The following is a 72,089-nucleotide window of genomic DNA, read 5'->3' on the forward strand; positions in this document are numbered from 1 at the left end:
TGCTGAGTGTCATAAATGAGACTTGCTTCAGTAAAAGGGCATATGAAACTCTGCGTATGCAGACATGTTGTACCTCTTGTAATATAGGTATCTCAAAAACTTTTTTTGCACTTGTTCTATTTGTTTTATGTGGGTTTTGTAAAGTGGCGACCAAACAATAGATGTATATTCTAGTTTGCTTCTAACTAAGGCACTATATAGAAGTTTAATAGAAGTAGTACTGCTAAAATTGAGACAATTTCTTATTAGTAAACCCAAAGATCTATACGCATTATTTATTATATGAGATATATGTTCATGAAACTCTAGTTTACAATCAATTATTACTCCCAGATCTTTAATACTTTTCACTTGTTTCAGTTTTTCCTGATTAATGAAGTACTCATAATGTGTGGTATGTTCTGTATTTGATATTACCATAAAACAGCATTTCTTGATATTGAGTCCAAGATTACTTTTAACACTCCACTCAAATAAGCTGTTTAAATCTGTTTGTAGTTTCATAACATCCTGGGGCCCGTTAATTTGTTTATATAACTTTACATCATCAGCATACATTAAACAGTATGAATGTTTAACATGTAACGGTAAATCATTTATGAAAAGAATGAAAAACAATGGTCCTAAGTTGGATCCTTGAGATACCCCTGACTGTGCAGTATACATATATGACTTAGCATTTTTATATGTTACATACTGTTTCCTATGATTCAAATACGACTCAATAAGAGATAAAAAATTATGTGTCAACCCAAAGCTTGAAGGTTTCTTTAACAAAAATTATGATTAATTTTATCAAATGCTTTGGAGAAATCAGTGTAAATTACATGCATACTTGAACGATCATGCAGTATGTTGTGTGCATATTGGACAAAATTAATTAGATTCGTTGTTGTCGATCTACCAGTAAAAAATCCATGTTGACTTTCACTTATAAAACTCTTTACATGATTAAATATTCGCATATATATAATATGTTCAAATACTTTTGCTGGTGCACATAAAATTGCAATGGGTCTATAATTTTCTATATTTCTAGAATCTCCTGTTTTTAAAATGGGGCAGACTTGCGTTAATTTCCATAGATTAGGGAAGTATTGATTTTTTATTATTAAATTGAATATTGAACACAAAGGTTTTTCTAATATTTCTGCACATGCTTTTAATACGTAAGGAGGGATTCCATCCGGCCCAGCTGATTTTTTTGGTTTCAATTTTTTTATGGCTTCAAAATATTCTTTAGATGTTATTGTCCTAATTGATAGTTCATAAGGGACTTCCATTTTAGAATATTCTGATGGATTATAAACACCAGTACTATCTACATACACTGATTTAAAATAGGACGCAAAGCCATTAACAATATGTTGACTCGTTTCAAGTAATTTATTTCCAAAGATCATTGTAGGATTATAATTGGTTATCTTGCCCCTTTTATTTTGCACAAATTCCCAGAATTCTTTGGTATCTTTTTGTATATTTTGTTCTATTTCTTTGATGTAGATTTTGTATGCTTTATCTATCAATATTTTAGTTATTTTTCTAAGCTTTTTATATTCTACCTCGCTATTTACACTATCTTTCTTTCGTTTTCTATGATATTCGTTTAGTTTTAATTTATTAATAATTTCTACGGTAAACCATCGTGGATATTTGCTGTGCATATTAGTTTTCTTATATGGAACAGTTTCATCAAATACCTTATTAATTACATTATAAAAATAAGTTATGGCCTCTTCTACATTACCCATTTTGTATAAATATGCCCAGTCTATACTTCGTAATAATTCGTACATGCGCATAAAGTTTGCTTTACAAAAGTTCCTTTGAGAGTGATATTATTTTTAATACTCTTGAACTTTATTTCCATAGACATATTTATAATTAATGCAGGATGATGTATATCCTCTTTAACAAGAGGATATTCATCTCTAGATACTGTAATGTTACTATACACATTAGTAAGTATGAGATCTAAGGTTCTGTTATTGCTATTCTTAACATTGTTTATTGAATGTAAATCATAAAAACTTAAAAAGTTTTGCAACAATTTATAACAGGGCCCACCTTCTTGTAGATTGTATGAACAGTCAGATATCAACGGTAAATTAAAGTCTCCAATTATAAATAGATTATTTTGTAACTCTTCTTTGCATTCAAACAAATTGTAAAATGATTTATAGATATTAATTTTGGAAGCAGGAGAGATATAGATCCCGATTATATAATACAATTGGTTACATATAGAGTTTTTTGTTATTTTCAAAATTTTGGTTTGATGTTAGGTTTATTTTTTTTCACATGTGTTGAGTGCAATTATTATTAACTTCTAAACTAAAGTGTCCCCAAAGCAAAGTATGGATTCCACACTCGAGAATACACCTCTTGTCGTCGTGTGGATCCAGTGATACTTTTTTTTTATTCGTTGTAATCTCATGGTTTGAGCTTTGAATTCTATTATCCTCTCGAAGTATCCTCGACTGTGAAGAAAAGCAACAAATATAATCCTGGAATGTTAGTTTGTTTTCCACGGTATCTTTGCACGTTCCTTTTGCTTTCTTCGTGACGCTGCTTTCTGTTCTGAATGAATACATCTTCAAACGCAAACCAGCAAACTCAACAATAATATTACCGTTACACTCATCTTTCAATTTGCCGAGAACCTTCTTGTTGTGGGAAGGAATTCCAAATCTGTTGGCTTGAGGATAGGAAGAAGTGTCGAAATACCCAAGCATGGAAGGATGTTTAAGATCTTCGTAGAGGTTAGGTGTTTGTATGTCATAAATAAAACTATCGGTGTCTATGTACAAAATTGACAGCTTATCATTATAGAAGGGTTTCATAATATTATAATGAAATTCGAACATGTACAGTTTCGACAAGTCAAGAACTGTTGCACCAACATAAATAGGTTTTCTGAATTTTATCAATTTTATATCTAGATTAAAAAGTGTTAAATTCTCGTTGTAAATTTTTCGCGATTTGAATCTAGGACCAGATACCAATTTTCTACATTTATTGTTATCTGAAACCAATTTTATGTCTATATGCTTTCTGACGTTCTCCATCGTTTTTCCTTAAACGGCATTATTCATTAGTTTATAAAAATCTTTATCTAATTCTGAAATGGCAGCTGTTCTGTGTCTCGTGTTGGTCTCAATATAAGATTTTAACCATGGAGAGTGTTTGAACTTGAGAATTCTTCTCACATTTACTACCTGAACACCCTTCCCAATCAAAAAACTGGAGATTCTTGTAGTGGACGACATATCTCTCTTTTCTCTCCAGAGTTAACATAAGCTTGCTTTGATTAGAATCAGGTGGACATTTAATTTCGGGAGCTGGAGGTAAATCGGAAAAAGTATCATACAAATTATTCAATTCAATGTCCACCTCAATAAACAGACCAAATTCACGATCGTCGAAATGATTAATATCAATTGAAATGGGATCTATCCACTCGAATCCTCCGTATGGAAGTTTTTGTATCATTGCAAATCCGTAGAGATTGTTTACGTCAGCGTAAAATATGTAATTCAAAGGTCGATTTGCATCGTATTGATTCTCAGACATGTAAATGTTGTTTGCCTTTGCGTATCTCTGCGAGCATTGCACCATCCCCCCCCCACGTATCCCCCTTTCTATAAAAAGTAACATGTCCACATCCGATATCAATTCCAACTTGATCCTGGTGTGGAGCAACATAGCAGACCACGCAAAAACAGGAAGACTGTAGAAGTATGCTGGATCTAATTTATAAATATTTATTGCTGTTTTTCTGAATACCTGAAAAACATCAGCAAGTATTGTTATGTGTAATTTGAGATATGCATCGTGATAATCGCCGAGAGTATTGCATATTGCATCTCAATTCCTTCCATATTAATTTCGCATGTTCGTATTCTTCATTCGTAATTTTGTTTTTTTTCAGTTGACTAAAGAATTCTTTTTGAGGTGGGAGAGTGTCATCGTCAAATTTAGATTCATCGGTTACATATTCGTAAGGATAAATGCCTTTACGTTTAATCAGTTCTATGTGTATGTTGGGAAAGCTAGCTTTTGTAATTTTAAATTGTTCTTCGGTAAGTTTACTCGCTAAAGCATCGAGACTTGCCGATAGGAATCTAAAAGAATCTAGAAACCTCATCTCTATGATTTCATTCGTTCCTGGAATTTTAACTCTCTTACTTATAGAAATATAACGTTCTTCGTTTTGAGCAAGAATATCTATTTTTTGCGTATCGTATCCACGATTCCTAATTAAAAAATGGAAGTCGTAATTGGATCCATTGTGAAAAAATATTGGTACGAATTTAGGCTTCTGGATCTTGAGGTTGTAGGTTTTACAGATTCCACTAATGTAGTTTCCGGTGAAATGATTATGGTGAAATACTTTCCGATTCTCATCCGTCAAATGTTGATCACACACCGGACACGTTTCAATGTTATTGTAAGATTGAAGTTCATCACAAGAGTTCAATAACATTCGGTCCGCGATATATATATGGTTTATCTATCCTATCCTGCCAAACAACAACATATCCAAAACTATTTGGGTCATGAAGCTGGTACGGTGTTGTGGAAGAAAATTCGGGATCCGGATCGCAATAAGACAATGGTTTGAGAAAAGCCTCAAAGTCTGCAATGATAATGGCCGGATGTTCCAACAAGGCCTTGTTCATTTTAAATTCTTCGAATTCATTTGTTTTGGGCATCAACATGCGAGCCGGTCTGTTGACTCCACAGTAGACTTCAGCAAGTTTTTGTTTGGCAATTTCTTGATTTTGGAAATGTTGGTAATTACGTTGGTCAAGATCGTTGAATACGGTTAAACACCTTGGACAAACTTCGATGTGTGCAAAATGCTTGGTTGTTTGGCTTCTGACCAAGCGGGAGAGTAAACGAATTAGCGTGTAATGATGAACATCATCGTCAGCAATAAGAAGCAGATTGATTTCCACAGCTTCGTCATCAACAATATTAGTTATCCTAACAGGATGCACAAAATGCTTAACTGAAGTATACGAATATACATTTATAGCTAATCGTTTTCCTTCTCCATTTCGTACCCTGTTTTCAAACTTTGTTATGTCAGAAATAGCAACAGAGTATTTGATGCCTGTCATAGCATATTCAATCTCATCGATATATTTCTTACAGTGACTAACCTGTTGCGGATTATTTGAACAATAAATCGGGTGAAGCGCTTTTAAAATGCACCACATAAAACACTTATTGTCAGTGTTGTGAATGTTCAGCACGGCTCTCTTATGCTGAATTTCTACTGGAAGTGGAACGTAGCTCGAAGCAGAAATAGGTGTAAATTTGTTTACATAAGCGATTAATCTGTGAGGACTTCTACATAAAGACCAACCTGATCCCTTAGCCTCGAATTCATCGTGTTTCCTAATCAATTCACTAGTAAGATTACAATAAAAAACATTCAAATTATCAATGTCTGCCAAATAAAGAACTTGGTTTTTCGTTTTGTGAAAAAAATATTTCTTGTACCATTGGTTTTCTCATATTTACAGATTAGATCAACATATACTTTTATGGAGTTGTTTTCCAGTTTATTTTTGAAAATATTTATGATAGATGTTTTAATTTCACTCAAAAAACTAGAAATATCACAGCCTGGTTTCGAAGTAAAAAGAAAATCCAGGAGTTGGTAGTTGAATGCAGATCTAATCGGCTTTTGGTCATTAGACATCTTAATTTGTTTGGAAGTAGAAGCTTCAGTTTTAGGATGATCAATTTTTCTTTTCAATGTTCCATGTCCGGTTGATGCCTTGCAAATTTTCATGTGTTTACTTAAATTAGTAACGCTAATTATTTTTCCACATTGAGTACAAGGCTTAGTAGGTAACAAACGATTTATTATTGAACTTGTTTCGCTACATCTTGCCCTATGCTTGCTAATATTAGTTTTGGAAATTAATTTCCCACAAATAACACATTCGATGAAATTGGTAGATGACATTTTTTTTAATATGCTTTAAGTAAATAACAATAAGACGTACAATCAACTCAAAATTCAATAAGATTCTATTTACTAGAAAAAAAACACTTTTAAACTTACGATAATTGATAGAATGTAACTTAAAAAAACAATAATTATAATATTATTTCAGCTCTGGTATTTATATATAAATTTTCTCGGGAAAAAATACAAAATTCAATACAAATACAAATTCATACAAATTTTAGCTATTACGATAAAATTTTCAGCTATGTTATTTATACAGAATTTCCGGAGACAACAAGTAACATCTGATCACATCAAAACTCAATCTGATCGAAATTACTATGGAAAAAAAATCACTTGATACACTTTTTTAAACTTAAAATAATAAATAGTATGTAGCTTTAAAATAAATTAAATACTTAACTTTTAACACTGCAACAACACATCCGTACTCTTCAAACACTCTCACGATACTGACTGATCTGTAATGCGAAAACCCTTTAAGTAACCTAAGCGCGGATGAAAACATCCGAAACAGTAAGTCAATCAGAAGACACCCATTACGTCATAACCAACAACACGTTAGAAACGGGTCTGCGTAATAACTTGTTGCGTAAACATTGCGCAATAGTTTACTTTATGAGCCATCGCTAAGTTGCGTACTTTAACTCGAAAGAAATTATGACACTCGTACCAAGTGTGAGGTGAAAAAACACAGATATGCAATAGTATAAAATCGACAAAAACATCATCAAAATATGTTTTCCATTGTAGTTAAATTAATAAAAACAATAGGCCTCGTACCAAGTGTTGCTTTGAACTCCTAAAATATATGCACTTATAAAAAACTAGAAAAACCCACAGGTGTCTGTCAAGTAGACCGGAAGTAGACCGGAAGTAAACCGGAAGTAGACCAGAAGTAGACCAGAAGTAAACCGGAAGTAAATTTGTATGGGTGTGCTTGGTTGGGTGTGGGTGTGCGTGGGTGTGCGTGGGTGTTATGTACTTTAACTCGAAAGAAATTATGACACTCGTACGAAATAGGAGATGAACAATCACAGAGTTGCAATACTATAAAATCGACAAAAACATCGTCAAAATAGGTTTATCATCGTGCTTAAATTAATAAAAATAATAGGCCTCGTACCAAGTACTGTTTTGAACATACCTGATTACATTACTGATAACTTTAAAAATTCTACATGGGTCTTCTTTAATTTAGGTCATAAAACGTATTTGTATCTTTGTCAGCATGGTCTTTATAACAATTCAAAGTGGGTATACATTTTTAGCCGTATTAGAACACGTAAGAAATGAGATTGTTTATTGATTTGGTTCATTTTGCCTCGCATTTCTGCCACTTTTGGCTAATCGCAAAGATGAGGACGAGTAATGATGCGATGAAATTGATGAAGGGACGGGCACTCATGAAGAACATCGATGACCAGTCCGGGATTCGAACCCGGGTTCCTTGGCCTTGGACAATCATCCTAGATACAATATAGCTTTTTGGTTCAACAGTAATTAACAAAAATATGGATTGCAAAAAGAAAATAAAAAAAAACTTTTCTTCATTTACAACTAATTAATGGTAATACATCTACCTATATTTCTTATATTTACTAAATTTTATGTTCATCAGCGAAAAGCATAGTCCGCTTATAATTCATATATGAAACATGTTATACCAGTTATGAGTTATTCCCTGCCAAATCAACACAGATATATGCAATTTTCAACCTGATCACCTCAGATTTCCATCAAGTATGGGGGGTTTAAACTATGCTTGTTCAATTCCCTATACATGCAATAAACTTTATTTCAGCTTCCTAGGTCAAATAGGGTCAGAGTTACAGCACATTTAGTATTGCTAAACGAGCTTAGGAAGAGCAATTTGTGCTAAATTGACCTTGAATAATTTTACAATTCCAAGACGCTCTAGACTCAAAATTTTCAGTTACTAAGTTCAATGAATAGTTTCAACTTCCAAACTTTCATGAAAATCTTAGATGGTCAGGTTTTGGGCTCTGTTGATTTCGTATGGAATGATTCTTGTATAGTATCTTATTTATAATATATGGGCTAGTAATTGTGAAGTAACTTAGTGTGAGTTCCTTATTGGAAAGCAGCTGTAACTCTAGCTCAATTACTTTTTAAGTAGTAACTTTCTTCGTGAATTCTTCAATCTAGAAGCGTAACTTCATTCACAGGTCTAGTGCCCGTTTCTGTTATCTAGTGACTAGCGAATGCAAGGGTTTCTCGCTATAATCACAGTTCATGCTCCAGCCTCATCATTCAGATGAACCTAGGAGAGCCAGCGTTCAAATTGAAGAAATGTAGATGGTGAGAAGCATCATAACTTTCTTATTTGATATTGCAGTATTTCTCAAATGTCAAGTTCTCTTCCAGTATAATCTGTATGACTCGTATTGTGTTGTGTCATGTCTATGTGTGTTTGTGATTGTCCTTTGATCACTTTTATCTTATCCCCATTCATCTTCATCTTCGCGATTAGCCAAAAGTGGAAGAAAAGTGAAGTGCAATAAAAAAAATCAATCAAGTGCTATGTCTAGGAGTTGGATTTCTGTGGCATAAAAGGTTGAAATATACATGTTGTACGTACATATCTCTGAACAGTTTAAGCTAAGCCTTTTCTACCAAAAAAACGTATATTCAGTGGTGCCCACAGGGGGGGATTATGGCGCAGGCTGCGCCATCGAGATTCTTTGGGGGATTTTTTTTCCTTCACATAAGGTAAAATTGAACATTTATATATTTTTCCAAAATACAGGTAAAAATTTTACACCTTAAATTCACCATATTTAATCCATTAGATGAAGAAAAGAAAGCGTTTAAGGTCATTATTGAAGGTGCGAAGGGGGGGGGGGATAAATATCCAACTCTTATATATTAGGCCTTAATTGACACGTGGGTTCTGGGGGAATTCTGAATTAAACGTTGGCGGGGACAGTATTCAACTCTGTCTTAGATTATGGCGGGTATTTTAGTTAGAGGGGCATTGAGCCTTAAGGTATCCAATTCTTGTGTATTACTATTGTCTTAGAATGTTGCAGAAATTCTGGTGTGGAGACTGAGAATTAATTTTTTGGAGGAGTTAATATCCAGTCTTCAATATCAACGGGTGCAATGCATTTGCGCCAAAATCGCGTGTTTTGCGCCAATGAACAAATTGTAAATATTAGTGCCACAGTATCTTTTGCGCCAAGAATGTTTTCCGCCACTCTTGAATGTCTAGCCGAGCTAAGAATTGTATAGGTTGGCAATCCTGTCTCTCAAGGGCAACGACTGATCGTGGCTTTCGTCTACCTCCCTGTGTTTCACCTCAACGTTACACGTTTCATTACACCGGGGTCCGGTCGACCATGGAACTGCTCGCAGAGGCATCGAATAGAGGTAAGGATCTAACCTCCAGACCGACACTTACCTTAAAATAAATGGCCTCGAAAAACCCGCTCGTAAGAGTAGTGTTTTAAGAGAAAAATACCTCAAAATTGAATCTTACATTGATCAATATAATCGCAAAGCAATTTCACGCATGCATTACGTGAAATTGATCTCACATGCCACAAAGGTTCCATTGTAAGAGACTGCAGTTTGACAAGTGCAATTTTGTATACTTATGGTTGGTGGTGCATAATTTTTAACCACGCCATCTCGGTGACAGTCCGCAGCCTGTTTAAGTAGGACGGAAAATCATGCTTGCCAACCTAAGTCATTGAATTACGATTTTCTGTAGTGGCGCAAAACCATGTACGGAAAGATAAGGATCCGGTAATTATTGGCGCAAAACCAAACCATTTTCCAGAGTGATTGGCGCAAAGCCGGGCACCCCGTCTAAAATTGGCATGGACATTTTTGTGGTAGGATTGAGTATGAAATTTAAAGGGGGAGATAGGAAGCTCTTGAAATCTTAGATTGTCAAGGGATTTCTGTAGTGAAGAGAGAGTTTGAACATTAAATTTTGGAGACTGTATTTAGCGATATGGAATTCACACGTTTTCGACCCCGAACGTGCCAAAACAGAAGTTGAAAAAGACTAAATATCCCGGGATCCTAAGAAAGTATTGACACCCCGTTAAATTTATATTCTTGAAATCCTGCAAAGAAATTGATGTAAAAATGTTCTTGCTTGCTTCGCTCGCAATAATGTGTTTGTTACAACAATGCGTGTTTGGCGCTTTACTGAGGTGGATGTGAATTTTTATGCTATAGCTGCATTACAAGACATGAGCGATATTCTCCATATTCATGAGTAACATCACTTCTTAAAATATAGTGCTTAGTGTTGGTATACTGCTTATTTTAAAGCAGGTGCATCATTTGTAACAAAAAGCTAAGAAAAAGTTACTTTCGGTGTAGGGATAATACGGCAATAGTCCGTGCCCAAAACACCACTAACCGAGAAATGCTGGGAGCTACATGCTGGGAAGCGCGGATTCTTACATAAAAAAAATCCTTATAGCGGTTTTTTTTCGATAAATAGTGTTTTTCTCAACTATAAACTGCGCTAATTATCTTCTCGAAACTTGAAATTTACTTTCATAATCATTTTAAATATTCTAAGGCTTCTAAATGCTCCTACAAAAGAATCTATACTTTTTGGGAAAGTTTCTATAGTTACACAGCTAACGGTAGATGGCACTACAAATATTTAATAAAACTTTGAAACGATAACGTCAACAAAGTTATCAATTTTCAAAAATTTTACATCAGATTATAACACAGTTTTTACATTGTTCTAGATAGTAGAGCACATTAGTAAAAGTTTAGTATTTAACTTGATTTATACAACAGGATTTGTATTTTCGAAGGGAGATTATTTCATAATTATTAGATCTCTCTTTGAAATAAGACTTTTTCTCAGTTAATTGCCTTGCCTTTAGGTCACAATGTCTCATTCTCTGTTTAATGTTATTAAATGTGATTACAGAATCAGTGAAGTTTCTTAATCATTTATGAATATACATATATTTTGTTCAAATGTTCAACTTTTTGTATTTATTTTTGTCGTAAAAGAACAATTCTTAAAATATTAGGTAAGACTACTTTACGTCCTTTTCCTAAGGAATACGTGTGATATATCGTTGGAAAGCTTATTGTATAAGGAATTCAACAACGTAAATCCCAAAGCGAGGAAAAATTACCTGGAGGAGGAAATCGATAAAAACCGATTTTGTCCGGATATGCGTAATTGAACGTACTGAGGAGATTTTTCGATGATGAGCCACATATTTAGGGGTGAAATGAGTGCTAATGGAACCTAACCTAACAGGCCTAACCTAACCTCGTAGGCATACCTCGTCCCCGTGAATGGTTCGTGGGGCTATCGTGAATGGTTTGTGGGGCTACCCGTGCATGTTTTTTGGGGCTAACGTGAATGGTTCGTGGGGCTACCCGTGAATGGTTAGTGGGGCTATCGTGAACAGGAAGTGTAAAAAGAAAAAGGTACTTATCCGAACAGATGCCAGCTGTCTGCAAGCACGGTTTTGAACGATGCACTAAATTATTACTGGGGTAAACGTATTTTACACTATCTACAAGTTTTTGGAACCTGTTCTTTCTCATGCACCATACACACACACCGAGAACGCAAAGAAGCAATCCCCACGCAGAACGCAAACGAGCAAAGCACACACATTCACAACGCGGACACAAAGACGAGCCTGCAGTATTGTTAACTCCCATCGGTTACCACCAAAAGTCAATATGGACGTAAAGTAGAGTCTAGCCAAATATTAAAACCGATAGTATGGTATGGAAATATTGCCATCGTAGCAGGGACCCTGGTAAAGTGAAGTCTCAGGGTTTAACCCCTCCACATGCATAACCATTGAAACAAATCAGTGTTTGGAAGTAACAGTTACTTTTTGTGATGAAAATTAATGAAAAAGTGATGAAATGTAACTGTTACTATCTACTTTTAAAAGTCAGTAGCTGTAATTATAGCAGAGTTACTTTTGTAAAATAGAAGTATCGTAATCAACAGTTACTGTTATAGCTCGTACTTTACGAGACTCAAATTGCTAACTTGAAAATTTGTAACGTAGAAGAAGTGCTAAATTTGGCAACTCCCCCTCCAACTACATATGTATTTTCTCTGGATGCTAAGGTAAAAGACAAGGAAGCTGGGATCACTGCACAGTGTTTTGGATTTCAGTATCTATTTGCTACGAGGCGGTTGAGGTAGAAAGAAGCCATTGTTGAGGGAGTTAATCTTGTTGAACTTGAAATGGAACAGAAAGAAACAGGTTCAAGTGGAATTAATGCCTCTACATGAAAAGAAACGTGGCCATTTTTCGAATTAAAATAATTCAAGCAAAATAGACTCCTTTTTCGATCATTTAATTGTTGTAATATCATCAATATTTGAAGACATATTAGGTATGCACCAGAAATATATACAACACAAACATTAGGTTTCATAATTTATTTTATTACGATTAACGATTGCCGATTCTGCGTAATCTGTTTGCAAGAACCCTTTGAGCAGAAAATAAATGTAAAAGTAACTTACAGATAGGTTCCAGTTACTAACATTCCGAATACTGAATTAGATGCTACATTTCCTAATCCTATTTTATGTTTCTTGCATAATATAATGGCTTCGTAAGTTTTGCACAGAAGTATTCACATTCCAGAGGATGGTGCTTGCTTTTATTGGCTACACAGTTTGTCCATAGCTTATTAGAAATTCAGTCAGAAAATGCAGCTGTCACTATCAACAATTCCAGCTACATTTTCTGACAGGATGAGTGATGATATGATGAAATTGATGAAGGGACACTTACAAAGAACACCTATGCCTAAGCGCCCAGAATTCGAACCCGGGAACCATGGCGTCTCAACGTAAATTGGCGATGTGAAAATACTATTTTATGTTAAAAATGTAAATTTACTAAAACGTTAACAGTCAAAGAAAAGTAAACAAAATTGAGTCGTGATAGATAATGATGTTTTATATGACTAAAAATTCTTACTTTGAAAAGCAAAACAATAGTTTGATATTGAGTATTGATATTGTAGGCCCCGCTTACATTGTATGCCCCAGTTTCCGCACCGGCCCTGAGCCTTCCCCTTACACACGGCCATGGCCATACAAGTCAGAAATTGACTATAGCTCTTGTTAATCTTACGGCGGGCGGCCTTCATGCTGGCAAGGGAAGTGGGGTTCGGTGAATACGCCACAGACCAACCAGACAACAGCGGTAGCGCCGAGAGTTATGACTTCGCGGGAGAAGTTGCTGCGCACGCCTCGTTCAGCTGCGTTTCTTATCGCACTGGATTGGTCGCTTACCCGCTCCCCACTTCCCTTGCCAGCATGTAGGTCGCCAACCGTAAGACCAGACAAGAGCTATAGGTAAAAGCGTATCTACGCACAGAACCCACAAATTGTTTGACTGCAGAAACACATTATAGTCCACCAGGCCCGTACCCTGGGGAGGGGCCATGGGTGCCATGCCCCCTCCAAACCATGAAATATTTAAATGAAAATCTATAAGAAGCCACGAAAATAGCAACGACGATATTTTTTTCAAATTTCTAAAAATTTCAATTTTGTTTTTGCATAGAATGCGTTTCTTGTGTAGAGAGGTAGGCTCGAGAAGTCTGTAGATTGCAATATTCAGTAGTCTCCGTTGTATAACCATTGATGCAATGTTACCAGCAGTATCAATTTCATCTTTTATCAATTTCATCATATCATCGTCATTGTTAGACAAACGTGACGGGAAAATAATGTAAATTGATGCATTTTGAGTGTTCTTGTGAGCACTTACTAGGCTACTCTGGCCCTGAAAGGCTTTGTTGCATTAAGCAATAGTTATATGCTAGAAGTCTTGTAGTGGGAGCAGTTCTTCTAGCCAATTCTTTGGACCACAGGGAAAGTGATCGATTGATTTGGTTTATTCGATTTTCTGCCACTCTAGGCTAATAAGGATGAGCGATGATATGATGAAACTGATGAAGGGATACTCACAATTTTCATTCGGCCGGAATTCGAACCCGGGACACCTGGCGTCGTAGCGCGCTGTGCTAACCGCTACGGCACGGAGGTCGGCTCATGCAGGGTTAATGAGAATTCCAATTTTGACGTGGAACAAAATTGGAAATATAAGCACTGTCATAGTCCAAAGAAGCATTGGTAGATTTGTGCCCCTTTTAAAAAGGATCACTAAGTACAGGGTGATTATAAACTCGCATGACATTTGTGAGAAACCGTTAACCGATCTTATTACTCTTTACAGGTACCAAATTGTTTACATTAGAAGAGCGTATAGTAATTGTTTCGGGACGTCTAGGAGGTAGAAGGTACAGGGTGGTTCCGGGATATGTTTGAACGAATTTTCAGGAAACCAGCTCCAGCACGAGGAAATATCCAGTTACTGGTAAACAAATTCATGCGCACAGGATCCGTAGTGGATGAGAAACGCACAGGTCGGCCACCCATATCCAACGAGAAGGTGCAAAATATCCATGACGCCATTGAACGAGTCCTCGATCATCCCCCCGCCGTTTAAGTCGTGAACCTGAGATACCACAGTCGACTGTCTGTAAAGTGTTACACTACACCTTGAAAAAGAAAGCATACCGTATCCAGGTACTGCACAAACTGGAAGCTGAGAATTATTCTGCACGACGGACAATGTGTTTCGATCTCTGTAGGCTGCACATCAGGAACAGTTAATGGACAACATCCTTTTCCGCGACGAGGCTACATTCCACGTTTGTGGACATGTGAACCGTCATAATTGTCGAATATGGGGCAATGAGCCGCCCAATGATACCATCGAATGGCAAAGGGACACTCCGAAAGTGAACCAAACATAACGTCTATGGGCCTATCATGTTTGTGGAACAATTGAGGCACTTACCTCGACATGTTACAACTTTTCCTAGAGCCGCAGTTGTTGGATGATGGTATCCTTGGTACAGCGGTCTTCCAACAAGACGGTGCACCGCCCCACTTCACAACCACTGTTCGAGAGTACCTCAACACCACCTTTCCCAACAGGTGGATAGGAAGATGATCTCTTCGTATGTGGGCATCCCGTTCACCTGACCTTACCCCACTGGATTTCTTTGCTTGGGGTTTTATCAAAGAGAAGGTATACAAAACTAAGGTTGCCAATCTCACAGTGTTGAAAGAACGCATACGAAATGCATGCGAGATGATCACTCCGGCTATGTTCGAGAAGGTGTTTAATGCTGCCTTCCGTTGGGACACTTGTTTTGAAATTGATGGAGGGCATGTGAAAAAGTGTTAATTTTGTGGAGGTCATGTAGAAAGGCGTTAATTTTGTGTTTTGGTGTCTCTTCTGTACTGTAGTATCATTTATTTTGTTATTGGTCGCCGATTTCCCAAGAATGTCAAGTGACTTTATAATCACCCTGTATTATAAGAACTATTGATAGTATTATATTAAAAGAAACAAAAATGTCCGAGTAATCCTTTTCATGATAGTAAAATAATAAATCAAAGTTTAGACACTATTCACCCCTTAAACGTTCCATAAAAAACTCTCTCTGCCGCGGAGTGGAGATGAACATCTAAAAAAAATCTTCCATGTACTTGGCAACACTCGGTATCATCATGCAATGCGACAAAACAGTAAAAAGGCGACGGTGTAGGAAATGGCAACGGGTGTGTTGTGGTTGTGAGAAACAAAATCTCGTGTACAAAATTCCCTGGATTTCTTTATGTGGGGTTACGTGAAGGACATTGTCTGCAACAAGAAAGTCATGGACTTGATGGAATTGAAGTCCAGGATCGAGGAGGCTGTGGTATCAGTTACTGTGGATATGATTGGCAACACTTCGAGTGAAATAGTCAATTAGACTTGATATTGTGAAAACCACTCAGGGTGTTCATGTAGAGATTTATTAATAATGAAAACTTTGTTCCTTAAAAATTAATTGAGCCTATGATTGCAATGCCTTGTCTGTTATTTCCGACTAACTTTATACAGTAAAGATATTTGACTGTTTAGGATGAATAATTTATGGACACCCTGTACATTAATCAGGACTAGATTCATTAGACAGTTCAATACGACCTCAGATATCGAATCTATTTCACTGTTAGACACTAATCCAAAGTCTCTACAGTCGGAATGACGAACCTTACGACGACTCTATGTAAGCAAACCATCTCAGTCCATATCATCCCGCGTCAGCTGTTCGTGGATAGCGCGGCCATAATAATCTGTTCACTCGTACTTCACCCGACCTTGATTTTACGCAACATGGGAAAACGTATTCGTATTTTAACTGATAGATCTACACATTGAAGTATAAGACATTTTCGAGAAGTGATTAAATACGTGTTCTTGTTGAAGAATGAAAACACATTCCAGGTACTGCTACAATTCAAGAATGAGAAGCAACCTTTTGATAATGCTTTGTGTTCTTCACAATATTTATGGCAAAACCTATTTAGTCTCTATTATTGTTCCTTAGATATCTAGATTTGCCCAAGGCGTACTGTTTTAGCATTCTGGCTATAAGTTGCCCTGAAGTAGATGAACACCACCTCCGAAGATAATTTCTTTAGTAATTACTTCCTGGTCATATCCGAATTCCACCCTACTGAATGCAACTCCAACTGGTAGGTGACCTTGACAGCTATTTCTGACCTTCTGTCCCCCAATCGTATTCGGGGGGGGGGGGTGTGGCTAGATGGGTGTCAACAAACTCAGTTGTGAAGTAAACGCTGAAGGGGTCACATCGCTCTCCCGAAGCAACGTTGCCAAGCGTACTTCTGTTTTTGCCAGTTGTCTATTTGCTTGTTTGTAGAGTGTTTGCATGCGAAACTCCCTCATGTAGGACCACGTGTGCAGTTGTACCATTAACACTCCGATGATTTCTGGTGCTGGCAATATCGTTGCACGAGAAGTCTCTCTCGAGCTTTACAGTACGTTTGGCAAGATGTGGTGGACCCAACGCTCATTTGTCTCGTCCCGCGAACAACGTTCGGTACCTTGTGACTCGAAAATGTCCGATTTCAGTCGAAGAAAATTCAACTGATCGCTGATTCGCTGTTTCCCAGCGGCCAATTGGAGTTGCGTTCAGTATAACATGCTTGTCTGGATCCTCTTATGGTCCTGACTGTACTAATAACGCCGAACATAAAACATATGTACCATAGACAGATATAAACTATTAAAAATACTTTATTAAAATTGTTTCTTACATCAAGTGCACTTCATCGGTATTAAAATTGGCCCATACTACGGGCATCGTTTTAACTCGCACATACACTGTATGCAAATACATTCTTCTTTATTATCTAGGAACTACGATATTCACAAGTAAGCAATGACGTTATATCATTGAGAGCATTATTAGCATCTTGTGCATTGTCGAACAACTCGAGTTCCGTCTCTCGTGGTTGGCGGGTTTGAAATATTCTGGAACAAAAACTTTCCACACCATCACTAGCAAAATTCTGCCGATATAGTTTTAGAGGAAAGCTTGTAACAGTCTGATTCTGCAACGACATGTCCATTGTGAGCGTCCCAATTGTTTAACTTTAAACTATTGTCTTGCTTCTTCTTGGTTCCGTCGTAGTTACTGGCTGCAAAGGACACCGTCGCGAGGACGGCTGACGTGACTATCATGGCGATGGTCCTCACTGGATAAACCTGGACGCCTTCGTCCTCTCTGTAGCCAGGGAAACGGAGCACGGCGGGGATTCCCAGCTGGGGTTCTCCCACCAGGATTCTAAGGACGATGCCGGTTATGAAACTGGCAACGCTGCCGTAAACGTTGCACCAATCAGGACGCCATAGGGAGAATACAAAATGGGGGAACACGATTAGGAACACAAGATCAGCAGACAGATACCTGGAAGAAATAAGAGAAATAATTCAATAACTTTATAAGTTTGCTTCGATTCTATTCAAACTTGACGAAAGACAATATTGACAAGGACGTATCTAGAGGAGGGTCCAAGGGATCCGGACCCCCCTCCCGAAAGTTTACCAAGTAATAAAATTAAATAATGAAAAATACTTTATTAACATTTGTTGTGTATGGGATCATACGGTTCTTAAGGTCAATTTTGTATAGTCTATGCCCATTACTGCTTTTAATAACATACATAACATATTAGTCAGGAACCATACTTTTCGTTTACTGGATCTAACATGTATCATTAAATATTGAATTAATTATTGGGCATTCATTTCCTAGCCAGGGCAGTTTTTTTATACAAACTTTGGCGATCTTAACTACACCTAAGCTAGAAAATGAATACGTGCTGTTATATCTCAAATCTTATACTGTCTTTTACCAATTCATGTAATAATAATAATACAATATTAATTAATTTACATATTTGTTATAATTTTAATATCATTTAATATAATTACTTATATAAATAGTTCGGACTTACCCCTGAAATATATTTCTAGATACGAGCCTGAATACTGAGGTCTTGTTCACAACGGGATGCCAAAATGTTCCTTTCATGTGGCAATGACTTATTGCCATAGAATTATTGCAACAATACACCTTCTCTACTACTACTGTAAACTATGGCAAGAGAGAAATATATTATATGAAACATTATAATTTAAAGGTTCAGTTTTCAATAAATTTGACAAGTTTTGTCAATCCGGATGGGTTACAGTTTGTTAACATTTTAAAGAAAGTGTAACATATAATCGTAAATGGGAATGCTTTTCTTTTTGAATTTTATATCTGTGATTAGAAGGGAAATACATATATTTTTAATGGAAAGCAATTAGTGTGTTTTTATGCATATTATAATGAACAAAATTGTTAGATTTAAAAATATAATAATAATAAAATTTTCGTGAAATAGTTTCTAATTATAGTTTAATTTAATGTAATACATATTTTGTAATAATGAGAACCTCTCTTTATAACTTAAATAATAGTAACATTCAGTCATTCACATCTGACTACAGCACGGTTTATATTAGAGAGATGCACTGCTGGGGGCATACGAGCGATTGATGTGCCGACTTTCGTCGCCCTGCGTGCTGGTGAGAAGAAACTGAATGAATGACTTCTAGTTCTAAAGGACTTCTTGGAGTGCAGTGCATTCAAAATATTAGGTTAATTATTTACACAGTATTTATTTATTTGATTAGTTTTCAAACATAAGTAATAATGAAGAAATAGTTTTTATATTAAAATCCGTACATTTTTTCTTCAGAGCATTTAGAAAATGAAAATACATCAGGAAATACAAGGGTTTAGCTACAATTTTCCATCTGTTTTTAGGGGCTGTGATGGTATACTTAGAACCAGAATGACCATACATTAGTTTTCATTTTTTTCAAAAAGGTGGAATTTGCTAGAGAAGATGTCTGTAGATAAATGACATGTAACTAGTTCTGGTTTGATGACCGAGTGCGTTAAGTGATCGACTTTGAATCTCTTCACCATAGTTCCGGGTTCGAGTCCTGGCTTAAGTATGGGTATTCTTTATGAGTGGTCCCTTCATATATTTCATCTAATCGTCACTCACCCTGACCATTACTATTTGTCAAAAGAGGCAGAAAAAGCTAGTTAAATAACAAATATACATATATCATGATAATATAGGAGCTTCTACGCTTGAACATTAACAACCTTGCTGCCAATGTGTTGCTCATTGACGGTACACATTTTGCAGTTTACAATTTTCTCAAAAACTACGAGCATTATAATTACAAATTTCTCTAACCTAATTATTAATAATCACAGGAACATTAGCTTTTTTTATTCGAGCATAAAGTTTATGGTGTTACTGATTTCGCAATACTGTATCTATTGCATTTGTGACAAAGTTAAATGTTAATGACATGATTCAAGATCATACTTATGTAGAATGATTTATCTATGCAGCTCCTGAAACAATATTTTAATGACGGACTCTAGATCACAGTATAAACAACACATGTCAATCAGCATTATATAATGATGTCTTCATTACAAACCAGAATTGGAAGAAATATTAATAGATACGATATTATATTTCATACTACACACACATATACACAAATCTACAATGAAGTAGGGGGAAATTACTAACGAACTTTTGCGAATGTAAATCAGTGAGAGTATTTCTTTCAGCTTTTGCTCATGTAGTCAAAGTGTGTTTGAAACCTGCTCACGTTGTACAGTAAGAAGGTAAAATTTGGTGAAATCCGAACTGCTGAAATTAAACCCAGAGCCCTTGATGAGGAGCAAATAAGGTTAATCATTACTCTATCTCAGAAGATTACCTGAGCTTCCTAAATGTTGATTTCCTTGAAGGTTTTATAATACTTTGTCCTGTAAATCCCTGTTTCCTCTTTCTCTTTACTAGGGTGATTATAATATTTTGACCCCAAAACGGAACATCCCAAGGAGAACAGAACAAGGAAAACTCGGTTAAGCCTAATTATAACAATTATTTATTATTAACGTATTTATTAAAGGATGGATCACATAAATTATATGCCACAAACAATAAATTAAATATGATCTCCCGTTGTCAAAAGGCATTATATTAATCTAGGTAAGACTTGCATAGCGTTTCTCGTCCGTTCTGATATACCTTTAATGTTGAAGTTGAGTAATGCCTAAAGTATAATATTTAGAAGAAGAACCAATCTTCTTGTGAGAAGCTTTATTCTTCACCAACCCTTCATTAATCTCCCCGAAAACCTTGCCCCACATATCAGACACACAACTCTAGATTTTTCTTTTGAGTTTGTGTCAAGACTCAGAAAATTTAAATTATTGTTGCAATTCCGTAAAGAAAGTGCATGTTTATTCATTGCTCTACAAATAACGGGACACATACAAAACATCTCTTGTTAGGATGAATCTCTCTCAAATTTAGACTTGGTTTTCAAAATAACTCCTAGGTTTTTATAAAAAGGGGAAAAATTGCAGCATTTTAATAAAATGGACGGGACGACCGAGACACACCTGTGAAACGGGATTGTCCCGGTCAAAACGGGACGTATGGTCACCCTATATTTTACCTTAGTAGCTCCATATTCTACTTTTCAGTATCCTCAATTAATAGTAGTAGGCCTATATATTACATAAAGTAGCATAGAATTGAATGATTATGCATATAGGAGTATTATGTAACCAATGTACCCATTTTCTGGAGAATTATGTAACCAATGTAAACATTTTCTGGAGAATAATGTAACCAATGTAAACATTTTCTGGAGAATTATGTAACCAATGTAAACATTTTCTGGAGAATTATGTAACCATTGTATACATTTTCTGGAGAATTATGTAACCAATGTAAACATTATCTGAACAGAGGAATTAATTCATTGATTTGATTGATTTGGTTTATTTTACGTCCCTTTTCTGCCACTGTTGACTAATCGCGATGATGAGGATGGGTGGTGATACAATGAAATTGATGAAGGAACACTCACAAACACCCATGCCGGGATTCGAACCCGGGACCCTTGTCGTCGTAGCGCGCTGTGCTAACCACTCAGCCATGGAGGCCGGCAACAGAGGAATTAAGAATTCGGTTTTGTGTAATCAGCGGGGGGAAAATCAGAATATGTGAAGCGATAAATGAGTTTAGGAAAGAATGGCAACCTAAAATTAACTTGGCGAAAGACAAACAGTGCATTTATGACTGATCAAAGTGATATTTTACACGAGTAGAAACATTACCATTACGAACTGTTAAATTGTATGTAGGAGATAAATCAGCGGTAAAATATCACTCACATGTAGTAGAACCTTTAGTCTCAGAACATCTACAATCCATCGACAGTTTTTACTACTTACCATTGATCAGCAATTTATCAGTTTCTCTCTCGACTAATTCCTACTCCGTCCAGTTATTTCCATACAAAGATCAAGATGTGTCGACGCCTTTGTTCTCATAGTAGCTGATGGTTTTAACCTCCAAAGAATTTTCAGCCTCTATGTCCTTTGAAGGCTTGAAAGTATGGCTCACTACAGACACCAGTACTAGCACCGTTGCACTAATAAGCATAGTAATTGTCCTGGAAGGATACGTGGTCGTACCACCGACTTCTGGAGATCCTGGAAACTTTATAACCGCAGGAATTCCTATTAGGGGTTCCCCCATAAGTACTCGAAGTATTATGCCTACAATGAAGCTAGCTATGCTTCCATAGATGTGGCAGTATTTAGGCCACCACAGGGCAAACACGAAGTGGGGGAATACCAGGACAAATACTAGATCTGAAGACAAATACCTGTAACGGTAAACATAATGCAATTTACAGTAAGGTCAAATGTCCATGACCATGAAAAATGGGATGGATGCTTTTCAGATGATCCACAAAGCAAAGAAGCGGTAGACCAAGAAGAACAGGAGAAGCATTGAAACCGGAAAGCCCAGAAGAAGTAATACAAAGAGAGTTGTGTATAAGGTCTTAGTAAACAGATAATAAATGCACACAAGACAGAATTTGAAATAATTATGTGAGATAATAGACTTGAATTGTTGTTTTAAGTCCACTTTATGCACAGTAAGGCTAATCGGGACTTGACCTACAGTTTAAAGTGGGATCCGAACTACTATGTGCCTCCACCGGGTATCGAACCCGATACCTCTTCATTACAAGGCGACGATGCTACCACTGCGCCATCGGGGAGGCCTATTATGTGAGATAAATAGAAACATGAAGCCATCACCTAGACCAGTAGTAAGTCCAATACGAAGATGGAGGGATAACGTTGAGATGGACCAAAAGGAAATCTGTAAGGATGGATAGGGACAGATGAAAGGTTTTAGTTGCTGCAGCCATAAACCTTCGGGTTTAACAACACTAGAGGGTTGAGTTAGTTAAGCCATCACCTAATCACAAGAGGAGTTAAAGAAAACAGAAAATACCTGTACCCATCCTTGAATTCTGAAACATACGTATCATGTATACAATATAGAATATACGTATAAACATACATTAATGAGAAGGTCTATCAGGCATACTCACTCACATACGGTGTGTTACATGAAAAAATTTCCTGCAGAAGGTATTCCAGAACCTTGTTTCGAAACAAAAGGGATATTGCATACATGTACGAGTATACGTATACGTTACATGCTCCAAGGGTCTAAAAGAATTACAAGCAGAAGGGTGGAATTCCCTCGCATCTCCCTAACCAAAAACACATACATATTACCTATCACAATGTAAGAAAGTATTAGAAGATGCGACGAATGGAAGAATCCCCAAAATACATTTCTGGGCATAAAAATCAAGTCTCAGAATGAAACATTTTGTATAAAAATCATATCGCCGAGAAAACACGTTAGATTTCAACCAGATCATTGAGTAACTCAGTACAATACTAGAAAGCATGGTTAGAATGTGGAATCGAAACAAGAACTTCATCAAGATGAGAAAGAATTGAACAAAATATGACAAAGGTTATGAAATCAAAAGCCTCTCGATAATTTTTCTTTCCAATATTGAGAATGTCGAAGAGAGATTTATACATCAATCAATGTAGGTTTAAAAATTTCATATCAGTTGAAAAATCAGCTGAAAAATGGTTAGGCCGTATTAATATTACACTATACATACAATTAGCATCAAGAAGACTAATGTATCTGTATAGAGGAGCTAATCCTACAGGATATATTTACTCTCCATTTTCAGTACAATGGATCAGATGTAACAATTACGAAGACATGCAATCACAAAACAGACATTGACTAAATGAATTGTTACAAACTTGGATGACAGCAAGGGGGATGGAGTAATACCCTTGTTCCACATGCATAGATAAAGTTTGTCCTGAATGTTTAGCAATTCTCATTCGGCATGCATCTGAAGCATATCAAACATCAAAAAAGCAACTAGGTTAATGCAGCAACAGGAAAAAGTATTAAGCATTCAGTAAAATCAAGCCATACAATGCTCAATGAAAAAGGGATAAACAAGAAATATGCACATGTGCAAAATGATAGTACCATGAAATCAAAATAAATACTAATATTCAAAATTGAAAAAAAACATAACAAACAAGAAACATGCACAAATGCAAAATGATAGTACTGTGAAATCAAAATAAATACTAATATTCAAAAATGAAAATAGCATAAACAAGAAACATGCTCATATGCAAGATAATAGTACCACGAAATCAAATCAAACACTAATATTCATCAATGAATGTAACACATAATGAAACAGTATTAGATGGCTTAAAAATAAACCTAGGCTTCAGTGTAAGCCTTTGCTCCCTGAGAGCACCTCGTCTAACAAACTTTCGGTGGTAACTCTTTACAAGCCTTTTTCCATTTTTTTTTATTTGTGACCTCTCATTCGACTTTATGTACAGCAGTTGTTTTATAACACACTACTCGTTTCCTTTCATCTGCTTATAATTTAGAACAATTCTCTTAGTCGACATATTATTTTTGCTGTAACACTACTTCTGATTGTATTTTATTTGATGTGAATCATTATTACAAATTGTATTTTTCAATATCTGTAGTTTTATAAACTACGGTACTTCAGTATCAATACAGAAAAATATTAAATGTTCGTATTCATTTACCCTTTGCTCTAGATATCCAACTCTAAAGATATGAGGTGATTCTCAGCTTTCTTAACATCTACTCGTATTTGATGTCTATACACCCATAATTCATTAAATGTAAATGGAGTGCTACAAGCTATGAAGACTTATATGAACTTGCTACTTAAAATTATACTTTCTTACTATTGTTTACAAATCAAGAATATTAAAAATAACCTCTGAAACTCTGTGACAGAGCAGTTAGGTGATTTACTTTCTATCTCGCCACGGATGTTCCTAGGTTCGAGTCCTGGCCTAGGCATGAGTGTTCTTTGTGATTGCCCCTTCATCAATTTCAACCATGCGATCAGCCAAAATCGGCATGAAAGTGAAGATAGGTAACAAGAATACCAATACAGAAGTAAACCTTATTATTATCAATAATAATAATAATAATAATAAATAATAAATTTTCAGTCAATTTTAGAAGGGTAAGGCACTTTCTGTCCCCCTGAATTCCTTAAGAATTGTGTAGTATGTATACACTCCTCACAACAAGTTTGGAACATTATTATATTAGGTGATAGGCATGGTGGCATATGTCGGCGAAAAGATGAGAACGTCCACCAGACAGCTACCATGTGTTGTTGCATTCCAAGGCAGTGTCTATCACCTATTGTCTAATATAATATTCCAAATTTCCTTTTGAGGAATTTGTATATACAAGGGGGTATCAAAAAGTTTTGCTTGTTGAGGTATAATTTGTTTAATAATGGGAAGATTGAAACAATGAACATACATATAGTTTGCCTGTAGTGTACCCTTCCACGCAGTTGCCATCACGTTCGATGCATTTGTGCCAGCGTTTTATCCAGCCCTCAAAACCAGTTTGGAAAAATTCCACAGAACATTCCCTGCCCCACGGTTTAGAGCTATTTTAATCTCCTGTAGGTCATTGAATCTCATGCCAGGAAGCACAGACTTAGCTCAAACTTAAGTAAAGTTCAAAGTGGGAGAAACCGAAAGTGTGGACATGACAAGGAGTGGCATGACCCACGACAACCGCCACAGGGATGATGAGCTCATTCGAGAGGATAGACGCATCACCATCCAGGAAGTTTCTGATGCAGTGCACATGTCCTATGGGTCAGCACATGCAATGATTGAGAGTTTGGGATACCATAAAGTCTGAGCTAAGTCTGTGCTTCGTGGCATGATTTGATGACCTGCAGAAGGTTAAAACAGCTCTAAACGGTGGGGCAGGGAGTGTTCTGAGGAATTTTTCCAAACTGGTTTTGAGGGCTGTATAAAACGCTCGCACAAATGCATCGAACGTGATGGCAACTGTGTGGAAAGGTAATTCTGAGTAGAGGGCACTGCAGGCAAACTACATGTATGTTCATTGTTTCAATCTTTCCATTATTAAACAAATTATACCTCAACAACCAAAATTTTTTGATACCTCCTCGTATATATGTGATCTTCATGTCAATCCTGATAACAATATTAATGTGAAGTTGGCGCTACTACGTATTTCAGTCGACTGTTGATAAGTGTTCTTTCGTAAATTCTGCACACTATAAGATTGTAATGCAGGTCACAGGTGTACCTCAGAATCCCACAATGTTGAACATTTACACTTGACTTTGCATACTCTTCACTGGTATCATTACCCCATAAAGTGTTGCTTTCAATCGTAAAACAAACTAAACGGAATAATAACCAAATAAGCCAACTGGCCAATGGCAACTAAAGCTGTTTCTTTCAGGCACTAAAAGTACTTAAATACTTTTCAGTTCATTCCAAAAACAAAGACAAACACCATGCATCGTGCTACAGACTAAAATTCACCCTGATACCCACCACAATCCATAGATGGAATCGACTGTGAATGCAACGCCTGTGGCAGCCACACCAACCAGCAGAACTCCTATTCTGGTGCACCAGATTATTTCTCTGTCGCTTGCCTGAAAATACACAAATAAAAGTAATTGAATTCATGATTTTAAAGATATTGACAGTAAAATATCAACCCATAACTGGTAACTATTTATATTTTCTATAATATATTTTAAATCCTAAATGAAGTAATAAAAATCAGCAAAAATAAACCTCAGGTCTATTAGTGTAGAATAACGTTTGCAATTGCTTAAACTTAAATCAAATTTCAGAATATAAACATCATTGAAGAATAGAATAGAATCACATGAAACTCAGCAGTTAATAAATATTAGATTGCTGTTGATTTTCAAACATTGTTATGCTGTATAATGAAAGTTTAGTATACGCATCCTTTACATTATTAGCACACTTAGGTTAAAAGTCAAAATTAATAGAAAAATACCAAGAATAAAAAAGGTTATGGCAAAATGTGAATTCCTGTTTAGCCTAAAATGGCGATCACATCAAAAATCTTATGCTGATATGCCATTAAGCAAAACTGGAATATAGGATCGAATTGGTAGTGATGACAAACCAAAATAAGAAACAATTTAGATCATAAATCAATTTCTATTTATTGCTACATACGTCATTGATGTGTTTAACATGGAGAAGCCAAGACATCTTAAGTTAATCTGACCATTTTCAGTTAACTCTATCTATAAGATCCGTGCACACTATTTGCTCCAGACCTCGCACCTACATTGGGCCAGCTCTGACAAAGCTTCTTCTTGTTTCAGTTTAGCTAATTAGGAGCCACAACCATGTTAAGCTCTCTTCAGTAACGGAAACCTACCTGAGGCCTCAGAATCTGCTGGTAGATGTTCCTGGCCAACGCGGCACTCGCTCCCAGCACGGCGCTGTCCATGGAGGACACCACAGCAGCGCTGACGGCGCCCAGGCCGAAGAAAGTGACAGCTCGGGGGACCAGATAGCGTAGAGCCAGCGGAAGAACCATCGGGGCATCGGCCTCACTCAGCGAAGCTCCAAGCGCTGTTTCATTCCAGACTGAGAATGCAATAAATGAAGAACCGCAATATATTAACATGGAATCACATCATTAGATATACGAGGGATGATCGGGAGAAAAGAATACGAAGCCTGTACATTTCAGTAGGTATTCACGTGTGTGGTAGTGTTGCCCACGAGACGAGATTTTGGCCTGTCTCGTCTCGTGGAGTCTCGTGGAATAGCTGTCTCGTCTCGAAAATATTCGTTTGTCTTATGACACATGGTCAATCTCGTCTCGTCTCGAATTTTTAAAAGCCTGTCCCGTCTCGTCCCGTGGGCAACACTAGTGTGTGGAGTCGCATTGTCATGAAGGAGAACGGCTCCTGTGGTGCGTCCGTGCCTCTTTTTCCGAATTGCTTTTCGTAGAAGCAGCAATGACGCCGATTTTATTCGGATGATGTGCAGCACGAAGTCAGGGTTGGTCTCCGACAACAGAAACTCGGGTTCTATGAGACAGGCAACATAAACCTCGTGAAGTGCTGAGATAAATGCCTGTACCAGAGAAGAATGTTGAGAAGTAGTGTATGAAAGATCCTCTCACTTGATTCCGTTTGTATTCGTCTAAAATAAATACCTACTGAAATTTACAGGCTTTGTATTCTTTATTTCCCGATCATCCCTCGTAGTTTATACAATATTACTTGAAAATGGCACTGTACAATTAATTTTCACTTAAAATTAAGAAAAAACAGCACATGTGTTATTGCTAGAACTAGAATCATAGTAAAGTGGAATTAGAATACGACCCGGAAGTAATTACTAAAGAAATGATCTTCTGAGGCGTTGTTCATCTACTTCTGGGTAACATATAGCCCGAATGACAAAGCGATATCCCTCGGGCAAATCTAGGCTTTGTCAGGCATATTATGTAGAATTATTTTTACGACAAAACTTTTTTCAAAAGCTTATTCAATATTCATGTATTGTAGCAGTAGCTGAAATGTGTTACATTTATATATCGTAAGACAGCAGTAATTCAAGAGTCAGTTGTCAAAATTTATTTCAAGTCCAATTTATATAGGTACACAGAGATAGATAAATAGAGAGAGAGAAAGAGAGAGAGAGAGAAGCTAATCAGGACTGAACCTACAATTTAAAGTACCTACTCGAACTGAAGACGGACACCTCATCCCCCTCTATTGTGTTCCCAAACTTTACATTTCTAAAGAAAGCGGGAGAAGAAAATTTCCTCCCCGTTCAGAGTATATGCACTATTATAATTATTCTTATTATTCACCAAATTTTTCGCATTTAGAATTTAATGCAAAAGGTGCGGAAGTGATAATTATCATATAGCATGCTTTACGTTCGTGAAAAGAAGAGAATTCCTGGATCTGGAAGTTTATACAAATTGCTCTCTCTCGTTATTGTTACTGCAATAACACAATCTGCATTTACTTCTATGAGATCAGTAATGATGCTTAAGAAACATCTAAATGTGGGAAAAGAAATGTCTGCAAACCTACCTACCCCCGTTTTCTCTCTCTCTCTCTCTCTCTCTCTCTCTCTCTCTCTCCGCATTATGTTCACTTCGGAGACTGAAGTGGCCTGCGAATCGAACTCAGAACTTGTTACAACCAGTGGCGTGCCCAGGATTTTCGAAAGGAGAGGATTACGTATACATTTTGTTTGCAGTTAGTTAGCCCTTATTTTGCCATCTTTTCTTGCCTTTGACTTGTTTATTTAGGAATACTGGGCCAAAAGGGGGGGGAGCTGACTCCCTCAACTCCCCTTGGACACGCCACTGTTTACCACTACGCTGTCGGGAAGGCACCTTTGTCATTTGTATTCATGGCGTAGCTTTGGAACGTCATCCCTAAATAAAAGTAACCACATTCACAATTTGTATCTATTCATTTTGCACGCATTTTCCAACTCTGAAAAAAAAACACTTTTGCTCCTCACAGAGAGCGAGAAATTCAAAGTTCAGATGTAAATTTTAACACCAAAGAGATGTCTAGATGCAAATTGTACCTGCGTGTTTGGACACCCCTCCTATGACGATTGGTGGGATCAGCATCAAAAGAGAAACGGTTGTCGCAATGAGAGACATCGAAACAACCTGCTTCGATGACTTCAGAGACAGCACCCGCTGGTAGTAACACTACAATAAATAAAATAACATTCTATATGTATTACACAAACAGAAAAAAGGGGGTTGATATTCACAAATGCAGTGACCAAAACATCTTACAAGAGTTGTTCTTGGAAGTCAAAAAGTTTTCTTTTAATAATTACATCACTAAAATATTACTTGTTCTTAACCGTTCTGGTGCTTCGATCCTTGAGCACAGTAACACCCACCGTTAGTGTCAAGCTAATTTCTGTTCCAGTGTGTTCATGCATAAATATAGACCTTCCCAGAAATCACTTCCTTTCATTCATTTGTTGTGAAACTGTGACCAACGCAGCCTTCAGGGGGAGCAGGGGGGGCACGTGACCCCTGAGATATCTGCAAAAAGTTCATGTAATTCGAATGATGAAACTGTAGCGTATTTATTTACAAATAACATTGCTTTCTGAATTTACAGGCTGTCAGTTACAGAATTAACTGTTACTTCCAACAAAATAACGAGGGAACTTTTTCGCAACAGACATTAGAATCGTGTTGACTGATGTAACTAAGGGTATGCGAGATGAATAATTTTTGATCGGGGGGGGGGGGGAATGGGAAGGAAAAAATTCTCCATTTCCCGACGAGGGCAGGAAATTTTGAAAATTTCTCTACGTGGTGAAAATCTGGAATTGTAGTACACACTATTTCCTCTTTAAGTGATTTTTTTTTTGCACTTTTGGAATAAAAACTGTTAAACTGTTAATTTGAAGAAATTTCAGACACTTATAGTGCAGAAAATATCAAGAATTAACATATCTTACATAAGATCCTTTGTAATTACTGGGCTGTTCTGTGTTACGAAAAGTCGGGAAATCTTTTCTCGAAGTCGGGATCTGACCTTGATAATATTGATACCCGTCATATTAAAGTATTATTTTTTCTACAGTACCCTTCGGCAAATAAAAACATGGTTCTGAGATATTAGGAAGGACTTTTGATTAAGTGCTCTGTGTTTGATACCTGTATTTTGTGGAAGAAGTACAAAAATGACAAACAGTTCACAAACAAAGTGTTAGATGTTTATGGAAAGGAAGCAAGGCGAATCTAGTTTCTATCTAAATAGTAGAATCGAGTTTGAACTTGTGTAAAACGCCAAAGTATTATTAGTAGTAGTAGTAGCAATAATAATAATAAAAGTTTATATGACTGAAGGGCAAGATATGAAATCTTATTCTGCCCCGCCACCGATAAAAAACCTGCGGGCGGCTTTTACTGTGACCATGAACGTTGCATTATCATTTGCCACAATGTCATTGCAAAAAAAACGAAAGGCGTATGTGAGAGAACGATAGAAATGAACAGAAATAGAATGAGAAAGTGAGAAGGGAAAGACGCTAGGGAATTTTCTGTATTTGCATTTCTCTTATTTGGCGTCACATTTTTGCCACTTTCGGCTAATCGCAAACATGAGGATGAACAAAAATTAGATTAAATAGATCAAGGGACGCTCTTAAGTAAACATACACCCCTTCGGCCAGGACGGGAATCGAACCAGGGAACTTCGGTTGTGAGGTCGTAAGTTGACTGTCCAACGAGCTCGGGGAAGAAGCGAAAGAGACAGCCAGATGAAGAAGGTGATACACAGAAACAGACATAGGAAAACTCGATATATCTATCATCTAATCATCTACTAGAAAAAAATATTTTAGAATCGTAATTTATCTCCGCTTTAGATACTGAGTTCGAGTATGAAAATATAAATTTTATCATCTTTGCTCGTTTAAAAATTTACTATCGCATTCTCAGAATTGTGCATTGTCATTGCAGTAAAAATAATTATGAAATTCAAATTATGGATTATCAGCACTTAACCTATTCACCCCCACTACGTCATAAGCCAAAAAAAATACCATGAAATAGATTCCGCGAAATAAAAAGAGGGGTTGATGGAAATAGAAGAACAGATAATTCTGGTCGCTAGTCCAGGCGCCAGAGCTGCATTAGTCTGCAAGGATGGCATTTCCACAATGGAAGAGGTTTACATTTCAATACTTTCCGAAAAATTCACCCCCTTAGACTCCAGTGATTCGAAACATGTTAGAGAACTGTACAATCTGAAAGTTAACACTAAACTGGATTTTTCGTTTTTTAAAAAAACGTTTTGGTTGAAGGGCACGAGCAAAGACGTATTTAATGGGGGTCCACGAGGTCCGGGCTCCCCCCCTGCAACATTTACTTAGTACTAAAATGAAATAATAAAATAAGTAAAATTAAATAATGAAAATTTACTTGTTTTTAAATCAGAGTTATTTTTTTCCGCAGAACTTATTGGAAGGCAAGGACTATGTTGGATTCATACGATTTTGAATGGCAGTACCAAAGAATATTTACGCAAAATTTATTACCTACTTATAATAATATGCATAAAATATTACCAGGAACTTTATTTTTTGTCAACTGCGTTTAAAATACTATTTCGATATTCCATAAATATTCAATTCTTTATTTATTTGACATTAATTTCCTTGCCAGGGCAGTTACTTCTTTTACTAATTTTGCAGACCTTAACTTTTCGTAGGCTACTGTACATAATGAATACGAGCTGTTATATCACAATCCTTATAAAGTCTTTTTACCTATTCATCTAATAAAAATATAACATTAATTAATTTGAATATTTTAATTAATACTATGTTCATTAATTTTATGTATTTATAATTATTTAATTTAAACATTATTATTATTGTTGTTATTTTGAGAGACTTGGTTCGATCCCTCACCGAAATACATTTCTAGATACGTGCCTGGCCACGAGGTATAATTCCCATCGCACTTTAAACCAGGCCCGTAGCTAGAATTGATCTCCAGGGGGGCTCACGGATTATCAGGGGGGGGGCTTTGTAAACCAAGTCCATTTTTAAAAAAATATTAAATGAAGGTAAATTATGTGTGTATGTGGGGGGCGCTCATTTATTTATAAATATCATATACTACACAAATACTACATTTTTCTACATCTTTTAAAACATCTCTTGAAGTGTTAATTGACTGATACTGAAATTATCCCTTACACACCCCATACTATTTTAGATGATACAGATATGTATATCACACACAAAAAACGCACAATATTTAATCACAGTGCCTACAGTATATTCCACCCCCGGCCGAAGCAATTCAACTCCCCTTCCTTCCCAAAACTTTGGAGCTGTTGTTGACAGGCACGTATCCAGAGGGGGGGCTTAGGGGGCTCGAGCCCCCCCCGAAAGTTTTAGGTTTACACTAGATAAAATGAGGTTTTTGGTTTCTTGTGGTGTGAAATAAAATAATGTGACAATAATTTAAGGAAATAAATAATTATGGAGGTAAGACGGAGAATGTTCCGTAACCCTGTTATTGATAATAGCACGTATCCAAGATGGGGCACAGGGGGCTCGACCCTCTCCCCAGGAAATTTTTCAGTTTACATTAGATAAAATTAGGTTTTTGGCATCTTGAATAATGTGAAAATAATGTAGCCTAAGGAGAGAAATAATTATCGAGGCAAGACGGAGCATGTTTATACCCCTGTTATTGTTAATAGCATGTATCCAAGGTGGGGATGAGGTGGCTCGAGCCCCCTCTCAGGAAATTTTTCAATTTACACTAGATAAGATTAGATTTTTGGCGTCTTCAAAAATGTAAAGATAATAAATTTATAAATCTGAGAGAAATTATTATCGAGACAAGACGGAGAGCGTTCTATAACCTTATTATTGTCAATAGCACGTATCCAAGGTGGGAATCGGGAGGCTCGAGCCCCCTTCAGGAATTTTTTCTGTTTACACTAGATAAAATTAGGATTTTGGCTTCTTGAATAATGTGATGATAATTTGGGAGAAATAATTATCGAGACAAGACGAAGAATGTTCTGTAACCCTGTTATTGTTAATAGCACGTATCCAAGGTGGGGTTGAGGTTGCTCGAGCCCCCCCCCCAGAAATTTTCTATTTTACACTAGATAAAATTAGGTTTTTGGCTTTTTGAATAATGTGACGATGATTTAAGGAGATAGAAAATTATCGAGGCAAGACGGAGAATGTTCTATAACCCTGTTGTTGATAATATTGCACGTAAACTTTTCTTACGCTTTCGGTGTTGTCGCAGCGCACTTGAGCACTATGTAGAGACTTGTCAGCATTTGGAAGCTGCACAACAAAGGTAGCACCACACGTAGGGCGATTCGTTGTAATTTCTAATCTCTGGAAAGCGGGAGAGGGAACGTTCTTGAATGAGAGAAGGAGTCGAAGTACTGGCAATATTAACGAATGGGGCCTCAGAGTAGTGCTAGCTGGGTCCGAGGGCCGAAGAGATCAAGGCCTCTCTCTCTCTAAAGTGAATATTTCAGCAGTACCGGATACTGGAGTGGTTTATTAAAACAGAAATAAGCTGCATAGATCAACTGAAAATCAAAGTTTTGAGTGATGATTTAGTTTTGCCAGAACTAAATTTCGTATATGCAGTCCGAGAATTTCTTGGTAAAAAAAAACAAAAAAACTTTTGTTTAAGCCTACTGGGTTCGAAACACATTCAAACACTTAACTACCATAAAGAGAGCCGAAAATTTTATGAATGTCGAGGCTCTGCCAGAACCCGAATCAGGGCTCTACCAACTGAGCCACCTAGACTTCAACCGATTTTTCGTTAAAATGTCTACATAGTACATATCCTGTGTATATCAAATCGTAAGGTGTTGCCTGTAGTGAACAAGCACAGAAAATATAGGAGAGAGAAGAAAACTGAGGAGCATTCCCATCGGTTGAGGTGAATTTTTTTCTGTGGTCAACAAGAGCTACTACTTCGAGGTGACAATGACAGTAGCCTAATAAGGGAGATTTCACACCGTGTCGCCTGAGGATTTCACAAGTCGAAATTAGGTTTGTGCGGCCTTTTGTGTCGCTACAGTGTGAAATACTCGAGAATTGTCTGCGTCCAGTTCGCAGCCCACAATTTGAATCTCGCGTTGTTGAGTGGATTGTCCATCCCTTGCATGTGTAACAGCTTCGTAAAAACACTCAAAGACACCATAGATGTTTTTATGCCAGATGAGAAGAAATGGACAAACACACATACCGAGATGGTTCCGGCACACAATGTTAATGCATGTAAACAGAGGAGTCGAGTGGTAAAAAATGTTCCGATTTCACGTTCTGATTAAAATGACAACCTTACAGTGGCGACGATTTAAGGGATAGTTGCTCCCCATTTTTTATTTTCTTGCCTCAACATTATGGCCTCTTAATGTTAAGCCTTATCTGCTAAGAGAAAGTAAACTTTCCTTGCACCGCACTCCGCTACCCCCCCCCCCCCCCCACCTTTTTGGAACCCAATTGCCACCACTGGTCTTGAACATACAATTGTGAGGTTCTTACTATACCCCTTAAAAAATAGTGTTGAGCCCCCCCCCCCCGAAAGGAATTCCTGGATACGTGCCTGGTTGTTGACCTTTGACGCAGATGCGGAGGAAACTTGCATGATTACATACTGTCTAAACGGAAGGTTGCAACAGGGACAGTGAAGGTACAGATAAAGAAGATTCTGAAGTCTAGTGAATATTCTAAATACTTGCACTACTTCTGCTCATAAACAAAATGAGCGAATGTAATAGATGCTGTTCATATTCTGTGGATTTATCCATAAAGTTGTGAGTTGTCAACATTTTCACTCTTCACTGTAAACAGATTATGCAAAATAGTTTACCTAATGTAAAGGGGGCTGATGGCAGTGCCAGGGGGGCTGACGGCAGTTCCGGGGGGCTGAGCCCCCCCCCCTGGCCCCTGCCTGGCTACGGACCTGCTTTAAACAGTAGTTAGTCACTCTTCGCCTTAAATGACGCCGTACCTGCCACGGGATTCCTCCAAAGAGCGGGACGAAGAGCGCGTCCACATAAGAACCAGCTTCCTCTAGCGGCACACTCCCGAACCAGTCCCTCGCTTCGCCGAAACCTCCGTGCTCCACAGCGCCGCTGGTCAGGATGAACGGCAAACTGATGAACTAGAAGCAGGAAACAGAAAAGCAAATCAACACGACTCGAAACTTGCAAGAGGCAAGCAAGGTATTTTTTCCAGGGGGAAAGCAAGACACATTTTCCCCAAAAACAGTGTTGTTCCCAAAAAAACATTGTTTAAATTTGAATTTATGGTGTTCATGCAATAATTAACACATATTATTGTGGCTAAAATGAAATTATATGTGTGAAATACGTAATTTTTGGATAACTTTCATTTTCCAAAGGGGGCCGTGCCCCCCCCCCTTCCGGACGCCCATGATCGTGCTCCAACGTCCTTTGTCCTCAGAAAGCACACGCCGTTTCACCCTTCGTATCTTATCAAGAACAGACCCTGTTTCTCTAAATTTGCTCACATGTTCTCGAACATTGTCTCTGTGTGGAACAGGAACATCTGTGAATTTTGCTACCAAACGCTTTCTGACTTCCCTACAAGAATTCGTAATGACGTAAGTGTCGTACATAAAAATGTGTAGTTTCAAATTGTACGTGGCATTATTAGACAGCAGAAAAGCACCAGTAATATGTAAAATAAAACAAAATGTAGAATACTTGTTAGCACCTTAACACTTCACAAGCATGTGCAAACTGGACACCAGCTATCTGGATACTGAAGCACAAGGTCAGCGTACAGTTGTGGGTCTAAGAGCCGGTAGACGTCCTCCCGGCGACCGGCGTGTTAGCCGCTGCTACACGGAAGACTCGACAATGAAAGGCACTGTATATAACAACGTGGTGAAAGTTTCTTTGGTGAGATGGAACCGGGAAAGTTAAATCCACTGTAGACAATTTAAATTCTATTAAGAATACAAATTAGCATTGCCAAAAAAAATATAATTTTAGGAGGTGAGAATGACTTTATAACAGCTACTTATTACACGACACTGTCTGTTGGGTCAGCATCTATGACGGCGTTCTTCGAAAGAAGAGTATCGTGTATACAAGATATGGATAATTCATTCTTTATTTCGTCACTTCGTTATCTTTATCGTCGTAATTGACCTATGTACAGAAGTTGCCAGAATAGCAAAACCTTCAATGTTTTTTTCTGAGAAAATGTCGGTATAAATCAAATTTCGCACATATGAAATCATTCATTTCAAATAAGAGGCCTGAAAGCATGAGCTGCGTAAAATCAAAATCGTTTAATTATTAATTTAGGTCACGTTTCAAATTTTATTTCTTTTTTTATTTCCTTTATATTTCAGTGCCTGACGATACATCAGGGTCATTATTGAGATAAAATTGTTTCAAGTATCATACTTGAAACAGTCAATGTACACTCTATTCTTTTCCAAAGTTTTCAGCGATCTCATGAGTTCAAAGATACTACTGACCGGTGGTTTCAGCAAGAAAAAAGGGGATGTAGGAAGAGCGTAAGTAAATTCAAATACGATCGAACAAACCTATTCATTAATTTCTTGGTTCAGAAATTAATTTATGTCCGAAACAATAATTTCCAGTCTGGTCGTTTTAAATTTATCATACTCTATCTTATTATAACAAACTAACTAACTCACACTCTCACTCTCTCTCTCTCTCTCTCTCTCTCGCTCTCTCTCTCTCTCTCTCTCTCTCTCTCTCTCTCTCTCTCTCTCTCTCTCTCTCCTTCATAAACCCGAAGGTTTATGGCTGCAGCAACTCAAGTATCCCATCCGTTTCTATCCTGGGCTCATCAATCCAATTTTTTCCATCCCCATCGATTTCCTGTAGGTCCATCTCAACGTAATTCCTCCATCTTCGTGTTGACCTTCCTACAGGTTTCTTACCATCAGGCTTTCCAACAAGAATCCTGTAAACTCTTCTTTCCTCTCCTACTTCTCTCTCTTGTATTATTATTATTATGTTCATGTTTTTTTAAATAACTTTCCGACACTTCTGTTCATAATACTTCATAAATTGTCCAAGAAAATCCAGTACGAATAGGTTAACTCAAATACAAGTTTCTAAAGTATTTCATTGTGAGAAAGAAGAATCCCACCAAGTTATGTCAAAAAGTTCACTTTATGAACAGATAGGCTAATCGTGACTGAACCTACAATACCACTTCCAGAGATCGAACCCGGTAACCTCTAATTACAAGCTTATCAGTATGCCAGCTACCCTCATGATTGCGCTGCTTTACCATATGATACTTAATTGTCTTCTTTCCCCATGCAAAGAAGGTAAACACAAAAACAAAGCATATCTGCCTAAGGCAGCTTTCAGACCGAAGTGACAAACGACATGCGACAGGGGAAACGAAAGTCAAAATCTCAAAAAACATTCACTGTGCATGAACAATCAACAGACCGAGAGGACAAGGTATACACGCTATCGATAAAACGGCCGTTGCGAGTGACATGCAAGTGACATGAGCAGCTTATGGTGTCACTCCGGTACGAAAAGTTGCTTCATTTCTGAAGGTTCGTTTCCAAGTGACGCAAGTCACTTGTGCGTGAGAGTTCACTATGAGCTTCAGCCATGGGCAAACATAGAGGATTTGGTAAAGTTGAAGTCCTGATTCGAAAGCCACTTAACTTCAAAGAAAGTTCCGAAAGATCAGTTCACTCTGTTGCAGGAGTAAACCACATCACGACCGCGTGGAGCCCAGTGTATCCTCCCCTCAAACATTTCCCACCAATAGCGTCCGTTTTAGGAACTGACAGTTCTTGTCAAGTCCACGTGGAGTAAATGAGATGTTGCCAATTCAGTTTCTTTAGAGATTTTTCAACCTGAGGTTGCGGTTGCGGTATCTTTGCTAGGTTGTGTTTATTGTGTTGTCCTTTTATTTTATGCAGTGTGGAGACCTTAGGAGCATTGTGTCGCAGTGAATTGATGGAAGGCTAAACAATGCAGATAAAAGTGGCAGCAGCCTCTTTCAGAAAAACAGATGCTGACTCGAAACCAGATAGCGTCCAGTCAGCTTCCTCTCGAGCTGTGTCAAAGATACGGCGTTCGAATCAGGACTTCAATTATACTTAACTGACGTGAGTAAGAGCCAATCACGAATTGTGGCGGAGATAAAATAGCTACATCTCACGAACTGTGGAGGGTTGTACTCACCATTCCAAGTGCGACCAGGATCAGCTGAAGAATGTCCGTGTAGGCCACGGAAAACATCCCCCCAACCAGCGTGTAGCCAATGGCAACCGCCGCACTTACAAGAATCGACGTCACTCTGTCAAGGCCTACCACCACCACTAGTGTGGATCCTGAAAAGAGAGTTACAAGCGTTTAAAGAGCTCTGCAACGCCTTGTAACGTATAATCTAGTCAAATACTTTAAATCTAACAATTATGTAAAATTTAATATCAGAGAATTAGTATGAAGGGTTCAGATGACCCATCAGATAATCACTATAACGACGTAGAAGACGGGAGTTGTGTGATCACTACCACGCTATTCCTACCTATCTGCTTCGACTTTGAATGCTGCTATTGAATACTTACCTAGAACAGACAAAATGGCTCCGACCCAGAAGAGGTCCCCGATGAGGTGGGGGACGAAGCAAAGGCCCCCCATTATCCTCCCGTAGCTCTCCTGCAGAGGGTCGAACACCGTCACGTAGCCACGGTTTCTCATGGTTTTGGCGAACAACAGGCCATCTGGAATTGAAAACAATCCGTTTTGTCAGGCATCACAAATGTCACAAAGATGCCCGTTTCACGATACCTTTGCAGAGATAAGTATATCTATCCGTGAAATAGTGTACATTGCCGTCAGCACATTTACACTTTACTCTGCACTAAATTTTTAATTAATCAATTACCAAATTACAAATGCTAAAATAGAATGAATTTAGTTAATTTCTACAAGTACCGCTTGGACACCTGTCCTGCCACACATCGGGTTCACAACTAATGCATTTAATATTCCTCTTTTAAATGGTTGTAGTATCATGTATTTCTGTTCACTATTGGTGAAAATATGCCCTTACAAAATCGACCAATAGTTTCTGAACACCGTGTACTATAACATTGATTGATTGAGTTAATGTTTTATGTCCACTTTATGCACAAAAAGGCTAATCCGGACTGGACCTACAGTTTAAAGTGGGATCCGAACCACTGTGCCATGTGCCTCCACCGGGAATCGAACCCGATGTGTACTATAACAAAATTGCATACATATTTATTATATGATTTCTAGTTATACATAACTTACTTACTTATAGACATTCCTATGGAGTAGGCGAAGGGCACCATGCACCAGACGAGACCTCTTTTGAACACCTCTTCTGACGTTCCTGTGAGGAAGGCGCCTCCCACCTGAGTAGCTACAACAAAAAGGTTTTTGTTAAATTGATTGAGTTAGTATTATTTTAAGTTAACTTTTTGCACAGTATGGTTAATTGGGACTGGACCTACAGTTTAAAGTGGGATCCAAACCACCATGCGCCTCCACCGGGTATCGAGCCCGCGACCCCTGTTAGCCCCCTCTCCCCCTCAGGTAAGTAAGTTTCTTGTACGGCACGGGTGAGCTAGGGTTAAATTAAGTGGGTCTTGAGATTGCATGAAACGAGGGAGCTTTACTGAAGTGACAAGCCAGAAACAAGCGACACGGGATACTTCAGTCTGCGCCTGACCGACCAACAGACCAAAGCAACATGGATGAGAAACTGGCTCAGTCCGAGTGACACGCAAGCGGCAATGCAAGCTTGTCGTGTTACTTCGGTAGGAAAGGTTGCATTTACTTCTGAAGTTTTGTTTCCAAGTTACTAGTATCGGTTGTCACTATAGGTCTTTTCTACTCTTATGGCGGGCGCTCTATACGCTGGCAAAGGAAGTGGGGAGCGGGGAATACGCAGCACACCAACCAGACAACAGCGGTGGAGCCTAGAGTTACGACATCGAGGGGAGGAACAACTACGTGCACCTTGTTCTACAGGCTGCTGCGTTTCTTATCGCGCTGGATTGGTCGCTTCTCCGCTCCCCACTTCCCTTGCCAGCATATGGACCGCCCGCCGTAAGACTGGAAGAGAGCTATAGTAGCTTGTCACTTCGGTTTGAAACATCGGAAAGTCTACAGCTTCTACTGAAATACCTGCCCATTGAGTAGAACACAATGAATGAGTGAATTATAAAAATCAATGTTTAAAGTTTTTTTTTTTTAATAGTCCAATCGGGACTGGACCTACATGAACCTCCTACCGCAAATCGAACAAAAGATCATTTAAATACCAGCGAGCAGCGGCGGCTCAAGGGGGAGAGTGCCGTACCATGGCACTACCCTCAGAAGAAACGCATACTTCGAACAAGTATTGTTAAATTAATTCATTGATAGTTTACAGACAAGGAGATTCGAATCACGTCAAGCTGACGTGACTACCACCCCAAACTCCTCACTGCGTCATCAGCTGTTTCGTACCCTCGCGAGACAGCGGTCCGAACCGCCCAAAAGCTGGCCTAACTAAGTTGACACATGTGCAGGGGTTTGAAAAGTTTCAGCGGAGAACATTTACACCATGAGCCGGAAAACAAGGTGACAGGGGACGGGGTTAGTCCATAAAAGACACCAGCCGTGCCCGTTTTCGCATGGCGCGGCGAGGGAACTTTTGCAGTGTTGACAAAGTTGCCACCTTCAGAGATAAGTCGCTAAATACGACTGATTTGTTAGACCTGTTGGGGAAGTAATTCGTGAGAAAGGTACTATCTACTTTTCTGCCTACTTTTGGATAAACGAACGTAGTATTTTTCCGAAGTTAAATGAACATTTTGATAGAGGGCCATCCAGGCTTTTTTAAAAAATAGAAAAGTAAAAAATCCTATGGTGATGCGAATTTCCATTCGCATTTCGACAATTTCTTTTTACAACAAATTTCTAGGATATTTTCGACATCCAGTTTGAATACGTGTGCATGGGAGAGGAGAAGGTGAGAGGATTTGTTTTTCCCTTCCTGTTGTAGATGTTGTGTTTTAGGGAAGTGTCCTGTAGTGTATAATGATAGGTTAGTGAGTGAAGATGAAGCAGATTGCGTTATTACTTAAACACACATTGTTTTCCACGTAACCAAACGAGGATAAACATCTTGGCCAGTGACGCAACCTGAAGGAGGGGCGAGGGGTAGCCATTGCAGAGTTTTTTTTCACCTTTTTTTTCGATTTCTTGATCACGTTGGCACTACCCATCATAGTTGCCGCCGGACGCCACTGCTAGCGAGCAAAGATTTGGTGGGAAGTATTAATATTTTTTACAAATCTAAAAGAAATAGACACTTTCAGAGTTTTACAGAAAGAAGAGTTTTAATAATAATACCTACATGGTTGAAAGCGTATGTTCTGAAGTTTACAGGGCTAAGTTACAAGTGTTTTATGTGTGACCCATTTGGAACACGACAGATATCAATGCAAAAGTCCAGTTCTCCTCTCCCAGGGCTTTTTCCCCTCGCACAGACAACCAGTTTCCTTAAATTTCTTGGTCCAATCGTAGATTGACTGCCTTGTGGGTGGTTGTCTACCATACAGTGTTCTAAAAAGACGCTGCACGATAGTAACGGAATTTGTTTTTGCAAATTCAATCACGCAGAAAGCCTTCTCCACCTGGCTAGCGGCCATACTGCTCGACTTACGTCAAGGGTGTTCATGTGGTGCTGACGTCACGAAGACAAACGAAAAGGGGAGGTCGTAAACTTGAAGACTTTCTCTATACAGCAGTACTAAATGCTTTCTGATGTAACAAACAAATTTGAATTTATAAAGCGTTTAAACTGTCTATTTCATTTAGGCTAAACCTGTATATTTAAATTATAAGAATCGCTATCGACCCCATAATGTTCACCTCACACTTCAAGAAAGCAGTTCATCCAAGTGCTTTCCAAAGTTTGGTTCATTTACTCTCGGAACTTAAAGAAAAGAGCATCGTTGAATAGAGACTAGCCAGGTTGCGGTTTCCTTCATTTCTTTCTATTGTCTGAGATGGGTTTAATAATATAACAAATACTAAAACATGAACAGCATAGCGCATGTTAGGATGTTCCGTAACTGGTACCAGAAGACTGAGACGGAATGTCCTAAAATATTAAAGCATTTTCACATTGGAGTAATATTACATGGTAAGTCAAAAAAGCACGAAACAACTTTTTACAGTTATTATAGTTATTATGATGTAATTATTTCTCAAACAAGACATCAACATAATGAAAAAAAAACTCTAAAAGGTTTATTCCCACTTGGCGCGCTTATGCTGCTTTGCCGCTGCTTCGCCAGGATCGCTAGTGTCGCAAAATGGCGAGTAACCAGCAGACTGATTCCAACGCAATGGAGATAAGAAGCTTCTCCGTGCCCTGCATTCGCAAATTATGTATATTACCCTTCCCGTTTACACGAAACGTCGCTTCCTCACTGAAAACAAGACGACCTTCACAATTATCATTCTCTATGACCGCTTGCATGTCCACACACAACTCGTAGCGTAACCTCTTGTCATCTTGCGTCAAGGCTTGTAGCAACTGTATTTTGTAAAGTTTACACATTAGCCGTTCACGAATAACACGCCATGTGGTTTTCTGGCAAGTTCACGATAGCGAATTACAACAGAAATTCGTGAGCATATCTTTGCATGATATTTAGAATGTCCCTTGCGTACAACAAAATATCTGTATTGCAATCCAATCTTGATTTTTAGTATCTCAATCAATTAGTACAAAATAATATTAAGACAAGTATTTACAACATAATTTATCACATTTAGTGTTATACTTAGCAATATATCACTGCATATGAATAAAAATGACATCTGTTTTTTTTTTTGTCTTGTTTTGTATTGCTTTGGGTGAAGCGCTTCTAAATTGCTAGTTGGGTGTTATATTATTCTACAGTATAGTTTAGTAATTCATATTACATTATATTTGTGTATGTGTTCTACCTGTGTTATGTCTCACTGTATTATATTATGTGTTTCTTTTGTTTTGTTTTTATTGGCAACCTTCTGTAAAAGGAGGTAATTTCTCTGTTGATGGAAATAAATATATAAATGATCCATCGAATGCCTTTCTGCTGGTTACTCGTCATTTTGCCACACTAGCGATCCTGGCGGAACATCGGCAAAGCAGCATAAATAGTTACGTCATAGTAACTTGTAAAGATGTTTCATTCTTTTCGACTCACCCTGTATATAGTTCCTTGACACAGTCATACACACACACACACACTCACACACACATTTATATATACAGGGCGTTCGAAATGTTCCCGCACTTACTTTTGAAGAATTTATTGTCGAGAATGTGATACACATGGCAACGTAATGAATACGTACATAGGTGCACTAGTTCTTGTACGACACAGAAAATAATGTATAAACCAAAGGTGCATAATATTGTAATGGCAATGGTCACGAAGACACGAACAGGATGGCACATTAATTTAAGCGCACCAAAAGAAAATCTGTCCAAACACAACGCAACACAATCATATGAAAACACTATGGAGGTCTCGCTGCACTCTCTCTGGACGGTTGCCAGTCTATAGTAAGTGCTGAAAATGGTCTCCCATTATGTTCCTGTAAACACAATGATCCTTGGGTCTTCCGCTTCGTGGTTGATCATGCACGGAGCCTGTTTCACGAAATCGTCGCACAAGATGATACACTTCGCTTTTTCCTGGCGTCGGATCATCAGGGAATATATGTCTCCATTTCTCCACACACCCGGTATATGACACACTCAAAATATGCTTCTAACAAAGCGATTCGCTGTGCTCGCGTAAAATGCATTGTCGACAGACTGTATTTTTCTGACTCACCGGAGGCTGTAATAGCAGCACAGCTCATCCATGACGTCATCTCATTCTTCAAGGTTATACCCTTCCCTCCTACCAACATTGCCAACTCATGTTGCCTACTGCCCTCGTAGCATATTTTCAAAGTGTGAGTCCGGGGACTTTTCGAACGCACTGTGTGGATATATATATATATATATATGAGACAAAAAATCCGAAATAAATCCAAAATGCTGAAAGATTGGAATGATAGATCTGAATTTATCAATACAATTCTGTGCACATATAATCTAGCGTAGACCGCACGTGACGTTCAAATTCGGACAAAATATTATAACTGCATTTATGGATAAGAAAAATTGAGCGATTTAATGATATTACCCCATTGAAGAAACAAATACAAAGGTGCTAGCTGAAATATTGTTTACATACCAGTGAGTGTAAATATCCCGACGACAAGACCAATGTGTCTTCCAGCAAGCAGAAGGTCATCGCTGGTCTCGGGATTAAGAACTCCTTTGCTCTTCGACGCCCAGATTCCCGCCACAAAGACAATCAGGTAGAAAACCAAAATGGACGACAGTCCGACGACGTCAAGCTCCGTGTTTAGCGTTACTGCGTCACTCATGTTGCCTGGAACACACAGACAGAGATATTGAACATATTTTGTTCTGTTTTTCTCAAATAATTGTAAAATACATTAAAATAACAGGAAGAAACATAAATAAATAAAAAGTGCATTGATACAGGCATGATTAAATAGTAATTTAATTAGTTTGACATTGGAAGATTTTGTTGCACAATAAAGTATTGACTGCGACTAACAAATCAATTTTAATAATTTTAATTTAAGAGGCGTCCTGGCCCATAACTGCCCTTTAGCCCCACCCTACGATAGAGCTAATATGTCCTTGAACTCGACGTTATTAAGAAAAATGAAAGGGAATGGCCATATTGAATGATTGTCCTGATATTGGGCAGAAGGTGCAACATACAAAATAGGTTATATCGATTGTGTTTGCGAACACATGCGTGTGCACTAATAATTATGAGACTAGAGGGGGGTATTAGTTGTTCTAAGATGACTAAAAGTATGTACTGTTCGTTTGAATGATTCATTGAATTTCATTGAAAATAACACTCAGTTATTTTACGTCGCCTTTCTGTCTCTTTTGGCCAATCGCGACAATGAGGATGAAATTGATGAAGGGACCCTCACAAACATCCATGCCCAGGCCGGGATTCGAACGTGCGACCCCTGACTCGTATCGCGTTGTTCTAACCACTCCGCCACGGGGGAGAGTTCGTGTAAAGTACCCCCTTTTTAAAGTGTAAAAACCTACTACATACTGGCCATATACGTTGAAAGAGAAACACACACCGTTTACCTTTTTAAGCAGCACACACATTCAACTCATATAAGCACGCTTCGATTTTTTATACGTCACTGTGATCATATTGAAATAAAAATTTATTTATGATTGATTCAACATACATCTTTGCCATTATAAGAAACAACCACCAAAATTTTATCCCCGTATACCAAGATTAAAACAGTTTCGTATGTTAAAACTATGAAACTGGAAGAAATATAATTTTAATAATCACTTTATATAAAGGGTAATTCAAAATGAATGGTACAACTTTACACATGAAAAACTCAATATGCTGACCAAGGCAGAAATTTATTTTGTTATAAAACATAAACTAAACGTAACGTTTCAACCTTCTAGCAAGGTCTTCTTCAGACTCTGTACTAAGTACAAATTTAACAAGGTACAAAACAGGACGATATATATACACAAAAATTACTCCCCTCCACACTATTAGAAAGTTGTTCTGGAACATTCTAGCAGGTGGCTTTCCCTTGTCAACTGTACTTTCACCTGAAAGGCGATTTAGCTAAACATTTTTTTCTTCCATCTGGAATGTGGTTGGACTCTTTATCTCACTCTCTTTTTCCTTCCTTCTTCTCTCCTCTTTCTCTCTTGTCCTTTCCACTCTTTCTAACACCTTCTTCCATTCTTTGTTTTTCTTCAGTCTCCCATTCCAGTTCACTGTGTCTTCTTCACCTTTCTTCTCTATTTCCTTGGCCTCCTTCCATTTTCTCACTAGTATTCTCTTCTCCCTTCCTATTTGCTTAGCCTCATCCCACTCTATGTCATGTCCTGTTTCTATCGTGTGTTTAAATATCGCATTACATCATCCCTATGTTGTTTCAACCTGTCTTTCAGCCTCTTTTTCGTTTCTCCTATGTACACTCTCTGACATTCTTTACATTTCACTTCGTAGATAATCCCTTCCTCTTCCTCTTCTCTGTTTTCCTTTTTCTTGTTCGCATTCTTCACTATTCTTAAGATGCTTCTCCCTCCCTTCCTGTAAGTGTTTTAATGCCCGCTTTCCTAAGGGCTTTGCATATCTTTTCTGTGGTCTTCCCCATACTCCTTATTCCAAACCTCCTCTCTTTTTCTTTCTCTTCCTCTTTTTCTTTCTCTTCCAACAACTTTACACAGTTATTATGACGTTAATAGAAAATCAGACAAGGCATCAATATAAAGAAGAACTCTGGAAGTTTTACTCGCATTATAAAGATTCAACATGGGAACCACGTGTGACGCGAAAATGGACCAAAAGATAATCATGAGACAGCAAGTCGTTGGCACTAACAATTCGCAGTTGTATCTTTGGTAAATCTTTCGGAAGGGTGAAACATATCCGAACGCAAATGTCTTTGCTCCATTGTGATTGAATCAGTTCTCGATAGCTCCAACACACAACACGCCTTCTACTGGTTATTAGCAAGTTTGCGACACTGGCGATCCTGGTGCTGCATCGGCTAAGCAGAATAAGCCCGCTAAGTGGGAATAAAACTTCCAGAGTCTTTCTTTATATTGATGCCTTGTTTGTCAGATTTTCTATCATAATAGTAACGTCATAATAACTGTGTAAAGTTGCACCGATCATTTTGAATTACCCTGTATAATACAATAAGAAAATCTCGTGAATTTTAAATCAATTACGTCATTTTACAACACCCTTCCTCTCTTTCGTGAAAATTATTGGAAACTTTCTCGCTCATGTAAGTGTATGTTGCAATGTAAATATGAGTCACCTTCGTTTAATGTGTTTGGTAAATGTTTTCGCTTTCAGAAAGAACTTCGTCCTATCCTAGCAAAAGTTAATTTCCGGTGAGCACTTCATAACAACAGCTTTTCCCCCTCTGTCCCTTTCCCTTGCACTGCCGGAAGTGACCTTTGCCCGCAAATTGCAGGAAGAAATACCGTGCTGTGTATGCGTCCAAGGAATTTCGTGACTCGTGACAAAGAAAGCCCTTGTAGCCCCGGAAGCAAGGCCAATCGATAGAGAAATCGATCGTCTTTAAAGAGTTATACGGGGAGTGCTTCATTAATTCTGTGGAGTAGGGCACCACATATTCTCGACCTCGAAGTGATATGATCAGCACCACGCTCCGGCCGAATCCAAGTACCCATTGATTTGAGTCTGAGTGAGCCTCAGAGCCGCTTTATGCAAGGACAAGGCCATATGCGGAGTTCTGGAGGGGCCAGAAGGGGCCTGGCCCCCCAACTTAAAAAAGACAAAAAATAACACATGATTAAGTACAGCTACTACATTTTTGTTATGAAGCCATACCGCAAATCTTCATGTTTGGCATGATGGCATGTGCGGTAATTGCGCCGCAATAGCGGGTCTTAGACGATTTGATTGATGTGTACAGTTTGAAGAAAGAGAAACGTAAAATGACTTTGTGTTGAGTCAACAGTTGCTGCTGGGGCATCAAAAGAACTTTTGAATTTAATTTTTCTAAAATTTCTGAAGCTTACTATTGTACCGTAACTTTTTTAAAGTAATACGAGTATTGTATCATTAAAAAAATTAATGAAATGCAAAATGCAATAATCGTACTGTTTTGCTTCTTTTAAAACGGACAACCAATATACTAATTAATATTTGTTTGCTTAAGCGAGGAAATTTAACATTTTCAAATCTAAAAGGCCTAGAACTCTGTATTTTTAAGTTGCTGTTTTTTAATTTCCGAGGGAAGGTCTCCGGACCCCTTATAAACTAGAGGATATTCAACAACCCTCATGTACAGTCTTAGAAAAAAATACCTGGGCCACGGGACGTAGAATTTCGTAACGTCTTAAAGCCTGTTGTTTATGCAACCCAAATAACAAAATATTCGCTTAAGTTTGCCTGGTGATTCTGAGTTCTCGGGAAGGATTGAGCTTTGATAGCATGAGTCACATGACTCGTGCCCCAGCCACAACAAACAGCTGGGTGCTACGATGCCTGCAGAAGAAAATTTCAGGAACTGGTTTCTTGACAAGACCTACTCGTAAAGAAATACTATTCTTTCAAGTGATATTAGAGTCATTGTCAAGAGGTTCTCTGAAATGATGGTTCTCATCACAGACCACATGCCACACGTTAATTGTTTAAGTCCAGTTCATGCACTGGACCTACAGATTAAAATGGGATCCGAACCAAATGCCTCTCTATTTGGTATTGAATTCGAAAGCCTTTCATTACATGGCGAAGACGTTACCACTACGACATCAGAGAGGCAATGGAACCCCTTGAGAAAGAGATAAGCGAAAATTGCTACGTGACAAACCATATTTGTCCGTAAATTTTAAAAATAAGACAATATTTTGTACTGACAGTTTCGAACCGTGGGAGAGGCATATATTTTTTTGTACCATCGTCCATTTCACGAGTTTATAATTCTTCCTCACCGACACGAGTAACGCGAGTGGTAGAAGAAAAGCGAAGTAAAATAACTGAAACAGAAATAAAAGGAAAAAGCGAAATAAATTTTATTCATAATATTCTGCAGTCACTTGAGTTGTATTCACGGGATGCTATCTTTAAAGAAAGCCGTGGTCTCTTCCTTGTCTTTTTTGCTTTCTTTGTGCTCTTGCTTCCCCCGTCACGATTGGTCTAAAACTAATTAATGCGACGTTAATTAAACAATCCAAACAACGAAACAATGCACAATCAACTGCACAAAACAACATTCCAAATGTTTTCGAATCGGAAAACAATTGAGATGCTGTAAAATGACTTAAGATGCAGTAATAAAGTGGGAATTCGGTACCGTATAGAATTAAATCGGTAGAGATGTTCGATTTGATTGGATGTTTGTTACTTAGATTTGCTATTCTTTCACTTTTGGCAAATAGCGACGATGAAGATGAGTGATGCTATGATGAAATTGATGAAGGGACACTTACCAAGGACACCCACGCCCAAGTCGAGATTCTAACCAGGGACCCATGGCATCGTAGCGCGCTGTGCTAAGCACTCCTCCATGGAGTGGACATTATAGCATATTTTGTGTGCTCAATTGGGATCAATCAATGGAATGAATAGGCATATTATATGATTAATAAATTCATATCATAATACCACGTCATATTATTCGGCACGAAGTAACATCAGAGACATTCAATCTTGCATTTTTGCCTTTCAACTAATTCTTTGAATTCAGGTTAATCACAACAATAAGATAAATTATGAAGCAAATGATAGTGAATGTGGGATATTATTACGAATTACCTGACAGAAACAACATTAAGCAGGCTCGGTGGTCAAGCTCATTAAGTGATTGACATTCGATATCGTCGCCAAAGTTCCCGGGTTTGAGTACCGTCCTTGTCGCGGGTGTTTGACTATTTCGTCATCAATTTCATGTAATGGTCACTCGTCCTTATCGTCGCGATCATCGAACAGGGAATAAAAATTATAAAAATAAATACGATGGAAGAGTACTTATTTCATCTCTCACGAAATCTCCTACAAAACCGGAATCTATAAAATACATGTATATTCATTCACATACATTTTCGATTTCTATATTTAACTAATCGAGATCGAGAACGGGAGAGCAATTTTCAATTCGACAAACCGAGAGACGGAGAAACTGTCAAGTCTCGTTTCTTCTTGGCACCTCCGTAATCGAGTTGTTCTGTTTGTCATTGGCTTTGTATTGGCAATTATTGCCAGTATTCTTCCCCTGCAGGTAAACCATAACGATGAATTATGATGAAATGAAGCAGAAAAAAGGGCAAGAACAAGAAAGTCATGCCTGTTCGGGACTCCAACCCAGAACCTTATGTAACGAGATTTGAAATTCTGGAGAAGGCGTCCGTGTTTCGCTTGGTTTTCTCTTTCCTCTACTTCTCTTATATTATCATACATGTATAATAAAAATGGATCTGATACGATATGTTGCGATTCATAATTGTGCTGGTTAGATGCTACAGATGTGATCTCCAAACTGCAATATATTATTCCCTTGTGTTTCGTATGTGGTTGAACATGAAATTTTCTTACACTGTGACAATTTCTTTCTTAGTTTTGGTTTGGTGCACAGATATGCTAATCTGGACTCGACCTTCAGTTTAAAGTGGGATACTAACCACTATGTGCATCCACCGTGTATCAAACCCGGGATCCACTGATTACAAGGCGACGACGTTATCACTACGCCATCGAGGAGGCCCCATGACAAAATGTTATTCACTCGATCTCTACCATAATTTATTTCAGCATTTACATTTTCGATTTCTTCTTCTTTTTTCCTTTTGTTAACTACTCTTATACAACTCTTTTTGCGTCTTCGAATTTCTTCTTGTTTCAGGAAAAAATAATACATGCAGGCTGTATAAAAATCCCCCGTTCAAATAGATAAAACGTTCACTCTCGAGAACTAAGTTACATGTTTATCACTAACGTAACCATTAGGAAGGAAACTATTGAAATGTTAACTGATATAACTGCAGATGAAACAATACTTACAGCCACTATCGAAATATCTATTCTTGTGTAGCCTCACAGACAACAAGTATATGGTGAGTCATTCACTCTTGCTGACTACGGGCGAAGGTCACTGAACCAAAGGGTGGTGGCAAGCAAGCAGGCTTCTGCTCTACCAAAGACGAGGTCACGTGTTCCAGTTATCAATGGCGTACGAAATAAGGAGGAACACAGCTATCTGACGTATGTTTTGGTCCCGTCATTGCACGTAAACACTTTATCGTCATGGCCTTGAAGTTCCCTCAGGGCACTCCTATGTAAAGGCTTCTCAGCTAGAAGGATATCTTCCCCATTGAGTGGAGGAAAAGTGGGTGCGTATAGAGGTCCTTCAACTTTCGTATTCTTTTTCATTTCAGAACCCGTGCTGTATCGTCGACTTAATCCAATGTATCCGATGTAGGTTTTAGGTTCTGTTTCTGTTCGGTTATTTCACGTTGTCTTCCTGCTTATGTTATTCGCGACGAAGGTTCTGAATTCGATAATCTGTACAATAACGGGATTGTGTTAGTTGCTTGGTTTGGTGTCTTAAGTCCACTTTATGTCCTGTTAGGCTAATCGTGAATGGACCTATAATTTAAAGGGGGATCCGAACCACTATGTTCCTCCACCGAGTATCGAACCCGGGATCCCTTAATTACAAGGCGCCCACGATCCCACTGCGCCATCGGGGATTGTGTTCGAAACGAATGAATCAAATTTGAGTGATATGATATGCAACCATTGGAAGACTATTGAAAGAAAAGCTATGGGAACCTGCCAGTTTTTCTACTGCAGACAGGAAACCATAAACATGGAAGAGAAGCTTATACACTATCTGGCCATTCGTCACCGGACACCCCACCAAAGGCATGTGGAAGCATCATGGTGTGGTCATGCTTCTCCTGGTATGGTCTTGGTCCCCTTGTGTTAGTGCGTGGAAACATGAATGCAGATGCATACCTAACGATCCTGGACAATTCTGCGCTACCGACATTGTGGGCACAATTCGGTAGTGGTCCTTATCTGTTTAAGCACGACAATGCCCCATGTCATACGGCAGGTGTGATCAACACGTGGTTCGAGGATATGGGTGTGCAAAAACTTGATTGGCCCGCCCAAAGTCCTGATCTCAACCTGAATGAGCATCTTTGGGACGAGTTGGAGCGCCGGTTGAGAGCCAGGCCACACCCCCCAAAAAACACTAAAGAGTTGTTCGCCGCTTTGCAAGAGGAATGGAGCAGGATTCCCGTCGAAACCTATCGCAATTTGGTGGACAGTCTTCCTCAGAGGGTTGTGGCTGTACTTGCTGCGAAAGGTGGCCCCACACGATACTGACGGACGCCTGAAACCGGATTAAAGTACTCGTTCCAGGTGTCCGGTGACGAATGGCCAGATAGTGTATTCTATGAAACCTGACGCTATGTGCTCGAATACTGGCTAAATATAATCCATATAGGCATAGCAACGTTAAACAACCTCTTATATGATACATATAGGTTTAAAAAGGTCAAAATACAAAGATTGTGTGCGCCTCACTGATGGCGTAGTGATAAGGCCTTGTAATCAAGGGGTCTGGGGTACGATACCAGGTGATCGGATCCCACTTTAAACTGTATGCACTTCAGATTAGTCTATCTCTGCCGGTGACTCAGTCGGTAACGCGTCTCACTACCATGCTATAGGTCCCGGGTTCGATTCCCGACCGGTTCAAGCCCGGGAACTTTTCTAACGTTGGAAGCGACCCCAGCGCCCACCCAGCGTCGAATGACATGGGTACCTGGGGGAAACCCTGGTGGTAAAGGCGGTCAGGGGCGTGATGATGATCACATCACCTCCACTCACGAACGAATCAAGAAAGTGTGGGGCGTTACCCCCACACCCCCTATACGCCTTCATGGCGTAGCGCCAAGCACAGGTGAGAACTTTACCTTTTTTTTTTTTTGCATACAGTGGACTTACAACAAAATTTCAACTTGCGATAAAGATTATGATAAGGTATTAAAGAATTGGGTCTAACACATTTTTTTATTGTTTACCAATGAAATTATTAACTAACATTCTTAATTTCAGTTTCAAGATGAAATCGGCTACGAAATAAAAGGAGTGGGTTCATATTTCTGTTACGAAATTCCACTTTTGTAGTAGACCTGTGCCACACTAAGTTGTGACAATAAACAAATCTGAGACACTTTCAAAGTATTAAATTTCTATCTACGTATTTGGGAAAAATCTTTCAATATAATACTTTTTTTGGACGCGTCAAATCATAGTATTTAATTCCTGTTTTAGCAGCTTTAAGAAACCTGATTTTTTTTTGGGGGGGGGGTTACAAATGCCCTTTCTGCTCCCGTCAAGTTACGCCTATGACAAACAGGAATTCAAAGTAAAAGACTGTCCCGACTAAATCGGGAGACACGTCTGATAGATTTACAATTGGGAAAATCATAATTAAGCGTGTAGTTGAAAACAACCTATTTTCATATATTGCATGCAGCTCTACTTTTTCTGCAATGTGGATCAAGAACTGGGGACGTGGAGAAGCACAACACTCCACGTAACCAATAGTCACGTGACCCTCTTTGCTTTCCTGTCATGTTGACCTTCGCGTGGAACACATTTCTCGGTGTTAAGACAGGCAAAATCACCCGATCATCGAAGGGTGCAATATGTGTTGCCTACCCTCCTGCATTACTTGCTCCTATTAAAGCCTTATGGGGAAGAACTTTTTTCCATGACTGTACATCATATGCTTCTCCCAGAGTCTGCCCCCCCCCAAAGCAAAAGCTCAAACTCCGCGCATGGACAAGGCCAGAAAAACTCTGATCTTAGATCACCCACCCCTGGAATCGAACCAGGGTCTGCCGCTTGGCAGTCAGACGCCTTACCGACAAGACCACCGCGACTCCCGTACAATTTCATAGGGTGAAGAAATGTATCCAAGCTTGGTTACTTTGTTGCAGTGTTATTTATATTATTATAATTGAAATATGATACAATGAAGTATTAGATTTATCTATACATAATTCTTTCAGTTGAAACTTTTTCAGCTGAATCTTCTTACCATTATATATTAAATGAATGGCTCGGATGTAAAACATGGTAAGTGACATTTTAGTCATTCTGAGTTCATTAAGAAAAAAAGGTTATTAGAAGCTATACTGTAGATAAATTGTTTTCGTGTTGTGTTTACCCATTTCAGAAGGCCTCACTAAGCCCAATGCAAATTATATGGCATGGCAATTTCACTCGAAAATTGAAGGATGTCACATTTTACTTTGTAACTCAAAAATACCAAAATGTCACTAACCATGTTTTACATCCGAGCCCTTCAAATTATTAATTTACTTTTGATTCAGTAAAGAAATGCGTACACACAGATGCCCACTACTTTGGAAAACTTTCAACATTGCATTTCAGATGTAATACGTGTGAGTCGTTTAATTGTGGAAATATTAAATTATAAAAGTAGTGTTCAAAATGTAAAAGTGGAGAAGGTGTCCAAACTTTCGTTTTACACATTTCGATGACCATTTGATGGGATGGAAAAATCCGAGGTATATTTACTAAAACTCGCAATTCATGTTTTGAAGATAAAATAATTCTTCTATAAACAGATCCGCATTTATATGTGTAGAAACCTCGTTTTATTAGTATCGCGAGCCCCCCCTCCTATATACAATTTCAGTTATTTAGCTTACCATCTTTCAAATCTCTCGTTCTTAATTGATTCATTTTTTAATTTATTATTATTATTTTGTAGCGTTTTTCAAACCCCCCTTTCTTTCTCTCTGGTGGAGGGATCTTTGCAGATAGAGGTCGACTATTCAAGAGCCACCCCACCCCGCCCTCCCTCCTAGATCCCACTTATATCCGGGCTTAAGTTTTAGTGTTTGTGTTTGCCTCCATAATTTGACATGTAACTTTCCTTCCTTGAAATCTACTTCCAATGCTCCAATTCGTTGATGAATGCAAAGAAAATAACAATTAAAATCCTTCAGGATGAAGGAACAATTCTCTTTCCTGCCTGGGAGTCAACTTAGAAATGTAGAGCCCGAGAAAGGGAGGAAATTCCCTGATCTTTCCTTTGAGTTTCGACACTATATACAAGGTGAATTGAGAAATTTATTGTCACTTTTTATAAGTCCAGTTGTCTAGTCGGTGTCAACCTCTGTAGGAGATTAGTCATCGCAGCGCGCTACGATGCCAGGAGTTTGAATCTTGGCGTGGTAATGGGTGTTTGTGAGTGTCCGTCACCAATTTCATTGTATTATCACTCATCGTAATCTTCGTGATTAGCCAAAAGTGGCAGAAGAAGTAAAATAAAGCAAATCAATAAATCATTGAGGTTACATTTTTATAACAAGTCTGCTACAGTTTTTTTGTTGTTTTTTTGTTTGTAACGTTGTACGTTTGTGTCTTTCTTTTTTTAGGTCATATTTCTGCCTCCTTAGACTAATTGCGACGATGGTACTGAATAATATGAGGTGAAAGTTGTGAAAGTTGTGAAGGTAAACACACAACAAATGACCCTTTTCGGGTTGAGACTGCAACCTGGAACACTGGGTAGTGAGATCTTGAGCTCAACACGATCGACCACTGAGAAGGTTCTTGCCTTTGATTGGTTGATTTCTTTTATTTCACTTTTCTGTCACTTTTGTATAATCGCGAGGATGAGGATGAATAGTAATACATAAGGTAAAATGAACGAAAGGACAATCACAAACCTGCAAGGACTGATTGGCAGTCCAGACGCCAGAGCCTCGTCTGCAAGATGCAGCCCAGGATGAGAGAGGTTGACATCTGGATGCCTCACACTCCGTGCACTTCTGTTTTTTTGTGTGTATGTCGGGAATTATTAGATCCATTCAACAATTTACCTTTCATCCACATTGTCACGATTGTCCTACAGTGATAGAAAAGAAACATAAACTAATACCATAAGTATTTGTGTGAGCACACGTGGGTGCCACCAATTAACGGAACTACAACATGCTATGGCTAATACTATGACTATCCATGATCTGCAAGATGAAATCAGGAGATATCCGCGACCATTTCGAAGGAAACGTTGAAACGTGTTTTCAACAACATGTGTGTTCGCCTTCATCGTGTTGGTAGCCATATAAAAACATACTAAAATTAACCGTGAATGTTCCTCTTTCCAACGGTACCTTGTGTAAGTTTGTATCAGTTGTAGTGAAGGTAAAGACAAAGTTCCCAGTGCATGTAGAACCGTAACGTGAAGGCACATTTAGGGGATGTGTGAGCAGGCCCCCACAGATTCTAGAAAGCGGCCACTTTGGAGGTGATGTGATCAGCACCACTCTCCGGCCGCATTCACCCCCCTCCCCAGGGTTTCCCCAATGTACCTAATGATTTGAGGCTGGGTGAGGCCCAGAGCCGCTTTATGCGGAGACATGTGAAGTTGTTACGTATATCAACGCGTGTCACTATACGACCATGTGAAATAAGCTAGATATGCAAATAAATATGGCTTGGTTTACTTACGAAAATTTTTATTTTGCCTTAGTGTCAGTTGTGAATGCACACAATGATATATCGGAAAGGTAAAAAGCAGACAATGCATGGAAACAAATGCTGACGAATCAACAATCGTCGGGCGCTGAGTAATCGCATTCTTGCTGAACTTCCGACCGCCAGAAAGTCAATGTCAAGTTACGAAAGCGTTTCCTCGAACGGGTGGGAGACATCGATTTTTCCTGGCATCGGGCAGCTCGTTAAAAAACGACGACTCCAGTTGTGTATGCCTCAACTGGGTCAGTACGTTATCTGGCACATTAACCTCGAATAATTGAACTTCCGTTTAACGAAAAGCTTCAAAACATTTTGATTATTTTGTCGAAATTATCTTTCTGTGAAAATTTGACTAAATTAATACGGCATTTTTCACTTAAGATAATAATACTGGGAGAAACAGTTTTTGGCACATGAAACGTATATTGTGTTTCTAATGTAAAATTTTACTCTGAATTCAAATATGCACCCAGAAATTTTCTATCAACCACAGTTTTTGTACAATGACATTTTTTAAGTATTGCTTTTTGGGAATTTTAGGTATTTTCCCTATGATAAGTAATGTGTGTAAAACAATATTTTAAATGATTTCAAACAGAAGGTGGCCACAAACAATTTAACTTTTACGAACGCAAAATGACACACGCAAATTTTAATTCGGGGGAGGGTCGAATCACATTGACAGGGGGTGGTGACCTCGTATTTGATGCGACTTCAATGGAAATTACATGTTGTAGCTTGAACCACGAGATTATTTATCACACTTTTATTTCTGTTTTACAAAGGTAAAAGGAACAAGTAGTAAATGCATATAAACAGTAAAGTAGCCAAATTTGCCATCTGCTGTGAGGCCAGTGCCTGTATCATATCCCAGTACACATCTAACTGTAGTGGATGGATGGGAACATGAGGCAGCTACCAAAGTTAAAAATGAGAAGCAAGATCATTCTACTTTCGAAGCCTCTTCCTGTGAACCTCATCTGCTAGCACAAGGTGAATTAAAGAACCCTGTTCGGGATTTGAAATTGGGAAAAATAGGCCGAACTGTTGATATTTAAAGTAGGCTGTAATCTCCTTCAGAAAGACACCAAAGTGTGTTTCTTTCGTAACCAACAGGAAGGGAGTTTGAAGAATTTAATTAAAGAGAAAACGATAGTGTATTATAATAATATTTGCGATGTGATGGATTCATTTGATCATGAATATGAAACAATATAGCGGAGCCTGTTCACTGATTCCTTGAAAACTAGTTTGAAGGCTGTTCTCTTGCGTCCTTCTGTGCCGTTAGTTTGTACAACTAACATGAAGGAAACACATGAAAATATGAAAATGGAGTTAGAAAAAATCATTATGACAAGTTATGGTGGATCATATGCTTCGATTTAAAAGTAATTGTGTTGTTAAAGGGTTTGCAGCTCGGCTATACTAAATGTTGCTGCTTCTTGTACGAAATGGGACAGCAGGGACAAGAATAATCATTGCAACAACAAAGAATGGACAAATCGTGAATCACATACACCAGGACAGTCAAAATGTTGTACATCCCTCACTAGTCTACTCTGATATGATTCTTCTTCCTCCACTTTATATCAAGTTAGGAAGGGCTTTTCAAAATCTTCGTTAAGGCGATGGACAAAAATGATGCTGAGTTTCATTACTTGAAGGAAACATTTCCTCGTGTTAGGACGCTAAAATGAAGCAAGGAATTTTTGAGTGCTCCCAAATTAGAGCTTTGATAACGAATAAAATATTTGAAGAGTCTATTTAACGAAATTGAAAGATCAGTGTGGAGTTAATTTAAAAGCGTTGTGTATAAAAGTTTTAGGAAATCGAAAAGTTCCGAAATAACGTTATATTGTGGGTGAACTGTTACAGTCATATAAAGATATGGGGTGTAATATCTCACTCAAAATACGTTTCTTTGACTCTCCCCTGGATTTCTTCCCTGACAATCTTGGTGTCATCAAGTGACGAACACGGGGAGCGTTTCCACCAAGACATCTCTCTCATGGGAAAGAGGTACCAGGGACAATAGAGGGCTAGAATGCTTACTGATTACTGTTGGATGCTAAAGAGGGATATTCCAGGTGCAAAATACAGAGGAAAATCAACAACTCTCACATATTAGGTAAGTTGTATAGTGTCGTATGTATGTAAAGATACACAAACATATGTTACACTTAACCTGGTGTCACAAAGAAACTGTGGGTGATGGAGAAAAACTTCTTACACATTTGAATTCAGCGCAAAAAGTACTATTAGGATCAGCTATTTTCCCTCGTGTGCCAGAAAAAAAGTTCAATTTTGTTCCCCAGTGAACTAGTCGGGTTAATTTCATTCGAGGCTCCAGATGATTATTCTCTAAACAGAAAATTATCCAAGGCGACGGTTATAGGACTTTTGAAATAAATGTATAGCCTACATGCAAGCTGGTTTAATGTAATTGCTTTAACAGTAATATTAAATTTATACATGAGTTCTTATGAGGAAGGGATTCTAATGATGTAAGATTAACATCCGAAAATTTTTATTATTTTTTTGTCATTATTCTTATTGTAGAATCCTTAGAAAAATATTTGGACCTAAAAGGGATGAGGTGACAAGTTGGTGGAGAAGGTTACATAATTGAGAACTTCATAATTTGTATTCATGTTCAGATATTTTTAGAATAATTGATTGATTTGTTGATTTAGTATATTTTACTTCGCTTTTCTGCCATTTTTGGCTAATTTCGAAGATGAAGATGAGTTATGACATGATGAAATTGATGAATGGACACTAACAAATGCCCATGCCCAGGCCGGGATTCGTACCCGGCTAACCACTCCGCCACGGGGTACGGCTATTATTAGAATAATTACATCAAGAAGACTTAGGTGGGCAGGCAATGTAGCAGGCACGAATGGGATAGGAAAGAAGAGTTTACTGGATTCTTGTTGGGAAACCTGATGGTAAGAGACCTGTATAGGAAGGGCAAAGCGAAGATGGAGGGATAACGTTGAGATGGACATAATGGAAATCACTAAGGATGAAAAAGTTTGGATTGATCTTGCCCAGGATAGGGACAAATGGAAGGCTTGAGTTGCTGAAACCATAAACCTTCGGGTTTAAGAAGGCTAGAGAGTTAGTTAGTTCATCATTATTCTTCTTAACTATTATTTAAATTTTGTTTGCTACACAGAAGGATTAAACACCGCGCGTAACTGTTTTTAACGTATTTTTCTAGTGAACGTCCTTAGAACCTTTCAAGGGCTATTTTTAAAAAGTAAAGGCGGTCAAACCGTGGTACTGATCACATCATCTCCACAAATATTGATAGAGATTGTGTAGTATATGTGTGGGGCCCTGCCTCCACAACCTCCCACATTAACTTAGCCATACATTTTGCACACACATAAGACACACTCACAGCAGTTGCGTAGGCAGGATTTTATCAGGGGGGAGGTTATTTCTAAAACTTTCTCCAAATTTACATTACCATTGTTTTTATACTTTAATTAAATAATAATACTCATAATTAATTAATAATACTTATAATTAATTAATTAGCTGAATTACTACTAATAATACTACTAATACCACCACTACTATTAAGTAATAGAGATCTATATAAATATAGTATTTATGAAAGCAATAGTATGAAATAACTTTCTAGTCATTCGGTATTTATCAAATTCTGGGAGCATTTTTTTGTATCTTTGTTACGATATAATTGTCTGGTAAACGAGGTGAGACATTTTAACTGCGAAGAAAATCCATAAAAACAAGAAAATATATTAAAATAAATTGAAATAATCAAGGTATGGAACTCATCCAAGGAGCTGCGATGGTCTGGTCGGTAGAGCGTCTGACAACCACGCCGGAGATCCGGGTTCGATTCCCGGAATTAGTTGGAATTTTTCCGGCCTCTTTCCCGCATAAATGTTTCCGATCTGGATTGTTCGCTGTTCTTACCAACAAAACATTTTGCAATAGTTAAGCTTATTGTTGTTTGAATAATTGTCTAGTCAACAAGGGGAGACATTTTAAAGAGAGACATTCAAACGCTGCGGTAAACAATGGGAAGGTGGACTGGTGACTGTATTCTTTTCCGCCTAGCCATTGTCTATACATTAGCCGCTTACAACGAACCAACCAAGAACTTTCTCATTGTTCACACAAAAAAAAATACATGTTCATTGAGCACTGGCTTACGTAGAGGGGTGGCTGATGGGGTTACAGCCCCTAGGGAAATTTTGAGAAAATCAGAATTTTCAAATAAAAATCCGTTAAGAACTTTAAAAATTCAAAATGTGTAAATGCGAAACCTCTTTTAAAGTGAGTCCCGATTACCATTTTTTGTCTTTGAATACAATTTTAATAGACTGAAATGCTCCAAAAATACGAAATAGTTTATTATGCATCCTGCACTCCAAAAAGAAGTACTATCCACATTCACTATTCCAGCCCATCCCACCCAAAAAAAATCCTGCGTACGCCAGTGTATTGAACATTGTTGCAACTGAGATACAATACAAAGTTTGTCTCTTAAATCATAGTTGCCCTCATATTTTATTTTTAAGAATTCGTGTTAATTTCCAAGCCATTCACTCTGAAAGACGCGTGTGTTTGGAATGCTGTGCTTTTCTCCGTGCTCCATGGAAATAATAATTCAAATTATTATTATTATAGTAGTAGTAGTAGTAATAGTATTGTCCCAGATCTTTGACTGTGATAAATTGGCCATTTAATTTTAATTGGCCATTTAATCCCCGTAACCCTTCACCCTTGCGTACGCCACTGACTCACACAGACATCGCAACATACTTTTAAGTACTTATTTGTTTTCCAAGAGAAGACTTGCAGTCAACTGTTTTCTAAAAAATCTGCTTGCTGGGGGGAGATTAAGTCCAAAATTTCTTACATCCATTGCCTCTTAGGATGGGGATATTGACAACACCGTGATTACCACATCTGATCTACTCTCACAATTGCAATTATTACAAAGAGACAGCATACAGACGTGAAATAACTAATTTGGTAAGAAATACAAAATAACCGATTCAGGATCAAGCTACCTTGGATATACATACCTTAAATAGAAGAAATTAAACATAAATCTTTTTAAAAGATGCGTTGTCTATATTCAGAGCAATTCTCAGTATATAACCATTACCCAACGCTGTTCTGGGTCATTGCTGCTGCGTCAATAAATGACAAGTGACTGTTCAAGAGGGAAGAAGTGACGAGGAATTCGTCGCGTGACTAACGAAGATAATTGCACAATGTTCTATATGAGCGGGAAAAACGTCTACAACGACAATATATTGAGCAGATTTCATAAGTGGAAGATATGCGTAACGTTTTACTGATTAAAGATACGCCGAGAAAAACCTTCTCCACTGCATTCCTCGTGAAATTCTAGCTTGATTTGATATGTCATATGACCCTTTTTCATTTAAAATTTTCGAGTTGAAGTTAATAAGGCGTCCACACACATCTATGGTTCCCTCTGCGCCTAACCTGTTTCTATCATGACCAATTGTACTCACCATAACTCCTTCACATGTTATAGGGGCTGTTAAGGTACTTTTGACTCACCCTGTAGATTAGATGATCCTTGTAGGAATGTTAGACTCACAAAGTGACATGGAACAAAACCAAACACGAGGCTATTAACATGAATAGTGTAGAGAGGATTTCAGGCCCGTAGCTAGAATTGATCTCCAGGAGGGGGTTAAAAGGTTATCAGGGGCGCTTTGTAAACAAAGTCCATTCTTCAAAAGTTTAACAGTGTAAAATGAAGGTAAATTATGTGCGTGTGTGTGGGAGGGGGTCAATAAGTTACATAAAATTTAGAAATATACAAAAACATCACTTGAAGTGTTAATTGACTGCTATTGAAATCATCCCTTACTACACAATCCATGCTACTTTTGATGATACAGATATTTATAATCACAAACAAAAAAAATTACAATATTCAGTGGCGTAGCATGGGCATTTCGGGTGGGAACGCCAAGTCCGAACTAAGGGTCGGCCCTTTTTTGCTTAATAATTTACTTATGGACTTAGTCGCCACAGGTATTGTTTATTTGCCTGAAGTCAGCTGGGTTTTCAATAAAACATCATCATTGCATGTTTTAGGTAGAAAATGAGATGCCTCACTATGCCAAAAATGTTTTGAACTCGGGTGTTTTATACCTTTCTGCATGATGCAAGTCATTAGAAAACCTACCTGAATCACAAGCGTCTCTGAACAACAGCAGACGTCATTGTTGTGGGCGATCCAACTACTGATTGATTTGGTTTATTTTACTTCGCTTTTCTTCCACTTTTGGTTAATATGAATATGAGTGATGATATTTATGTAGTTGATGAAGGGACACTCATAAAGAACACCCGTGCTAACGCCGGGATTCGTACCAGGGACCTCTGTCGTCTTGGCGCGCTGTGCAAAACACACTGACACGGAGGTGAGTGGATGATCCAACTATCGTACCTTTACTGACGTAACAGTGCCGATTAGTAATTCAGACCGCTGTTTACTGCATCTTGGAATGGTGATAAACATTTTAAAATAATTTTGTCCACAGACCATTCGATGTCAAGAGTTTTCAAATGAATGCTAAACATTTCCATTGACACAATATTTAGCAGTTAGATACTAACGAAAAAAAAAAATAATAATAAAAAAAATAGTTTTGCGGGTTAAGTGGTAGAGCAGGCACAGGCTGAACTTCTACCATGAGGACTTCACCAACTTATTTCACAAAAACTGTGTTGATCTTTTAGTTTTTAATGCACATCGCTGTTCGTGCGATAAATTATACAATGCAATGGTCATTAAGAAATGGTATATTTGAGTTTGGTAAAGTTACGTCAGTCAATATTGCGTATTGTAGCATCACATAGCACGAGTGGCACGAGCGCGAAGAACCGGGTAGGAATTCTACCGCAGTCGTCTGCTTCAGAAGGCAGGAAGGGTCACGTGAACCAATCACCGTAGCCCTCTGCTCCGTACGCTGGCGTACGAGAGAGCATTTGCGCGCGTGCTGTAGAGATCCAAGCTTTCCCTCCAGAAAGGCAGCAAAGAATATACGAGTCCTTTACGCCGAACCTGCCTGGCGTCTGGCCAGGAAAGGCATTGAAAAAATGCTGGAACGAGTGTTGAGAGTGGAGCGTTGCAAGCGGATCGCAAAAAATAGTTATTATAATGCCATGAAGGTCAAATATATATGAAATTAGTCAAGATTTATATTTACAGCATTTACGTATTTTTGAAATTTTAAATCAGGGAACGCCGGACGTATGGGCGTACTATATATAACGCTACGCCACTGACAATATTCAATCATACTGCCTACTGTACAGTGGTGGAAAAAAGTTCTTCCCCATAAGACTTTAATGGCAGTAAATAATGCCGGAAGGGTAGGCAACACACATTGCACCTTTAGGTGATCGGGTGATTCTGTCTGTCTTAAGATCAACTAGTCTTTCATGCAATATGCCAACATTCACAGGAAATGTAGGAAAGTCACGTGACTTGTTAGGTGGAAAGTTGTTCGTCAGGAAATCGCCTGTTCTCAATGCAAGTCGCAGAACCGACAAGAGCTACACGTTACATGTCCCAAAATGATTCGTCTAAAAGCGTTGAATGAAACGCTAAAATAAATATTGCCTAAATTACAAAGGCTACTATACTATATGTGCCGCGGTAGCTCGGTCGTTAGGGCGTTTGATTACCAGGCGAGAGATCTGAGTTCGATCCCCGACTGGGGAGAATTGGAATTTTGTCCACCTATTCAAGTGGCTCCGGCGCCCACCCAGCTTCGTACAAAGTGGGTACTTGTAGGAAACTCGGGGGGGGGGGTAAAGGGACCAGGAGCGTGGTGCTAATCACATTATCCTTCGGCAGTAACAAGAAAGTGTGGGGCCCTAAATCCACACCCCTTACACGCCTTCATGACTTGGTGCATAGCACAAGGTTGCACTTTGCTTTTTCATTTACTATACGTCAAATTTTGTCGGAACAGAACTTTCTAATCTCTACCTGATCTTTCTTCCAAGCTTCGTAGGGTGGCCTCTCCGATGGCGCAGTGGTAATGTTGTCGCCTTGTAAGCAAGGGGTCCGGGTTCGATACCCGGTGGAGGCACATAGTGGTTTAAACTGTAGGTCTAGTCCCAATTAGCCTTATTGTGCAAAAAGTGGACTTAAAACAACAATTTAATAAATCAATCAAGTTCCGTAGGGATGTAAATAGACTCCAGTTTTTCTTGACACAATTCATCCATGTTATATTTCGTTATAAAAGCCACGGCCGATATGCTGCGTGTGTGTGTGTGTGTGTGTGGGAAGGGAGGGTATAATTCAAACATATGAGGTGATCCTTTTCCCACTACTCCATTGTCCGATCCTTCGTATCCAAAATAACTCTCTATTCCACACACTGAAAATGTAGCACTTCCTACATCTTAGCATGCAAATATCTAGTAGCAAAGTAATGTGTAGGCACATATAATGGTTCGGATACCATTTTAAACTGTAGGTGCATTCCCGATTAGTCGTACTGTGCATAAAGTGGATTTAAGGCACCAAATCAACCAACCAACACAATCCCGTTATTGTCCATATTATCGAATCCAGAACCTTCGCCGCGAATAACATAAGCAGAAAGACAATGTGAAATTACCGAATACAAACAGAATTTAAATCCTACAACGGATAGATTGGATTGGATTGGATTTGATACAGCGCGCGTTCTGAAATGAAAAAGAATACGAAAGTTGAACGACCTCGATACACACACACACACACTTTGCTTCCCCTCAATGGTAAGCTATACTTCTTGCAGAGAAGCCATTACGTAGGCCTTCAAGGCCACGACGAGAAAATGTTCTTCATGCAATGACGGGACCAAACATACGTCTAGTTTGATATGAAAGCTGTGTTCATCCTTATTTCGTACGTAATTGATAACAGGAAGACGGACCTCGTCTGCTAACCCTAGTTTCGTAGAGCAGACGCCTTTTTGCTACCGTTTGATTCAGTGACCTTCGCTCGTAGTTAGCAAGAGTGAATGACTCAACAGCTACCTGTTGCCTGTGAGCTTATACAAGAATAGGTATTTCGTTAGCGTCTGTAAGTATTGTTTGATCTGCAGTTATATCAGTTAATGTTCGAATAGTTTCCTAATGGTTACGTTATTTATAAATTAGTTCTCGAGAGTGAGCTTTCTATCTATTTGCACGGGGAGGGGGGGTTATAAAGCCTGCATGTATTATTATACCTCCTGAAACAAGAAAAAATCGAAGATGCAAAAAGAGTAGTATAAGAGTAGTTAACAAAAAGAAAGAAGAAATAAATTATTGTATAGATCGAGTGAATAACATTCTGTCACGGGGCCTCCTCGATGGAGTAATAATAACGTCGTCACCTTGTAATTAAGGGATCCCGGGTTCGATACACAGTGGAGGCACGTCGTGGTTTGTATCCCATTTTAAACTGAAGGTCCAGTCCCGATTAGCTTATATGTGCACAAAAGAAAAACTAAAATAATAAACTGTCACAGTGTAAGAAAATTTCATGTTCAACAAAAAAAAATCCATGTTGGAATTCACATCTGTAGCAACCAACACAATAATGGATCGCAACATATTTTCTCAGATCCATTTTAATTATACGTGTATGATAAAATAACAGAAGTAGAGGAAAGAGAAAGCCAAGCGAAACACGGATGCCTTCTCCAGAATTTGAAATCTCGTTACGTAAGGTTCTGGGTTGAAGTCCCGGGCAGGCATGATTCTCTTGTTCTTGCCCTTTTATCTGCTTTATTTCATCATAAATCGTCGTAATGGTTTACCTACAGGGAAAGAATAATGACAATAATAATAATAACCCACAGCGCTACAGCCCGTGAGGGCCTTGGCTTACCTACCGACTGCTGAATGACAATAATTACCAATACAAAGCCAATAACAAACAGAAAAGCAACTCTATTAGGGAGATGTCAAGAAAGAAACAAGACTTGACATTGTCTCCGTCTCTCGGTTTCTCGAATTGAAAATTGCTCTCCCGTTCTCGGTCTCGACTAGCTAAATATAGAAAACGTATGAGAAGATACATATATTTCATATATCCCGGTTTTGTAGGAGATTTCGTGAGAGATGAAATAAGTACTCTTCGATCATGTATATTTTTATTATTTTTGTTACGTAACATCACTTTTCTTCCCAGACGTGGAGGAGTGACCATTACATGAAATTAATGACGAAATACTCAAACACGTGTTACAAAGACGCTACTCAAACCCGGGAACTTTTTTGACGAGGTCAATGTCGACCACTTAATGAGCTTGCCCACCTAGTCTGCTTAATGTTGCTTGTGTCAAGTAATTCGTAATAACTGTCAATATCCCACATTCATTATCATTTGTTTCATAATTTATCTTGTTGATGTGATTAAACTGAAGTCGAAGAATTAGTTGAAAGGCAAAAATACAAGATGGAATGTCTCTGATGTTACTTCGTGCCGAATAATATGACGTGATATTATGATATGAATATATTAATAATATAATATGCCTAGTCATTCCATTCATTGATCCCAATTGCGCACACAAAATATGGTATAATGTCCACTCCTAACCGACCTCCGTGTGGGATTGGTTAGCACAGCACGCTACGACAGCATGGGCCCCTGGTTCGAATCTCGTCTTGGCCATGGGTGTTCTTGGTGAGTGTCCCTTAATCAATGTCATCATATCATCACTCATTACTCATCTTCATCGTCGCTATTTGTCGAAAGTGAAAGAATAGCGACACTAAATAACAAACATCCAATCAAATCGAACATCTTCACCGATTTAATTCTATACCGTACCAAATTCCCACTTTATTACTGCATCTTGCTTAATTTTACAGCATCTCAATTGTTTTCCGGTTCCAAAACAAATGGAATGTTGTTTTGTGCAGTTGATTGTACATTGTTTCGTTGTTTGGATTGTTTAATTAACGTCGCATTAATTAGTTTTAGACCAATCGTGACAGAGGGAATCGAGACCACAAAGGAAAACTCGTGAATTGGACGAGGGACAAAAAAAACCTATGGCTCTCCCACGGTTCGAAACAGTGACCACAAAATATTGTCTTATTTTTAAAATTTACGCCAAATATGGATTCACTCGTCTCTTTCTCAAGGCGTTCCATTGCCTCTCCGATGGCGTAGTGGTAACGTTTTCGACATGTAATCAAAGGCTTCCGAATTCAATACCAGATAGAGGAACATTTGGTTCGGATCCCACTTTATCTGTAGGTCCAGTGTATAAACTAGACTTAAACAATTAACGTGTGGCATGTGGTCGGTGATGAGAAGCATCATTTCAGTGAACCTTCTTGACAATGGCTAGTATCACTCGAAACAATATTTCCTTACGAGAAGCTCTTGTTAAGAAACCAATTGCTGAAATTTTCTTCTTGAGGCCACGTAGCACCCAGCTGCTGTTTGTTGTGGCTGGGGCATGAGTCACGTGACTCATGCTATCAATGCTCAATCCTTCCCGAGAACTCAGATCCTCCAGGCAAACTTAAGCAAATATTTTGTTATTTGGGTTGCATAAACAACAGGCTTTAAGACGTTACGAAATTCTAGGTCCCGTGGCCCAGTTAATTCTTTCTACGACTGTACATTCCACCCCTGGCCGAAGCAATGAAACTCCACTTCGTTCCCAAAATCTGTTGACCTTTGACGCAGATGCGGAGGGAATTTACATGATGCCATCAAAGTAACAGATTTTTGTCTAAAAGGGAGGTCGCAACAGGGGTAACGAAGGTACAGATAAATAATGTTCTGCTATTCATGTTTTGTGAATTTATACTTCACCAAAGTTGTGAGCAAAATAATATCTGCTATCTACATTTTCACTTTTCACTGCAAACTAATTACACAAAATAGTTTTACCTAATGTCAAGGGGGCTGACGGCAGTGTCAGGGGGGGCTGATGGTAGTTCCAGGGGGCTGAGCCCCCCCTGGCCCCTGTGTGGCTACGGGCCTGGAGGATTTTCGTTTTCGCAGCATGCACGGAGGCCATATGGAAATAATGTATTTGTACGGTTATGCACACCATAGACAACTGACTGGAAAACCATTAAGGATATTGTGCCCAATAATAATGTGGAAAGTATTTGAGAAAATTATTTAATACTCCCTCTGTCCCATAATTATTGTCCGGTACACTTTTGTTTGTTGTCTCATAATATTGGTCCGATAGGCAAACTGTGACATGGGTGTATACAGAAGAAGAAAATTAAACACGGGAATGAGTCATACAACGTTATTACTCAAGGATCAGTACAAATTTGCCGATCAAGTATCCAAAAGAACATAAATAAAAAGTCACCATTTTGGCATACCGGACTATAATTATGGGACAGAGGGAGTATTATTATTGTGTTTCGCTCGATACTCCATGCAGTAGCTGACCTCGGTCGTGACTATAGCATGTTGTGAATTCGGGGTAAAACATAGACGTTCCTTTGCCTGACTGTTCTTTCATCCATTTCGCGATATCTAATGTCCATCCTCAAAATCACGATTATTGTATAGATGTAAAGAGCGACGTAAGTCACTAAAACAGAAATACAAAGGCACTGCAGGTATGAACTTCTGTCAGACAACAGCAATTTCGTTGACGGAGAAGGAGAAAGACAGTGATGCGAGTAAACTCAAACGCAGAAATAGATAGAAATATATGACAGATAACGAAAGAAACACAAAGAGTATGCAACTGGGAAATCGAGAGAGAGGGTGAGGTAGTGAGCCAGAGAAAACCGATATTCAGAGAGGAGAGAAAAGTGGAAAGCGAGAGAAAGAAGAATATGGTAGCGAGAAAATCAGAGACACTGAAGACAGAAATGAGAAGCGTGTTTACATCAGAGTATAATGAGGTTCAGTTTATAACTAATGAAGATTTCCTTCCTTCAATTTTTTACACTACACAGATTCCCAACTAGATGAAGTTTAGCAAAATGATGTGTGGGCAGATGTGTACAATAATATTCGCAGCCATATTTTTTAAAAAACATTTCAACCACACAATTCTATGCCCCACGAAAATCTAAAACTTCACCAGTCTGGCTATGATGAAGGTTGATCAAAACAGAAAATGAAGTTTAAAAGGCGATACACAAAAGCAGCTTTCGTTAAAGTTAACATTACATACACACACAAACTCAGATTAGATCGACAACTCGAGATAGAAATTGTAGAATGCTCAATCTTTACGTCTTGCGGTAACATTAATACTTTCCGGTCAGGGTTTACCCCACTCATCGTTTACCTGACCTTGATCTCAAGCTTCCATTAGAAACTTAAAATTGCAATCAAGAAACATATTTCATATTGCAAGGCTATAGGCTACTCTTACTTCAAGGTCTTCGCACGCCTCTTTCATGCAGTCAAACAAGTGCACACAACAATTTCGAACTTGATCTTGTCTTCTGGGAAACGGATTTTAAGAATTACATATGTACTGGGGCCTCCCCGATGGCGCAGTGGTAGCGTCATTGCCTTGTAATCAAGGGGTCCCGGGTTCGAACCCGGTGGAGGCACATAGTGGTTCGGATCCCACCTTAAATTGTAGGTCCAGTCCCGATTAGACTTAATGTGCATAAAGTGGACTTAAAACATCAAATCAATCAATCAATCTACCTACGTATTGCATGAAATCTTTCAGGGAACTTCAGATCCGAGATTTTTTCCTAGAACTTTATGCAGATTAGAAATTCAAGACTGCTACGCAAACGTTTAAACTGATATTTAATACTACGGGCTGGCGCATGACCAATTTTATTTTGTGTGCAAGGATATATCCACTACGTAGCGTTCATTACATCTGCGCGAACTGCACGTTTGTTTTAAATCACGAATGGCTGTGTTAGTATCTCCCGCCCGCCCACTTATATTCCGTGTGCTTACAATAACTGGTCTCAATCATGGCTGCTCGAAGCCACAACGCAAGTTTGTGACGTAAGTGAAACACACCTATGCTGGAAAATATCAAAATGTGAAATCAAGTTTCGTATTATGGCACATATTACTTCCAGGTGGCACTACTTTACCTTTCTTTGTTATAGCCATGTAAAGTGTGAGAAATCAGAGGACAATGTCCGCATAACCATAATTTAGCAATTTCTTCCCACTTAGAAATAACCATGCTGGTGCGCCTGGGCCTATTTAAGGGGGGAGTCAAAGGGTTCAAACACCCCCTTTCTTGGTTCAGTAAAATTACCAGATTACCTGTTCTATCCGCTTGTTCATAAAAAAATTCTTCTGACTTATTTTATTTTCCTAAATTCTGGACGTATAGGACGAGATATGGATGGGAAGGAAATTAAGTAATTCCACACGCCAGATGGGACTGCAGACCAAATGTCTGCAATTTCCTGAAAGTTTCGGAATTTCTGCGATAAGAAACTATATTAGGAGTGTCAAATCGGCTATCATTTTTTCTCCTCGAGTCTTCTTAAAGATATTTGGTTTCTAAAAACGCAATGCAAGAAAACCAGGTATACATCGTAACATTCTCAAGTTGTTTGACACAAGATGAACAGAAAAGTATCAATACTAAATAGCGTGACTACATACACACAACTTTGTCGGATCCAGAACCCACCCCCAACAAGCTTCCGGTCAGCAGTGCCCTGGATATTCATTTATGAAATAAAGCAACCCTAATGACACCCCTCCCCTCCTTACGTGAACTATAATAGGCCCATGCTGGTGCATCTACGTCAAGCACTCAGAAATTAGAAAGTCAAGAGAAAATTAAACTGGAATCTGTCTGTTCTTGCAAATAGTTAAATGTACCTTTCATTACTTATAATTTATAAATATTTTACAAACCGACATAGACACCTCGCCGAGAATGTCACTTCCAATGTGTTAGGACTTGTGCTGGTGGCTCCTCCCTGTGGTAGATCCTCGAAGCACCTTTATTTGGAAGACACGCATTCGCAAAGTTTGTTGCAAATGATATTTCACACGTATTGTCTTGTCTTGCACCTTGCACAAATAACGTCACTATGTTGGTAGACAAACTGACCTCTCCAAGGTCAAATAGATTATCTCAGTCTGGAAAGAGACAAGAGAGATCTAACTTTCGCCGTCATTTAAACCACAATTTAAAGATCTTGATAATCAGTATGAGGTGCAATATAATATAATGTGGAGCTCAACATGCTCAGAACACTATTGTTTTTCTTATCTTCTAAAGTTAACATCGTAAAACTTGTAATTACAATGTGCTTACAAATTGTATAACTTTGTAATGTTGAAAAGACATCTTTCGAACTTACTTAGATGTGAACTTACTTAGATGTATCAGTTCGAGATTAAAATGTCAATTTGCTAAATAGAATATGAAGATATAAACGTGATAATGCGAGATTGATAAAACGCCATATTTTCTGGTGGATGTTCAAAAGGTTGTTTGATGATATGATAAGTAAGATAAATTTTAGTTTCCATGTTATACTTAA

General features: G+C 38.3%; 1 protein-coding gene across 1 annotated transcript; it reads right to left on the reverse strand.

The window, feature by feature from the left end:
- Positions 1-17,161: 17,161 nt before the first annotated feature.
- LOC146002591 (high-affinity choline transporter 1-like) lies at positions 17,162-56,594 on the reverse strand. Its single transcript, XM_083140537.1, has 10 exons — positions 56,547-56,594; positions 44,652-44,852; positions 39,671-39,778; positions 38,952-39,107; positions 38,566-38,714; positions 35,355-35,507; positions 29,393-29,522; positions 27,204-27,415; positions 26,330-26,433; positions 17,162-17,830 (listed from the first exon to the last, which is right to left on the reverse strand). Exons 2-10 carry the CDS (start codon positions 44,845-44,847, stop codon positions 17,422-17,424), a joined length of 1,617 nt encoding a protein of 538 aa, XP_082996663.1. The 5' UTR covers positions 44,848-44,852; positions 56,547-56,594; the 3' UTR covers positions 17,162-17,421.
- Positions 56,595-72,089: the final 15,495 nt, after the last annotated feature.

Source organism: Lepisma saccharinum, chromosome 18 (genome assembly GCF_977018435.1).
Source record: "Lepisma saccharinum chromosome 18, izLepSacc3.1, whole genome shotgun sequence".
NCBI lineage: Eukaryota > Metazoa > Arthropoda > Insecta > Zygentoma > Lepismatidae > Lepisma > Lepisma saccharinum.

Coding starts and splice junctions, on each gene's coding strand:
- LOC146002591 (XM_083140537.1), bottom strand. CDS start 44,847: ATGAGTGACGCAGTAACGCTAAACACGGAGCTTGACGTCGTCGGACTG. Junction 39,779..44,651: donor CGGGATATTTACACTCACTG/GTATGTAAACAA, acceptor TTTTTGTTGTAG/CTACTCAGGTGGGAGGCGCC. Junction 38,715..38,951: donor AGCCATTTTGTCTGTTCTAG/GTAAGTATTCAA, acceptor CTCTCTTTTCAG/GATCCACACTAGTGGTGGTG.